Source organism: Cyprinodon variegatus, unplaced genomic scaffold (genome assembly GCF_000732505.1).
Source record: "Cyprinodon variegatus isolate N-32 unplaced genomic scaffold, C_variegatus-1.0 Scaffold28, whole genome shotgun sequence".
NCBI lineage: Eukaryota > Metazoa > Chordata > Actinopteri > Cyprinodontiformes > Cyprinodontidae > Cyprinodon > Cyprinodon variegatus.
Window position 1 is genome coordinate 1,010,564 of NW_015150481.1, and position 70,305 is coordinate 1,080,868.

A 70,305-nucleotide genomic window follows, 5' to 3' on the forward strand; every position below is an offset into this window, starting at 1 on the left:
CTACAAAGAATGAGCACTGATTTAGTCTTTAGCTGGCAGAGCTAGATCCTAAAAGATAGCAAAAGATGGTTTTATGGCATTTAGTTGGCAGCAAAATGCCGATGTGCACTTTTTGTTTTTAAGCATAAACATTCTGTAACCATCTTTAATTATCCTTCAAATCCATCATCCTGCACTGTCATCTTGGTCAATTATATGAAATCACAGTTGTTTTTTTTTATCATAATGATTTTTTTAACCACTTTTTCAAGGAAAAGAATAAAAAGCAATGCAGCGGTAGCTGTTAAAAAAACATTAAACATGAACATTAAACTGTTACTCTGGATGCCCTACCTTGGCTGTAATGGGACAAAGGCTCTAGAAGTAGATCGATGAACATCCCCAGCTCCTCTGATTGGCTGCCAGCCAGGAATCGCAGAACGATGGAGGACCGGGCGGCGGCGCTCGTCTTTCCCTGGAACCGACTGCCGGCTTTGCTGCGCAGGCGGCCAAACAGGATCCTGGTCCACAAACGGCGAGGAAAAGAATCTTTAACAGACTTTATAAATATTCTTCTCACCAAACTAAACATGAAAACATCGACAAAAATTTGATGACAGTATTCTATATTCTGTTTGAAAAAACATAACACAAAAAATAGTTCTGTTTTTACAGCTGCAAACAATTGTTTCAGTCATATGTTAGAAAATTACACGAATTTCTAGATTCTACTAGAAGAACAAAAAATTGACAAGAAGTACTTTTTTAAAATGGGGCTGGAATGAAGCTTAAATATCATAAAGGCTGTGACTAGAGTTGGCTTGGAGCTCGTCCGCCTCATCGTGTCTTTCCTGGACGGGGCCGCCTGTGGAGCTAGTTTACAGTTATATTTTCTATGTCTGCTGTCCCCTTGAACCCCAGTCGGCCTCTGCAGATGGCCGCTCACACCAAGCCTGGTTCTGCTGGAGGTTTCTTCCCGTTAAAAGGGAGTTTTTTCTCTCCACTGTCGCTACACACTGTAAAAATGATGCTACACGTAATAAGTAAACATTTCTTAAATCAAGTGTATTTAGCCTTCATTTTTGTAGTAAAATAAGTTGATTTGCCAATGGAATCAGTATTTCTACTCTTAAGATAAGATGATTAGATAATATGCACTTGTAACAAGGCAATGCAATTGTTTTTTCTCATTTCATATATAAATTGTCTTGTTCCATCTGCAAAGTGTGTCTTACCTCCTCAGTTCAAGACAAAATGCACTTATTTTAAGAAAAAATGAGATTTCAATTTAATTTTTTTGCAGTGCATGCATGCTCAGTATGAGGGATTGCTGAAGAATCAATGACAAAATGCAGCAAAAATAATCGCCACAAGCTTCCTAAATAAATTAGTTGCTGGATGCAATCAACTGGTTTTCCTTTACAGAAACTTTTAACCTATCTGACAGTATTGCTTCTTTAAAGTGCCTTGAGGTGACGTGTTGTGAATTGGCGCTATATAGATAAAATGAATTGAATAAACGCAAATATAAACAAAGATAAGCAGCAGGCAGCATTAAAAACCCCTCCATTACCCAGCGGTTTTTTATTTAGTATAGATCTGTTATCTGAAAGCTGTATGATTTCTTTAAAGAAGATTAAAAAAAAAATAGAATTAAAATGGATCTCAGTGATGAGTAATACCCAAATAGTTTGCAGAAAACCCCTCTTTAAGCTCCCCATCATGTCCAGTACCTCATGAGTAGTGGGATCAGTCGGCCTCTGTGCGAAGCATCAACTACTCCCGTTTCCTCAGAAATATTGAAACGGACAATCTCATCTTTGAAGTGTTTGTCATCCAGAAGTCGCTCCAGGTTCTCCCTGCGCACAAAGGCTCCAATTCATTACTCTTCATAATGCAGCAGCAATCTCTTCACCTTGTAGTTAAAGTTTAGGATATAAGCCTTAAGGGTTTAGGTTTTAAGAAAAGCGTAAACAGTTTCTTACTTATAGGGGACGATGTTGGCATCTTTGTAGGTGAGAACACACTCCAGAGCCACGCGCTGAATCTGCTGGTCCTGATGGCAGAGCAGCTGAGACAAAAAAATAAATAAAAAGGAGAGATTATTTCACTGCTTAGAAAAACAACAACTATACAGATTCAGCTGGAAAGAGAGGAAAGTTGTCTTTGGACAATTTTCATGCTTAATTGAAAAATAAAGTTTGGGTCTTTTAAGATTTCAGCTCAACAAAAAAGGAATATTGGAAATTAAACGTTAATTTTTTTGTCAGTAAATGGCAGCATCAGTGGTGAGAAGGAAATATTCACAACTAAAACATTCTGCAGAGGAAGACCGCCTCTAACAGTATTAAAATAAATATTTAGGCAAATACTAATTTTGGATACCTGGTTATAGAGGTCGTTGAGGCTGCTCTCCAGATATAGAGATCGAGGGTTGGTAAATTTAGCAAACACCTTCAGATGGGTGATGAGCTGTCTGCAAGAGAAAACATTCAACAGTCAGCGATTTGTTTCTGGAATAGAAAACCCCAGGAGATTCTGGGTTCTTACTTTGCAGCAGCTCTCCTTGGAAGCGTCTTCCTCTGTTCCTTGCCGGCATCTTCCTCTTCCTCCTCCTCTTCCTCCTCTCCCCCCTCTTCCATCTCTGATTCCTCGTTGACGGTTTCCCTTCTTTTCCTCAAGTCTTGAGTGGGAGCGACGAGCATATCGGCGGGATAAAACTCATTCCTGCCAGAGAAACAGGCGTCAATCCAAGCGTTTTTAGAAGCGCTCACTCAGCGCAGTGGAGCACCGACCTGATGAACCGGAGCAGTAGGGGGCTCAGCTCTCTGCTTCGAGGCTCCACCCTGTCGGCGAACTGCGCCATGGCTCGCCACAGAAGGCTGCGGAAGTTGGGGAAGTCGGTTCTCTCGTCGGCTTCGGAGGCCATCTTGAGCTGATCCAGGAACAGCACTCCGACGTCTCCGCTTTCGATGACATCACAGCCAGGCTCTGCAGGTGGGGGAGACTCTTTCTCGACGGCGGCACCTTCGTCAGTCACACCTAGCTCCTTCTCTGTAAATAGGAAAGGCGATTATGGACAGCTTTTAGAGCCTGGTTTAAAAAAAAATTAGGAAATGCTTCTTTTTCTTTAAACATTTTCTACATTCTGTTAGTCTAACATATAAAACAACACATATGTTGGTATATGTAGCTTTAATGGGGAAAAAATAACAGTGAAAAGCAAATGAAATCTCCACTCTTCACCTGCGAGGTCTGCCACCAACGCCAGATGTTCATAAAAAACCCTCCAGAAGTCCTTGTTCTCCATTCCTCTAGCATGGCTCCTGACAGAAGAACAAAAAGGAGAAAACAATTTCAGCAACTCTACAGAAAACTGCAGGCAAACAACACAAATTAAGGCCTAAAAGTGTTAGTACTGAGTCGTACTCACACAATGAGCTCGATGACTGGATCCCAGAGCGGCCTGAAATTGACAAACAGCATGGCGATGAGGTACCTCAGAGGGACCTGAGGAGATAGAAAGCTGGTTTTAATGTTCGGTTTATTGTGATTAAAGAAGAAGCACAAAATATTGTCTTGGAAGAAGCTCATTTCTACAAACATCACTGGTTATTTTTTAAGTAGAAAGGAAAGCAGTCTGTGCGTTTACCTGCTGGAAGGTTCCCGGCGGCCCAAGTGGGAGGCTCCGCTGCACCAGGTCGTGCCTCAGCTTCCGGAGGTGAAGCAGCTTCTCCCTGTAGTCCTGCACCGATGCGGGCACCAGCTCAGCCAGCAGGCAAGAGGAGAACACCGACTGGACCTCCACGCTCTCCTCCTCCTGGACCAAAGTTAATAAAAATAAAAAAAGTCAGTGGCAGTCTTAAGGCGCTTAATAAAGCAGCGAGGCTCAATCAGCAGCAATACCTCCATCTGCGTTGGGAGCTCTGCCTCAAACTGGGATAAGATCCTCAGAGTAAGCAGGCGGATCTGCAAGAAGGAAATGTTGCAAACTTTAACAGAGGATATCAAAATTTAGATTTAGAAGTTGTTCTTTTTTTTATTAATTAGAAACGAACATTGGAAATATTTGAGGAGAGGTTGGATTGCAGCGTGTCGTAGATCTGCAGCAACGCGCTGTGGGACAGATGCTCTGATGCGCCGCTGAGCGACAGGCGGGCGTAGTACAGGTCACCGAGCAGCAGAGCCGACGCATCCGTGGGGAACCTCCTGCAGCGACGATGTGGACAACATTAAAAGAGGAAGAAGACACGCAAAACGATTTAAATAAAGAGACTGCGCTTACTGCAGGACTGAATGGACTTTATCTACAGGAACCAGCGAGAGCAGCTGGGCAGAGGTGTCCAATGAGAGGAGGCAGCTCAGAGCCTGTCTGGCTACAAACAAGGCAGCTAGAAGGAGACAAAAACACAATCAGAGTTAAAAAAATGCTAGACTTTGCACTTGAGAAGTAAACCACAAATATACTCAAACCTTTTCCCATTTTCTCTGCCTCGATGTCACGGAGAATGCGGTTCAAAAAAGCCGCCACAGTGGGGAGAACCATAGCCGCTGACAGAGGTCTAAAAAGCAGAGAGTCATTAAAAAAATAAATAAATAAATCAGACCCTTTAGGGAGGGATGTCGCTCTGTTTAGGTGATTTTAGGGCTGTTTTACCTGATGTGTGGCAGCAGAACCAGTGCGGACCAAGGCAGCGACAGATCAGCTATTGTCTGCTCCTCTGGAAGTTTGATCAGAGAAATCACCAGCTCTGGTACCGTCTGCTGCTCCACTTCCTTACTGTTATCCAAAAACAAAAGTAAACAGACTCCTTTAACATGTTTCTCAGATTTGCAGCTACAAACAAAATATTTTAAAAACTTTATCAGTTATAAAACAGGAAAATTATTCATTTATCTATTATTTTTTTAAACTAAAACTTAAAAACTAAAGAGTGTGCCATGGGTATTTCATTCTGACAGATAAATAACAAATAGTGTACACAATTCCCTCAGGCATTAGCTAACTCACTGCAGAACTAGCATCATGTGATCAGGTGAAATGGCACCAAAATCAAAGCATTGGCAACAAACTAATAATTTCCAGAACCTTTAATATATTATTCCCATGCTAAAGCACAGTGGTGGCAGTATAGAGCTGTGGGAATGAGTTTGTTCAGCGACAATCAAGTTTAAAGTTAAATTAAGACAACATCTAACCTTGTGGTCTGGCCGGTGAACAGAAGCGGGTATGTTTCAAAGGCCATGGAACCATCGGTGGGGGGCGGGGCTTTGACCAGGATCAGATTGACCAGCACATCGAGTGCACTGTGGCGTGAAGGGGCATCTCCGTGTGCGAACAGCCCGGTGGTAAAGCGTAGCAGGCTGGGGAGGAAGAGCTGCAAGCCGAGCTGTTAGTTAGAGAGGATTGGAAACGAGGAGCATCCAGCAAACTGGGTTAAAACCCACCTGTTCAAACTGCTTCATGGTAAACATCTCCTTAGTGAACTCCAGAATCAGATCCTGCTCCAACCTGCTGTTAAACACCTAGATAGCGGAAGGAGTGACATTAGACACAATGAGGACATGAAAGCGGAGGTTTTAGGCAAAGATCTGAACCTTTTGGATGGTTTCCTGTATGAGCGCGTTGGGCAGGTGGATGTTCTCCCCTAGCAGCAGAGAGGAGGTGATCTGGAGAAGTAGACGTGAGCAGGAGACTGACCGGGAGGAGATGTCAATCAGCCGAACAGCCATCTAAAGTTTGAAGAGCCACAAAAAGAGGTCAATCTTCAAACGGGGACATTTTGAAACCTTATTAGCTAAACAATCTAAAGACTCCGTACCTTGGTAACGGTCTCCGGCTTGGTGACTTTAGCTCCGTCTCTGTGGGACACCAGGGTGTGGAGAACAAACAGCAGCCTCTCCAGCTGCTCCAGAGCCTCGGATCCCACTTCATCTGTTTTTCCCACAGAGTCTGAAAGTTCCTCCACACTGGCCTGTAACAGACAGGCATCCAGTCACACCCCGTATAGCTAAACAACCAATCAGAAGTAGAACAAATCTCACCTGAAGCGAATCCCATAAAACCAGGAAGTGCTCCCTGTCTACATAATTAGCCGCAGCCTGGACCATGTGATCGAGAGCATCTCTGACAGCATCCCAAGGTAGAGAGACTCCCTGGCTGGTCGTGGAGCCGAGCTTCCTCCAGGCAACAGGAAGAGCCTGCAGAGAATGGAATGATAACTTGAGATGCTGCGTACTGATCAGAGCCTCCAAAGATGTCTGCTCCCTTCACGTTTAAAAACTTTTCATACCCGCTGAATTTTTCAACATTTCTTCACATTAAAGCTTTGCTCAGAGCATCACGCTGCCACCGCCATGTTTAACTACCGTATATTATGAGAATGAGTGTTCAGCAGATTTTTTTGATTTCATACACACAAGATGTTAAATGTTATGTTTCTCTTCTATTCTATGAAATGAAAAAAACTAGTAACTCTTTTATGAATAAAAAAAAAAAAAAAGAAAAAAAAATGTTTTTAATGCAACCTGAGAAGATGGGGAAAAAATTGGGCACCATGATTAAAAAAAGCTGAAATTTTTAAATGATGTGTTTTTTTTTTTTTAAATGCCAAATTTAAATGACGGCAAAAATGATTAAATTTATAATAGTAAAAACAAAACGGATTCCCGACATCCCAACAAATTAGGAAGGGCTTTATGTTTAGTCCACAGCAAGGTTTTTCAACTGGAAAATAATATAAACAAGATTGAATGACGGAGAGAAAAATGAAACACAAAAATCTCCATAAAAGCTTTGCCTCTCTAACACTGAAAGCAGCCATGGCTTTGTGATGCATCTAAATGAACCGTAAGACATTTGGAGCAAGTACTTTTGAACAACTCAGATGTCTGGTAAAACCCTCAAACCAGTTATTAAAAAAGGCTTTCCAGCTGTCCTGCACGGTGGTGGAGGCGGATGATATGGGCTTATTGTGTAACCAAAGAAAATATACTTCTTTGCACCAATTTAGTCTACCGTTAACGCCTCTCTTAAAAAAAAAAAAAAAAAGTTTTGAATAGGGCATTAAATGTGAGGCCAGACAGACAAACAGATGAGAGTAAATGAATCTGATTGACAGGGAGACAAATCCACAAGAATGGCTTCAAAAACTGGCCTGACTTGACCGAGAAGGGTGTTAAGCAAGCTTTGGATCAATGAATCGCACACAAATTCACTTAGTTGAAGCAATGTTGTAAAGAGGAAGGGATGGTTTTATCCATGGTGACACCATCCCACACAAAACTTCAAAGACTGCCTCTACCGTGGAGTGTTTTAAGCCTCGTCTAAAGACCCACTTTTACTCTTTGGCTTTTAACAAGGTGTAGTTTGTGTGGTCCTTTGTGTCCTTTTTAGTTTATTTATTGTTGTATTGTGTTTATGTATTGTTGTGTTATTGTTTATTATTTGTTATGCACAGAACATTGGAGACTTTTTCTGCTGTTAAATGTGCTATATAAATAAAGTGGATTGGATTGAAAACAGCTGTAGCAAATAGCAAATCTTCAGAAAGACAAATTAAATACTTAGCCTTTCCCATTAGTTAAAAATATGTTTTTTTTTATTGCTTGTGTGTAGCTCACAGGTTTGATCCTTATATTGCCATTAAAATATATGTTGATAAGTTCAAGTCTGATATGCAAGAAAGGATGTTAAAACGCATCTAAAGGAACTTACTGTTGCAGCACAGGAGTGGAACATCTTCCGGACCCCTTTGCACATCTCAAACAGCAGCTGACCTGTGCCCTCCACCTTGTCTGGGTGCTGCTCCAGGTCTGAGAAAATGTGATTAAACAAAGCATCCAGATCTGGAACCTGCCAGATGGAACTAAACTTTAGTTTATTCACAACAACAACATAAAAACGATTTACTTAATGAGAAATACTGAATTCCAGAGAGGAGGGACATTTATTTGACTGACTCACCTTTCTCATTAAAAAAGAGAAACTCTCAGCTGCAAAGTTACGGATGTGCTCTTTCTTGTGTGCCAATAATGTGCTGTACAAACTGTAGATAGAAGGTATTGCTTTAAAGCAGCAGCTCAACTGCAGGCAGTTTCACAAAACACACTTTAAAAAGTAAGCTACTATCCAGACTTGCTTTGACTCATTTTCCCTAGACCTTTACAAACACTGGTGAATTATCAGACAGGAAAGTCTGGAGTTTGACCCAGAGCTTCCGCCTCACCTGTAGATGTTGGTCATATCCTTCACCATGAGCCTCCACAGATACTTATAAAGGTAAGAGAGGCAGGTGAAAGCCCACTCAAGCACCTCTGTGTCCTTCGTGTCCAGCAGGGACGTGACAAGGAGGAAAAAGTCAGGGAAGTGGGGATAAAAGTCTGTCTGCAGGTCTCTAGCCAGCTGCACCACCAGACTGGAGGGAAGGAATAAAAACAGAATTAAATTAAACTGTTAAAGCACAGATTAAAGGACATCTACAAAGACTTACTCCAGCAGGGGCTGATAGGCCAAACTGTTTTTGACTGCCAGATGGGTTTTGAGGCTTTCCACGATGGACTTCTGATGGAAAACCAGCATGTTGAAGGACTGGCTCTTGTTGGCCACCTCTTTCAAAAACGTAGCTAAGAAGACAGGGGAGAGACAAACTTTAATTCCTCTTGATCCCTTAAGCCAGGCGTACACTGTGCACTTGTTTTGGCCCTTTCGGGGCGACTTTCCAGTCGTGCGAGAAATTTCCGATCGGGCCGACGTTCAGCCTTATAGTGCATCATGTAGTGTACAGGGGGTAATGAGAGGCGATCAGCCTCCTAATCATGAATATTGAGTTGGGTAGACTGCTGTGGGCAAATCGCTCAGTGGGAATATGCAAACAAGGACTCTTCTTCTTCCTCTCAGATGAAAACACAGAAGCCTGGTGGGGATGCAATGAGTGAAAAGGAGTTCTTTCTGTAAAATTGACAGAGCGTAGTAGCCATGTTTACTTAGCAATGTCTTTGTCCAAATACGACGTCACCTTTTCTTTTTAGGGCTTTCAGCATAAAATTGCACTAATTGCCAAGGCAGCGTGTTTCACTCTAGTGAGCTTAATATTCCCCTTCTACTTGTTAAGGCTTCAGGATAAACGAGTCAGAGCAGCTCCATCTAACTGCGGAGCTGAATACAACATGGTTTTTAGACGTACAGTGTGAGCAGGTCGATCACATCAGAGCTGCAGCTGCGTGCAACGATTGAAAAAAAATCGTAGTGTTTGTACGGCTTTAATAGAGAAACCTCATAATGCATTGGAAAAAATGAAAGGATGCTGCTACCACTGTGTTTCACTGAGGGGGTGATTAGTTTAGGTTGATTATGCATATTTGTTTTCCTGATTTGCACATGAAAATCATATTCCTCTTCTCAGTCTGGGTTGGTCGACAACAAGAAATCAAATCTTATAAATAAAATAAAACCTCCTCTTCCCTTCTTCGGCACAGAGTGTGCCTTTAGGAACGTATTTATGATAATACTCACTGAAATGTTCTGTTAAGTTGAGGTCTCTCCATTTTGTCAGCCCCTCTGAAAAGTATGTGTCTACCTCCTGTGATGAGAACAAAAACAATCCTCAGTCAAACAGTGGAGCTCACAGCTAGATAGAGGGGAACTGATGAGTGCGAACCTCAGCATAAGATCCAGTCCTGTCGATTCGATGGATGACATCAATGTTGACATTGGCGAGTCTTTCAGCAAATGTGAGAAACTGCAAAACAAAGAAGGGTGTAAAACAGCCATAATGACCCAAAGTTAACATGCTATAATATACTAATATAATTATTTGATTCAAATAACATCATAAAAATAGCCACTTTTATTCAATTTAATACACCACATCTGTAGATTTAAATCAGATCAACAGTAATGATGTGTTAGCATCATGCTACATTCAGTTTGCAGTCTCTCACCCTGTGGGTATTCTCAGATTTGTGATTGGAAGACTTGGATTTGATCTTCATTTTGTTCTCTCGGAGGTTGCTAACAGACGAAATGTATACCGAAATGCGATAGAAGATGGAAACGTGTCATAAAGTCCTCAGTTTCTCTGTTTTTGCTGCAGGAAATTCTACAAGTGTTTACACACACGCCGACACAAGGGCGCAGCCATGCTGGACAATGCATTGTGGGTAAGAAAAAAGAAGCTAAACCTCGTGGCGGAAGCCGAGGAGGTAAAATCGCGAGAGTAAGCTCAGATCACTTCCGGCTTCGCTTATTCTTTCCAACGTTTCTCTTCTTTTATTTTATAGCTTAAGACACTTACTTAAAAGCTTAGTTTATCAAGAACTTAGAGTTTTTATTTGTAATCTATTATGAATAATCTATATCAAGTGTATTTTTATATCAAATTACGTGTTTTTTTTGTTTATTTTTAGGAAAACAAGTACATGCTCGCTCCGAGCTCTTCAAAAGTGGGTCCGCGACCCCTAGGGGTTCCATGGGGGTACTGCATGGGGTTCGCAAAAGTTTTGGTTGATTAGACTTGAATCAGTGCAATTTTCTTCCACTAATTGAAATGTCTTTAAATACACATTAACATGAATTCAACACACTGTAGTAAACAGATTAATGGAGGCAGAAGTTGTCTTTCAGCCATCAATGCACACATTCAGCGTCACACAGGAGCTTTTTCAAGCTGGGCACCGTTTCATTCACAACACCTGTCTCATCATGAGGAATCAGAATCAGAAATGCTTTAATAATCCCAGGGAGAAATTACTTTAGTTACATTACTCCAAATGTAATAGAGTGAATATGGGACAAGTTTGATATAACACCATTTTACACAATATAATTAGGGGTCCCCGCTCCATCTGTTTGGGGGTCCTTGGACTGGAAAACATTGAAGACCCCTGTGCTAGCTTGTAGTTGTGAAAAAAAGAAAAAGAAAATCTGGAGTATGATCTATGAGATTATCATTAGGCTATTTATATTCATATTAGCACCCTTAAAAAGCAATTTTGCCAACAGTAAGTGGTTTACACCAAAAATAATTAATCAATTTCCTCCCTTACAACACATTTCTGTTATAAACCCAGTAAAATCTGAGCTTCTGCTGCCAATTCTTAAATTGTTTTGCAAACCTGTTGTTGGCTGGTCCCATAAAATATATATGTCATCACTCCATCATCACTGCTAGACACATATAGCCAGTTTCCCCCCTTTAAAAGTCAGCTCTCTCACCATGATGTTTATTGTGTCCCAATAAAAATAATTTTATTTTGGATAAATTAGAATAACATTTGGATACTCATGGCCTGACATTTCCCTTCAGATATTTTAGGCTTCCTCAAATAAAGCAAGTCTCCAAAGCACTAAGAGGAAACAACCTGCAGATCATTATTCTACCACCTCTATGTTCAAGTATAATTTTTCTAATGTGACCGTCCAAAATGTTTACTCTTAACATAACAACTGAGAGGGAAAAAAGAGATTGTTTTTCTGGCAAATATGAATGATACCTTTCTATTTTTCATGGTCATGGTGATTTTTTGCATCATAACTCTTTTGCTGAGTCTCTTTGTTAGTGTTAAATCATGAACATTGACCTCAGCAAAGCTAAATAAGACCAGAGGTGCTTTATATGTTGTTCTGGGTTCATTTGTGAGCCCTCTGTTGAATCATCGACGTGGTGGAGTTATCTTGGAGGAAGAGGACTTATCTTCACCTCTGTTTCCTTCATTTGTGGATGATGACTCTTACTGCGGTTTGCTTGAGTCACAAAGTGTTAGAAACTGATTTGCCAAAGCATTTCCAAAACTGATAGATTGAAAATGGCAAACAATGACAAGGAAATGATATCTTACAGTTTTATAGCATATTTTATTTTGTCAGACAGGTTGCTAAAGTAAAATAGTGTCTGATAACAGCTAACATGAGGGACAAGTACTTTTTGCTTGGGCTTTGTAATTTTGGATAACTAAGTCTGTAAGGTTATTAAAAATTCATTTGGAGGCAGTGTTTTTTTTTAATTACAGTGTTTTATTTAGATGTTAAAATAGTTTACATGTTAAAAAGTAGAGAATGTTGAGAAAAAATCTCTGCAAGAAACTCCAAGAACATTGCACCACCCCAATTAAAATAACACTTTCCAACCAAAGATCTTGTATTTGTAAAAAACTTCTTTATTGTCGTCTATATTATGTTTATTTTCTTTTTTCACAGGTGTAAAAAAAACACTTGTTTTTCTCTTGAAATCAGAAAGCATTAAAAAGAATTTTCTTCTCAGTAGCATCTCTAGGTTTGGCAGCAGAATGGCAAAATTTAAAGGTACCGGTAGACTTATTTAGTAAATTATTAACAGAGAGAGTTGCAGAAAAGGAATCCAGGTCTTAAATTGAATTGGGACAAGTGTGGCTAAAGCATTTACTCTTTTTAATCTTTAATTTTTTTATCCATGTCCTGGGTCCAGCAAGAGGAAGTTATGCTGTCCACTAAGTCTGATTGATCATGCTCAGTGAAACATGTCCTCCTTCAAATTTTAGGAAAGGAAACATCCTGTCACTCCTTGAATCCCTCCACTTGTTGCATTCTTCTGTTTTTAATTTCACATCTAGCGTATTGCAGTAAAAGGCTGATACTTTCTTAGATTAAAACAAAAAAAGAATGCCTTTCAAAGGCATTCACACCTCTTAAACTTTGTGTTTTTTGTAACAAAAAAGCATGGAATGCATTTTGTATTTTGCATTGTCGTTTTTTTTTTAGTATGCTAATGAGAGATGCATACCCTCAGCATGATTCAGCCGCTATCGTGTTTCTTTTTTTTATTATTATTATTATTATTATTTTTTTTTTTTTTTTTTTTTTTAATTTATTTTTTTTCATGAAACATGATAGCCGCTATCATGTTTCATGGTGGGGAATGGTTTCTTGGAGATGATGTGCCGTGCTTTTGTGAACAGGGAAAAAAAAAAAAAAATGAAAAATATAAATGCTTTTATTAAGAACTGTTTTTTTTTACCAAGTAGAACACTTTTTTTTTTTTAACGGTTCAGTTACTCACGAGCTATATGAAGTAATATTTGCACTTACATTCTTGTATATTAATAGTTTCTTGTAAACCTGGGTTTTTCCTCTAATGGATTCTGAATATCACATAAAAATCACACAAAAGTTTTGCACATTCTACAACATTGTTGTCCTGCCGTGAGTGTATCAGTAGAAATCAAAGTTTACTCAAGCACCTTTTTCATCTAAATCCTGGAGGTGGGTTCCTTATCAGCCGCCGCTGGGTACACTGCGGTCTGTTACATTGGATAAGACATTACAAAGAAGGAATTTCTTACACAATGTTAGAAGAAAATTGCTGAAAAAGCACAATTGCTTTATATCCATAGCCAGGTTCTTGGTCAAACTAACTACAAAAATACTACAAGATCCAGGTCTAAAGGTTTAGATAATTATTTTACCTTTGTTTTTATAATGACATTTAATGTCACAGATATTTCTTGTCCTGAAGGTAACACATGAACTCTTTTTCACTCCCCCTCACACACATAAACACATACACCCACTAACATAAAAGGTTTCGGTCTGTGGTCCTGCCCTCAGCTCAGTGTTGAGTGAGCAGGTGATGTGCCAGGACTTCCATTTATTCACAGAAGGCTGCCTGTTTCTAACAATTAAACACATGGGAGAGTCTAGGTTGCTTTCCAGACAGAATATTTAAAAAAGAGAAAAGGCTTCTTCAACCAGAAATGTCAGGAAACTCCGTGGTCGGTTCCTTTGCTGTAGCAGATTATGTGGTTTTTGCTCTCATGCTGCTGGTTTCTGCTGCTGTTGGGGTCTACTACGCCTGGACCGACAGGAGCCAGAGAAGCTCGGGGGACTTCCTGACAGGGGGTCGCAGGCTGACCGCCCTGCCTGTCGCTATGTCCCTGACTGCCAGCTTCATGTCAGCCATCACTGTCTTGGCAAACCCAGCTGAGGTAAGAAAGACGGATGAATGGAATCATCTGCATCCTCTGTGCAACTTTAACAGTAGATCAAAAATCCTGTGCAGGTTTATCGCTACGGGGCCAGCATCGGATTTTATGCTGTCTCTTATGTATTCACAATGCTGATCACCTCTGAAGTCTTTCTCCCAGTTTTCTACAAGCTGGGCATCACAAGCACCTATGAGGTCAGTCTGGTTTCGCAAATTGATGCAGTTAGTCCATGTGTCAAGTGGGTTAATTTTCTAAGCCAAGTAAACTACTCAGGTCTTCAGCAGGCTTTTCCCCTATAAGAAGTCTGTAGGTTTTTTATTTTATTGTATTAGAACACAATCTCATTTTCATATCTACGCACCAACTTCTAGGTAAACTTAAACCAAAACTTCCAATGTATTCGTTCATACTCTCCCATCGTCTTGACAGCCCAAATAGGGCATCAACTCAAGAACATTTTACTCTTATATTTCAAAATCAAAGCTTAGATCAGCTGGATATTTTATTTCCAAATAGGTAAGGCAAGGCAAGGCTATTTGTATTCAGTACATGGACAATTCAAAGTGTTTTACATGAATTATATAATAATATAGACGAAAAATAAAAGCAGAATAAAAGCAAAAACATTTGTAAAACAAATAAAGCAATTAGACCACAGAAAAGCAGAATAAAAGCAATAAAAAACAAACAAAATACATGATTATAGAGCTTAGTTAATGAAATACCACAACATTCAGACAACATCCAGCCGACATGACCAAATCTGCCTTTACCAAACATGACTTGCAAGGCAAGACAAGGTAAGTTTACTATATTGCATAGTTCAGTAAAGACAACTCAAAGTGCTTCACATGAAAACCATGAAATAGAAGAAAGATAAAAGTAAGTAAAGATAAAAGCATGATATAAGCAGGTAGTAAAAAGAATAAAACAGTCAGACCACAGAGTTAAATGTAATCTAGGGATTATCTGTGCCAGGCCTGGAAAGGTAAATGTGAGGGCCATGTAGTCAAATAATTCTTTCCTTTTGGGTCTGTTTCTATCAAGTATCTGGAGCTGCGTTTCAGCAGAGCGACGCGTCTGCTAGGAACCATGCTCTTCATTGTTCAGACAGTGAGTATCGGGCCAGTAAGCACATAATTACAGCTCATTCTGTGGGTAAGAGCACAAATCTGACTCCTGCTGGGGAATTTGTCCTTTTTTGTTACAGATCCTCTATACTGGGATTGTCATCTATGCGCCGGCTCTTGCTTTAAACCAAGGTATGTGGTCAGATTTATGAGTCATTATCCCTCAAAGAACACTTAACCCTTCTCGGCTTTGTCCAGACAAACTCAATGCTTCCCTCTCCCTCCACTGCAGTGACTGGTATGGATCTGTGGGGTGCTGTCATTTCAACTGGAGTGGTCTGTACATTTTACTGTACGATGGTGCGTAACGAAATATCCAAATCGATATGAAACAAAAGGCTACAAAGTCGCAGCACAGCTAAGAACCAAATCTATTTGTGCTTTTTACTTTGAAGGGGGGTCTAAAAGCAGTTGTGTGGACTGATGTCATTCAGGTAGGATTATTTTATAAGTATGTGGTTGCAATTCAATTAAACTCAGAAAAGTTGCAAGAACAAAAATTATGCAGCTTTGGGGTTTTTTTTTCTCCCTCTAGCTCGGTGTGATGCTTGCAGGCTTCCTCGCCGTCATCATCCGCTGTGTAGTCATACAAGGTGGAGTCCTCCCCATCATCTCTGACTCACAGCATGGAGGAAGACTGAATCTCACAGAGTGAGTGTCAGAAAATATCAAATTATGTTACTTTTCTGTGAGCTGGGAGATTAATTGCTCAGCAGGTAAAGGTGATGGGCTGTGCATTGTAATAACTTATGTATTACAGTATGGATAAATACAACTGGATAAATACAACTCTTTTTGAGTATTTGACCTGATATAATGGCTAAATTTCTCCACTGTGAGATCAATAAATTCAATAAAACTTATGGTGTAATAAACTTAAAAAAGCCAAACTCTTTTGCTGGGTCTTATCTTTATCAAATATTTAATGGGGACCTCTAAAAATGTGTATCTAGGTCATATTAAAATGAGTCTAAGTACTAAAAATGCCTTAAATAAGCCTCTTCTTTGTGTTTGTACAGTACAATGTGAGGTTTGCTGATGTTATGGGAATAAAACCCAAAGTTTAAAGATATCAGCTAACCAGGTTTGTGGTTGATATTTTCTGGTTTTACACAAGGATCATCCACCAACCTGGCAATTACCCCATTGATGACACATTTTTTGTGGTCTTCTCTTTAGCTTAGCGGCTTATCGGGATCATCGGCAGTAGAAACCCAAGATTATGTCTCAGATAGCCTAAACACCCATCCACACGTTGAGTTATTCAGCCGTGACCCTTAAACCGCTCTAAAACCAGGAAGGTTGATGGTATTGAACTCACAGACCCTCAAACAATGAAATTAAAGGCTTACTGGTAGGTCCAAGTCCATGGTTTACAAGGAGGTCTTCTTTAAAATGGTTTACAGCATGTCTTTCCAGAGCAAATGTTTTGCTCGTTTGTAGTGCTTTGAAGATGTTTAGGAGGTAATCATTAAGGCAAATTTGTTAATTTTTTTTTTAATGAGTTGAATTAGACCCCTATACATTTAGGGAAATTGAATATATGTAATTATTAAACTTTGAAACTCTTAACAACATACTATTGTATCCTTTAATAGAGTATTCAAATAAACAAGAGTATCATCTGAAAAAATACACACCCAGTTTTACAACTGGTGGCCAAAGAGCAGAACGGATAATACTGAAGACCACAAATAAGCTTTAAAAAGGAACATCATTTACTTTCCAGAATAATGTTCTCATCAACCTTGGCAGATAGATTTTAGGAATATCCAAGCTAATCTGTTCCCCCTTTTATCAGCTTCGATCCAAACCCACTAAGGAGACACACATTTTGGACTCTTTCTATCGGAGGGACATTCATTTGGCTCAGTGTCTATGGAATCAACCAAGCCCAGGTTCAAAGATACATCTCCTGCAAGACCATGACTCATGCCAGACTGTAAGTCCTATTCTCCGAATACATGGGTTCACTGTAGCAGGTTGTTAGAGCTTTTCATGTGATCCCTTTTCTTCATTCTAGCTCCTTGTACATCAACTTGTTGGGTCTTTGGTCCATTTCGCTGAGCTCAGTGTTTGCAGGATTGTGTCTTTTCTCAGTCTATAAAAGTTGTGACCCCTGGACCACTGGACTTATTTCGGCTCCTGACCAGGTAAACATCCATAAATGCACCAATTTCTTTGTGTACATATGTGAGGTGTCAGACAACACTAAAGGTTTGGTATTAAACCAAGTTTTCCTTCTTTCCTAGCTGATGCCGTATTTGGTGATGGACATCTTAGGAGACTATCCTGGCCTTCCAGGACTGTTTGTTGCAGCGGCTTATAGTGGATCTCTGAGGTTAATAGCTGGTATTACTGCCTCCTTTTTAAGAGTTTGTCCTGAAAACTTTTTTTTGGGATTGTTTCTACCCTCAGCACAGTGTCTTCTAGCGTCAATGCCCTTGCAGCAGTAACAGTGGAGGACATTGTCAGACCGTGCGGCAACTTTTCGGAAAAGCAGTTATCTTGGATCTCAAAAGGAATGAGTGAGTAGAATTACTAACTAGCTTAAAACTTTTGCTCTTTTGTCAGAAATGTTTCTTGCACACATCCTAATGCTCTCCCGTTTCCACTTGCAGGTCTTTTTTATGGGGTTTTATGCATTGGGATGGCTGGGTTGGCCTCACTTATGGGAGGAATCTTGCAGGTGTGAATCTCCTTAAGCAGCTTACTTTGTTGTAACTATGTCAACAAATATGTCCGTAAATGTTGCCTGTTTTTTGTTAAGAATTCAGTCAGGCAAACATGCTGTTCTCTAAACAGGCAACCATCAGTATTTTTGGGATAATTGGAGGTCCTTTACTTGGCTTGTTCACACTAGGAATCCTATGTCCATTTGCCAACTCTAAAGTAAGTCTATCGAGGCTGTTTTGAGTTCTAGTAACTCGTTGGTCGAAAGCATTTTCTTAAACGGCGTCTTATATGAATTCTCACTTTCTTGTGGTTTCTCTACCCTGTTTTAACCCTCTCATTTTAAAAAGGCTATCCCACTCTTCTGTCTTTCAGGGAGCTTTATCAGGCCTTGTCTCAGGGCTGGCGTTGTCTCTGTGGATTGGCATTGGTGCTCAGATATATCCTCCAGCACCTGAAATGAGCCGACCTCTACCATTGTCCACCGATGGCTGCAACTTCACCGTTGCTCCTGGCTTAAATTGGACTTCCAGTACTCTGCCTTTCCAGAACGCCACAGCAGTGGTTTCAGTCCACAACAGTGTCAAGTAGGTGTTTCAAAGTGTTGATGTGTCCAACTTGCAATATTGGTCCAACTTTATCTCTTAAACTTGTGCAAAATGTTCTCCTATCCCCAGGCCTTTGCTAGCTGACCTCTACTCTCTGTCCTACCTTTACTTCAGTCCACTGGGAACTATAGTAGCTATTGGTGTAGGACTGGTGGTCAGCATCTTGACAGGCAAATATATTAATCCATTAAAATAAGACCAACATTTAGTGCTCAGTAAGCTTTTTTGATTCTCAATTTTTCTCCGTTCATGTTATTCAAGGAGGAAGAAAGCTCAAAGTGGAGCCAAGGCTAATATTAAAAAAGGAAGACACAACCTTTTATTATTTTATTAAGATGTTTAAAGGCAGAGTGAGTACTGCTGCACTGATGAAATCTACTCAAACTCTTATGAGAACCTTAACTTCTGTGTTCTGTCCTGTTTAGATCAAGAGTCGAAGTGGACATCTGGACCTGAAGAAGGACCGAGAGATGACATTTGGCAATTCTAATCCTGCTTTCAGCGATTTTGAGATGGACCTCACAAGAAACAGTGCTTCTTGATAAAATAATTTTTCTCTGGTCTTTTACAAAGGAATACCAATAAGTACAAGAAACAAAGATGTGGATTGTTTATTTGCAGGAATAAAAAAGATTAACTGTAATTTAATGTGAAGAGAAATTAAACAAATTAATCAATAAGACTGAGAAACTGTTTTTATATCGGTTGAAACCTTAGTTTGTGTGGTTCTGCTGTATAATTGGGAGGGCTTGGACCTACTGTTTGTGCAAAATATTCATCATTTAAGCTTCTTTTTTTGCAAACTTTGAAAAGTCTTGCATTGCTGATAGTTATATACAATGTGTTGTGTTCTTTTTGTGAAACTGCCCTTTTTTCTACATACTAAGTTGATGTACCTTTCAGGAATGCTTAGAAAACTACAAAAACATGCAGTCGGACAGCTTGTTTCATTCTAATACAGGTCAGAGAAGGTTCTGTATCAAGGGAAGAGATTAGAAGATTGCCAGAATGCAGCATTTTTTTTTTTCAAATTTCAATCTACAAATGAGGCTAGTTTACACACTACTGTATGTAAGGCACTATTATGTTTAAGTGTGATCTAATAATAGTTTTATTCCATTATTTAAATCTCGACATTTTCAAAGTCTTCAGGTGAGGCAAGGCAATTTTATTTGTATAGCCCAATTCAGTACATGGACAATTCCACGTGCTTTAGAAGAATTCGATAATAAAATAAAATAAAAATAAAAGGCGGAATAAAAGCAAGTAAAAGAAAAAAGCATATATAAAATAAAATAAAACAGTTGGATCACAACCAGGGGCGGATTTACTATTAGGCAAAACTAGGCAGTTGCGAAATTCCTAGGGACCCCATAAAATGTCCTTTTACATGTATGGTTAATACAGCTATTACTTATTTGTGCACATGAATAATGTTTTTGATAAAAGTCCTATCATTAAAATGCCATCAGAATGCTTATAATATTAAGTGTGTCTCAGGGGCCCCCCTTCAGTGTCCCCCACATTGGATCAGTCCATTTGCTGTGCATGTGCAGTAAGGTCCAAACATACTTAGCAATATTGTCACTATATTTGGGGACTTTACAGACCCCCTCTAGCGCTTTATTTTGAAAAAGAGCTTAGCGCCAACTCTAGCGACATTTTTCTGTTGCTGGAGACTTTGGCGACAACATACCGTATAAAAGCACCGAACTCTGCTCTGCAGAGCAAGTGGATTCATAATCCCGCCTCCGACTCTCCTCTATCTTGTCTGCTGTCATGATTCCTGCAGCTATAATTTCATTTAAATGAAAAATGGAGAATAGATAAGCAGATCATGGCTAGTCTACAGTGAAAAGAAGGACTGGGTTATTTACTTTTGCTGTCGCCTTTTTGGAAACACAGGAAGGAGCAATCAGCTAAGTTAGAATGGTCTTAGTGATTGGTAAATCTTTGATTCCTTTTGAGACAGCAATATGAAAAAGAAAAAGGGACAAAAGAAAACAGAGAGAGGAACAAAGCAAGAAAAGGGATAAGAAGAGAGGGACAAAAGGTATAACAAATAATGTATGTCTACTCTATTAAAATTTGTGTATCTGTATAATGGGTCTGTTTTATGTGTTGTCTTCTCAATTCAAAGGGCCCCATGCCTGTCTTTGCCTAGGGCCCCACATTTCCTAAATATGCCCCTGCTGCCACTCTGGGTCCCTGAGAAAAGATCCTTAACCCCACGCTGCTCTCCGGGCGCTGCACAATGGCAGCCCACTGCTCCCCAAAGGGGATGGGTTAAATGCAGAGTGAATGTCATTGCTCTGTACTTGTGACAGTGTAATGGCAATAAAAGCTGGAAAAAAGTCTGAGGTCTATAAATCATGTAATATAACATATTATACAAATCCATCACAACAAAAATAGAGCGTTAATAGAGTATAATAATACTGTAGTCAGATACAAAGAATATTACACGCACACAGAAATACACACTAACTGATGATGTGCCAAAAGTGCTAAATCGATGATGTACATGTATTATACATGTATTGTATTGCATTGTTATGATAATTACATTACAGTCATATTTATGGTGGGACTTTGTGTGGGTGGGGATTTCCAAGATGGTGACTTAATTTTTTTTTCCCGGTCTTTCAACAATCCAGTTAATAGAGATCAGTAGGTTTCACATGGCCAATAAAATGATTTTTGTAGATAATGAGGTGAATAATTTGCGCCATCTGGTGGATGAAAACCCCCCTGCAAAAACCATAAAGAATATAGGATGCAAATATAGTCAAGGCTTGGCTTTTGACATAAATGAAATAAGAAAATACAAGCTTCTTCTAAACAAATAGACTTTAAATGACTCATTAGTCATTTATATTGGTTGAGTTGGCATTAAGATGTTGCACATTCTTTGATTTAAGTGGAAAAACTTGATTTTTGATCATATCCAAAAGGCCAGCAGGGTGACTGAACATTTATGAGCTAATGGAGGGATGACTCACAGTCAAACATAAAATTTTTTATTTCAACTACATCATGTAGTCACTGAAAATGTCAGTAAATAAGTTTAGCTAGCATTATTAAATTTGCAGTGAAACTTTTCAACATTTTCAATTCATATTGTTCTTTTTATGTATTAAAATGTATAATTATGTAACCAAAATTATGTAATATTACGTAACCAAGAACCTAATATGTTTCTTTTTAATTTGTATGATAGTCCAACACAAGGTATCTGATATCCGAGAGGTGGGAGAAAAAAAGTTCTGAAAGCCCACAAAAAACGACTATCAAAACATAGTGGTGGCAGCATTATGCTTTGGGGATGCTTTTATTTGGCATTTAGAGGGAAGTAATCCTGTCAAAAAACCTATAACTGTAAACAATACTTTTCAAAATCAGCAGGATGACTCTAACCTGTTTAAATCTATAAAGGTGTTCATTTATATGAAAGTATACTGGTTTGCTAGAATCACTGAATTCAATTCCAGGTCCAAATCTGAATAAGAGCCTGCAAAAAAAAAAAAAAAAAAAAAAAATATTTCTGCCACAATTTTCACATTCTCTTTGCAGATAAATTACATCACTTATGTCACAATAAGGCCCTACTTTATGTATCTGTCTTTTAAAATCCCCAAAGATTTCATTAAAGTTTGTGTCTGAGATTAGAGATCTTCCAGAACCTCCCACTGTAGAAGATCCACGTCAACCTTTGTTTTCAGACATGGGAACCTCGGGCAGAAGTCTTCTCTTCCACTTCTAGAGGAGGCAGTCATTGACAATACATTCATCATCCAAGCAAGAGATAAATAATGAATCCTTTCTATGAGAGGACTTTAATGAGCTGCATCTTCTGGAAGCAAATTCTTATGGATCAAAATTATTTTGTTCAAAGCCATGCCTCACAAAAAAAAGCTTTGCAATCCAACTTTCAGCTGTGGTTAGTATCATTTCTTCTGAATTAATCTTTTTTCCCCCCCTAACTTCTAGAATTGTTAACCTTTTTCATGGTTCCTTGACATTTTTCATTTCCTAGTCTTGGTTGTATATATGCAAATAGAATACAGATTAAATATTTGCTAATGTTCCGGAAACAATCACATTATCAGTATCATATTATACATAGTTAGGATGTTTAATAATTTAATGGTGCAATGGACTGCTGTGGTCCTTTCTGCTCAGATAAAGGGCAGCAGTTATACCTCACTCTACTTCCATAGTTCTGAACGCTCTCTATTGGGCAGAGGTCAAATCTTTCAGCTGAGTAAAGAAGCCTTACTTCTCCTTATCGCTCTCCAGAGGTAGGTGATGGGCTTTCCAGTAATGTGGTTGGTGTTCACTGTCCAAAACAGAACTGTTTGTGTTAAAGCTTTGTTTTTTCTTCTGGTCATCCATGCACTTTTTAAATGAAGTGGTCTAGAATGCTGGCAAGATCAAGTCCCAGTTTGGTAAAACCTATTCTTTAAAAAAAAAAACTATATTATACATATATATATATATGCACATATATACAGTGAGGAAAATAAATAGTTCAACACCCTGCTATTTTGCAAGTTCTCACACTTAGAAATCATGGTGGATCTGAAATTGATCGGAATCGTCATCGTAGGTGCCTTTATACTAAAAGTTAAGATTCATAAGAATGGATATTTGTATGTTGAAAAAAATATATAAAGCCAATAGGATGTTGGGTGAATATATCAGAGCCATTGTGATCTTTAATGTGTCAGTTTTACCAGACACATATGAAATATTTACATTTAAAACAACTATTTGATTTCTCCCCCTTTGCTGGTAAATTAGTCAAATTACCAGTTTATAAATCTTAAACCACTCCCCCTTCTGAAGCAAATATATTTGTCAGTTTAACAATATCAAAACTCTGTCATTTTAATTTGAACATTAAAATTGACCCCCCCCCCCAAAGGAAGTACTCCATGTCCACCTCTTCTAGGACCCCAGCAACCACTCTCTTTGCACTCTTTGCTACTTTCTAATGATGAATGGGGAACTTAATCATAGGGGTATGTAATCTTTTGAGTTTTTTTTTTTTATGTTGCTGCAACATGCACACTAGTATACCAGCCTTTTGCATGCCATTTATAACCAGCAACATTTCTAGTTCATTGTACTAACTTCTGCTTTTGCAGACCATTCATCTGCTCGTAATGTCTCAAAAAGTTTGACATTTAAAAAAAATATTCGTTTTTAAACAGGGAAGCATATTAAAATCAGAAGTTACGAAAAGCTGGTTCTGTGTTGAAAAGAAGAAGCTTTATTGGTCAACAGTGCCTTGTGAACTCCTTCATGGATTTTTTTCACATGAGAACTCATGTTATCTTTCTAACTGGGATCGTATGTGATAGACCAGGACATAATAGTGCTTTATAGTTCAGCAGGGTCTGAACATCTTGTAATGCACAGTGCCACCAAATAGCTGGAAAAAAAAAACATTGTACATTGTGCTTCTCTTTTAGAGCGAGGAAGTTGGTCAGGATTAATGCGAAGATTGAAGCTAAATGGTGAATAGTAATGGAAGGAAATCTATTGGAGGTTGGAGCAAAGCAGGAGATCCAATTCCCTTAACTTATTGTAAGCTGAATTAATGGAGCATTTATGCTTTCACAAATATGATACAATTGTTTAGCAGTAATCCTAAAACAGGGTGCTAAAATATATTTTGGGAGATTGAATTTAAAAGGAAACCAAACTTTACAGAATTTGGCTGTGCAAAAAAAAAAAAAAAGTTTAAAGGAAATGATGCCATATTCTTCCTCTTTACATTAATGCACTAGTTTATGTTGGCCTGTTTTAAAAAATCCAAATGAAGATACATTTCCCTGCAGCTTGTGAGACTTTCAAAAGGCATTTATCTTTTTTGAAAGGCAATACAGCTGAATGGCCAGAATATACACTGCTCAAATTATAGGGAACCATCCAAATAACACATCCTAGATTTGAAGGTATTATTCTCTTTGAATACTTTGTTCTGTATGAAGTTGAATTTGCTGATAAAAATCACACAAAAATCATCAATAGAAATCAAATGTACTAACCAACGGAGGCCTGGAATTGGAGTCACACAATATTTAAGTGGAAAAACACACCAGAGGCTGATTCAAATTTGTAATTTTCTTAAAACGGGTCAAAACGAGGTTCAGTAATGTGTGTGGCCTCCACATGCTTGTATAATCTATTAACTGTACAACACCTAGTCATTCTCCTGATGGGGCGGGGGATGGTCCCCTGAGAGATCTCCTCCCAAACCTGGACTAAAACAATCTGTGGTGAACCAAGATATGATGTCCCAGATCTGATTATTCGGATTCAGGTCTGGGGAACGGGCGAAGAATGGCTTCATGCCTTCATCTTGCAGGAACTGCTGACACACTCCAGCCAAATAAGGTCTGGTATTGTCTCGCATCAGGAGGGCCAACCGTACCAGCATATTGTCTCACAAGGGGCCTGAAGATTTCGTTTCCGTACCTAATGGCGGTCATGCTACCTCTGCCGAGCACATGAAGGGCTGTGCAAACCCTCCAAAGAAATGCCATCCCACACCATTACTGACCCACTGCCAAAGTGGTCATGCTAAAGGATGTTGCAGGCAGCAGATCACTCTCCACAGTGTCTCCTTACTCTTTTCACGTCTTCACATGTGCTCTGTGTGAACCTGCTTTCATGAGTGAAGAACACAGGGAGTCAGTGGCAAATTTGGCATGGAGGTGGTGGCCTAGTGGTTAGAGCACTGTGCTTATGCTCTGAGAAGTTTGCAAGTACCTGGTTTGATCCCCACAGCCTCCACTCTGGGTCCCTGAGCAAGACCCTTAACCCCCGATTGCTCCCCAAGTGCAGCCCACTGATCCCCAAGGGGATAAGTCAAGAGGCACAAGTGAATTTCTCTTTCGTGAGATCAATTAAATTCAATTATTAGCCAATCATGGTGGTCTCTGGCAAATGCAAAGCATCCAGCATGGTGTTGGGCTGTGAGCACAACCCCCATTAGTGGACAATGGGACCTCATACCGTCCTAATGGAGCCTGTTTCTAACCGTTTTCGCAGATACATGCACACATATATATGTGGCCTGCTGGAGGTCATTTTGCAGGGCTCCTGCAGTGCTCATCCTGTTCCTCTTTGCACAAAGGCAGAGGTAGCTGTCCTCCTGCTGGGTTATTTCCCTCCTACGGCCTGCGGCCTTTGGACACTACACTGACAGACACAGACGACCTTCTTGCCACAGCTTTAATGGTGTGCCATCCTAGATGAGCTGCACTGCCTGAGCCCCTTATTTTGGGTTGCAGAGTCCATCTCATGCTATCAGGAGTGTGAAAACACCAACATTCAAAAGTGACCAAAACATCTGCCCTCGAAATAATCTGTATTCCCATCCAACAGAACCACTTCTTTGAGAATGTCTTGCCAATAACCAATAATTCCTCCTCTTATCTATTCCATTTGCATAACATCATGTGAAAATATCAACCAGAGTTGCTTCCTAAAGTTTGATTTAACTGAAGTTATATTGGGTCGTTTATGTGTTCCCTTTATTTTTTCGAGCAGATTAGAATAAAATAAACCCACAATAACGAAAATGGTAGATCTTTAGGTTAACCATTTGCATTTTCATCTTGTAGACAAGGTGTACCGAGCATCATTACCTCCTTCCTTTTTCCATAAGACCCCAGGTTTAATTGTCAATCATGGTATTGAGCAAATGCATTAAAAATATATTGAATTGATATTGGGATGCATGAAAACCCACTTTGTTGCAGAATAGGCTACTTTATTTGTGCAAAGATCCATGCATCCTCTTTGAAACATACAAAAGAATAATAAATTGAAAACCGTGGAAACCACAGACAGAATTGGAGTTAAAAGCAAGAAACTTTGTGTTCAAACTGTTAAAAGCAAAAAAAAAAAAAAAAGGTTGGTATTCAAAGGAAAAAAGAATTTTCTTAAATTTGTAGTAATCACAATACCAGTTAAAATTTAAACTAGTGTTGTTTAGCTTAAAAGCAAAAAAGATCCATCTCTTCCCACTTGTAGCTAACAATCATAAATACATCTCAGAAACATTCAGAATAAACTTATTACCAGTTTTTGTAGACTTAAGCTCATATGAAAGATATAGCCAAGTCAACCAGGTAAGTTGAATAAAACCTATTAAATGCATTTGTAGTCTTAGTTTAAAACAAATGAAATGTGTTCAATAACTCTAGTTGGGCAGTCAGAGTGGAACACATCAGATTCCTGTGCCATCATTCCTTATATTAACATTATTAGTGCTTTGTCAGCTCTGTATGACAGAGGTCAGCTGCTTCCACCTGTACCGATATGTTTTCAGGTTTTTACGTTGATGCGGTCAGCCCAACCTGTCCTGTAACATGGAGACATGCAGAAACAGACTAATTTAGCAAACGTGATCCGATACATAAAATCATCTATAGGGTTAGCCATCCCTGCAAAGCCTGGCCTTTGCTGTTATTCCAAGTCTTCATTCAGGGGTATTCAGGCACCAGTAAACATCACATCAGCCTCTGCTCTGAAGTGGCTTACTGTCTTTTTGACCACAGCACTACAAAGAGTAGCTTTGTAGAAGGCAGATGGGCTTCAGAACTATCCGCCTCACAGTAGACCATCTAGACGGGTGGTTGTCCGTTATGCCGAAGCCCTGTGTAAGGCCACAGCAGCTGCTGGATGGTCATCCATGAGTCTCCTGTCCCCACAGGTGCTGCATCGACTGCTGGCTGCATCACCAGACTGGCCAGGAGTGCAAGGAGACCTGTTTATAAAAGAAAAGCTTTCAATTAACAATTAGTGATACAGGGTTACAACAAAACCCACCCAGGAGAAGGAAAAAATGCAGAGGGATCAAGCCTGAAAAAAAACATTTGTTTACCTGATTCTAATGTGAAATGTTTACCGGCTGGTATAAAGATGCCAGTTTTCAAAAGTTAAAAAACATTTTAAAGCTTAGGTAAGAAATCCTATTGCATCAACAGATGAGCTAAAGCGATAAACAGAAAACACTTACAGTTGTGTCAGTTTCAAAGAAAGCTGTGACTCCTTCAGATGGATTTATGCAGCTGTTCGACTAGAAAACATTGCCAACTTTGCAGGACTTTTAACAGTCATAGTAAAACTGGAGTTTTACAGATAAGGAGAACACAACCTTGCCCTAACCAGGTTCTTGAATGGTTTTACTAGGCCAGAAGAATGTACAGGAACAGCAAGTCTGTAATTAGATTTTCGTGTGCAGCTTCCTTTTATCCTAAGTGTGAAATTTTATTTTGTGTAAAAATTGGACCTCAATCATTTCAAAAAGATAAGTTTTAAGTGACAGTAGAAGCATACATTATTGAAAACCAGTCACCATGGAGACACGTGTCTGCATAGCAGCAGAACCTTCCCCTGGGTGTCCCAACACACTCCTGCCTGCATGAAGCCCTTACCTCTACAGCTTAATATTGAAAACTTATCTGTATAAAGAAATTAGTGGCCACCCTGATTCTGTTTATATCTGTTGTTTATTTTAATCTTTGGTATTGCTTAACGGTGCCAACTAGAGGTGGTTTTAGTGTAAAATGTTCATTATTTATAGTTATATTGAAGGTTAAAGTCATTTCTAAATGTACTCATGCACAGGTCTTAAACTTAACTATTTTCTATCCAAATAGACAAGACGCTTTTTGTAGCATGACTTATCTGAAATTGAATTAGAAGGTAAGTATGCATTTGGTTGCTTGTTGTCCAACAATTGAAAACAAAAAAAGGAGTATTGTTGCATTATTTTGTATAGAGCAACTTTTTATTTTATTCCCCTTCACTTTTTACATTATACATGTATGAGCAGATGCGTTTACCTGCTAGCACAACCACAATAGCCAACCACAGCCAGGGCCCTCTGCCTCCTCCTTTGGCTACCGCTGCAGAAGGTCTCCTGGAACTGGGCAGGCTTTGAGACAGAGGGGGAGATAATCCTGGTTCTGTTGTTGTGGGGCTGGACGAAGGACTTGGACTGAAGGACAGAGAAGGAAAAGTTACTGTATGATCAACTGGAAATATGCTGTGTAAAGCAAAAAAGCCAATTTACCAAAAACAAATGGTTATGGAGTCAAAAAAAAACACCACCAAAACATCCGTTTTATTAGTGGTAAATTGTGCATTTGGCAATAAGCTTTAAAATTAGCCTTAAATAGAATTTTAAGTTAGATTAATGTTTGAAGCCACCAGTCAAGCACAGTTTTAAAGATTCGTAAGCCTTTACATGATTATCATGATGCAAAAGCTGTACAAAGCTCTAAAACTTTTCAGTTGGGAAGTAGGATAAACCATTAACTCATTAGATGCTCTTCACTTACAGCATGACAAACAGTTCATCCTGACTCCTGTTAGTTATTTGTAAGGAGAAAGGGGAAAGAAGACAAACCAAAAAAGCACATTATTCGCTCAATTTCAAGTGAGCCAGCTGCCCCACAATAGTTTGTGATCAACAAAAGAAGTTTGCACAAAATTGTGTTAAACACATGCATGAGTTATTAGGAACAAAAACAGAAGCTTAGTCAAGATGAACAAGGAGAAGATGCTTTGCACAAACCAGTATGAGCTGAGCTTCATGCAGAAGTCAGAAAGATTTCTTTACACATTTTTCAAATTGATCAAAAGTAAGTTATGGAAAAGCACGACCCAAAAAATAGGAGCCTTCTGTTACCCTGGTTTGAAGCCAATGAGAGCAGAAAGCAAAGAAATTGGTCCAGCATTACCCCGCATAATAAAACAGTTTCATCACTTAGGAGGTTCCTTTAGTTCAACCTGAACTTTAAAAATTATTTTAATAAATAAAGGAAAATTAATAGAAATGTGTTAGGTGTGCTCTGATAACACCCCAGGTCAGGACTACAGGAACCTCATTCAAGCCAAGCGATAAACTCTTTCACCGTGCATTAATGCCCTTTAGTTTGGCTTGCAGACAGTGCTGCTGCAGTGAGTCACTGATGGGCTTTTGGTTTCACTAACGTCTTAAGGGGCAGAATCAGGGAGGTGAGTTTGCTGCCCAGCTCCTTGATACTGGACCTCCTTTCTTCAATTTCCTCCTTCTTGGGCTCGTCATCTGAATGGCAGTCTGTGCTGCTGCAGGAAGGCCTGTGGGCAGCCGTGGTCATGCAGTCACAAACAGTGTTCAGTTCACAAGAAACGTGAGGCCAAAAAAAAACAAAAAACATTGACAATATTTGGTGATATCACACACATAATACAGATGCACAAATGTCATGCATACACAACAAGATAGCAAATATAGCAATATTATTCTTTTCTGAAGAAAATATGGCTACAGTTTACAATTTTTTTAAAGTAATACATTTCAAGGCAAGCAAATTACAGCCAGCGAATTAAATATTCATGTACTTTAATTTTTTTGTTGTTTTACTTTTGTCACATTATAACCACAGACCTCAATAAATTGATTTGCTTTTATATGATAGACCTTAAATTGGTGATAAAAACAAAAACTGCTTTCAATTTAAATTGCTGGCACACATTAGTATTCAAACCTCTGGTAAATCCATCAACTCTGGTAAGTCTGTACGAGTCTTTGTTCCATAGTTAAAAGCTTAATTCTTGTTAAAGATTTCTTTGGAGTTGGAACTAACCAGTCTCTAACACAGTCTCTTACAAAGTATACCATATTTTTTTCCTGATATTTGTGCTATTTGGTAAATTTTCTCAAGCTTTCCTGTCCTAGCTGAAGGAAAACATGACTAAATGAAGGATGCTGTCACAACTGCAGTCGATACTGCAGCTATACAGCTTTCATTTGATAAGATGGATAGTCGTTACATTTTCAACCACATGAAAACAGTGCAGTATTTTTTGTAGGTCTAACAGATAACATTTAAATTTAATAAATCTAAGTTTGTGGTTGTAAAGTGACAAAAAGTGAAACAGCTCAGTGGGACATAAAATGTCTGTAAGGCAAAGTGGATGTTTGAAAACCAGAGCATTAAGCTGTAAAACAATCTACACACCGTTTATTTACAGGCAATATATTCAGAAAATGTGGTGTTCAAATTGATTGTATCATCAACCAATTAAGACCTGTATCTGTGCATATAAATATAGATATTGCACCTCAAGTCTTAATGGGTTTTACAGCGGCAACACAAAGCAATAAATCAGCTTATTTGCACACTTCTCTCAAACACTTCCTCATGCAAAGGACTTCATGCATAAAAGATGGCTGCCATGTGGTTCGCTGTCGTTGTACCTTTTTCCGGTTTTGCAAAACAGGTTCATTCTTTAACTCCAGCATTTTCAAACCCCAAAGTCGCCATCTTTATGCATTAAGGTCTGCTGTATAAAGACCAGGGTGAGGCAGCCAAGGGGGGGACATCCATCTCCTTACCCCTTAGTCATGTCAGGGGGATCTTCAGTGTCAACCCAGGCCGCAGAGCTAACAAACCGTTTGAGCGGGGGGCGTGTCATGCTCTTCGATGCCACATTCCTGAAAACCATTGTCATCACATAGTGGCATAACAAAAACAACCCTCCTTGTCATAGCACGCCTTGGAGACTTGGGGAAAATAACAAAACCTCCATAAAGCATACAGAAGATACAGAAGAAAAAATTAACTGAAAAGTTGGGCAGTTTAGAGGTCCACTTGGCGGCAATGTCACAACATTTCCCTTAAAATTGACTCAATCTCTTCAGTTTCATGCGAATATGTAGCTTGAGTTTTTTTTTTTTTTTCATACTACTTACCATGGGGATCGCCTGGTCAGTCTCTCTGCTTCACCTTCAAAGCCATCCTGATTGGCTTTTGACTGACAAAGAAAAAAATAAATCAATCTTGTATTAATCAAATGTTCTTAAGATCATCATTATATTTTTCCCTCAAAAAGCAGAGTCAATACATTTTTCCACCATGGTTTTTTTGTTGTGATTCATGCACGTTTGCAGATTGAGCACAAAATACCCCATATTTAATGGTGTAATTACTTTTGGATGCAATGAGTAGATCTAAAAAGGCTAACATACCTGAATATATTTCAGATAAAATTTGTCCAAGTCAAAACATGTTAGCTAATAGTTTGTTTTTATCTACCACCAGTATTCCACCAGTAAAATTTGACACAATAACTGATTTTCAACTGAAAAGAGGGATAAGAAATGTCACAATTAATATATATATATAAAAAAAAATATATATATATGTTTTTGGAAGGTATTGCAGACATACAGTATTTTTATGAAACAGTAACAGAATTTGAATGAGCTTTAGTTAAAATTTTTCTCCATGTTCTTTTTCTGTAACTCGATGATAATAAAGATTCAATAAAGTTGAGAAATGAGAGCATAATATGTGCTGTGCTGGTTCCTACCATGCCAGAATACAGGCTTGCACCAACACCAGGAATAGGTGTTACACTGGATCTTCTCTGCAGTGAGATCATACATTTAGAAACAGGACAAAAAGAGAGAAAAGTTAGGAAACATCAAAACAAATTTACAACAAATATGACTAATGGGTGCGTAAGTAACCAACCGTGTATTTTGATGGTTGCTTCTTGCCACGAAAATCATCTGTCATTTGAAGAACATTGAATATTAAAAACAGTTTTACACAACTTGAGAAATGTGAGTGAAAAGGCTTTAAACCTTTTTCTGTTTGTGATCCAAACGATCTCTCACTTTGCATGAGTGCCTCTCTAAGCTCAAGGAGCTCACTGTGCTCCTTCGTGTACGTCCTCCTCAGGTTCTCCACATGCTGGATCATTACCTCCACAGCTTTACCAATGCGGTTCTCCTGTTGTTCAAACACACAACTCAGATGAAATATTAAAGTCCAAATCCTCACAAAACAATGGTCTGCTTCTTGTCAACATCAGTGCCAATTTAAAAAACAAAAGAAAAAGGATGCTCATGCTACAGGGGAACAGAAAATCAGAGTCCAGCTGACCTGGTGTATAGCTCCAAGCATCTCAGAGCGACTGGACACCCTGGTCATGGACTGGTTGAGAATTTCTAGGTTTTTCTGAAGCCTCTGGATGATCTCCATTGACTGGCTGTCATCTTCACACAAAGGAGTTAGAGCCTGATAAGGAAAGGGAGGTCAAATATAAATAGTAAATAACTGATTGCCTCTAAATAATTCTTTATTCACACCAACTAAATTCACTGTTTAACAAATCTCTGTCAAGCTATCTGGTCTAAAATGGAGAGCATCTGAACATCATCGGATTTGATATAGGTCTGGATTCAGCTGGGCCATTCTAGCGCATGAATATACTTAAAATCTTCCAAAACATCAGCCCTTCATGACTGATTTTGGAAACAACTGGTTAGAAAGAAAAACACCATCAACCAATGACTATCTTAGAAACAAAAAGAGACTTGCATAGAACCATTCAGAGAAAGGTCTGCAAAGTGTCTACAGTACAAACAATTGCACTGAAAGAATAAAGAATAAAGGTCTGAATTTGGACCTGCAGCAAGCCTTGGCAGCTGGACACTTCCCTGCGAACATTTTCTTCTGCAAGATCCCGTGACCTCTCCTCCAGGCGGAGCCTCTTCTCCAGAGTGAACATATCACACTTGAATCCCAGAGCAAGGCGCTGGAACTCTGCCTGAAAAAGGTGCAGTCGATTTTTATACATCATACTATGAACATTTTCATAAAAGATGTCCAAATACAACTTTGAGGATGAAAAGAAAAAAAAAAAAAAAAAGGACCAGACAAGACACAGTAACAAGGAAGAAGAAAAAAAAAAAAAAAAAAGGACCACCACAAATCTTTTCGGTGCATCAGCTATGATTTGCACTTATAAATCTTATTAATAACCCAATCTAAGCCAATTTCTTACATATTCTGTGGTTCTGCTTACCTCAATCTCCTTTTCTGTAGGTGACGAGCTGAAGAAAAAAAGATTAGAGTTATGAAAAATAACTACTGATGAAACGATTACATTAAAATGGACCAAGGACTCAGTGCTGCATTTGTTCCACATTTATGTTACTTTATTCCATACTTTATTGGCCCTTGTATGTTGTTCATATTTTGGTTACACAGGCCTACCTTGAACAAAAGCACAAATATGATATTCATTGCATTAATTTTTCCTTAACTCTACTTGTCAGACTCGCTTTCAGAAATATTTCAGAGACATCCCCCTACCCGTTTTTAAAGAACCTATCTGTACGACCATCTTTATAATAATTCTCATTATTTTAATGATACTATCCCTACAGTGAGGTACGGTGTGGGTATTATCATGCTACAGGGCATATTTTTCAGCAGCAGAATCTGAGAACAGTCAGGCTAGGGGGAAAGGTACATGCAGCAGTGTATAGAGACATCCTGTATGGGTAACCTGTTCAAAGCGCCTCTGAAGTCAGACTGGGACCATGACCCAAATCACAGAAGATCACAAAGGAGTGGAACAGAGCCACTCTGTGATAGACCAAGACTTAAATTTGGCTAAACATCTGGAGAGATCTAAAAATTGGTGCACAGGAAAGTCTCCTATCCAAGATGATGAAATATTTTTGGACTAAACTGCAGAAAGACAAAACACTTAAAACTGTAATTCAACAAAGTGAAGCAAATGCTGTGAACTTTCCATAATTTTCCAGTAGCCATAATGGGATACTGTGTCTGGAATTATGAGGAGATAGATTATTTCAATACCATTTGAAATAAGGCTGCAACATAACTTACTGTGGAAAAAGTGCAGCCCCTTATATACTTTCTATATGCCCTTGTATCTCACCTGCTCCTGTCGTCTTTGAAGACATCGTTGTCAGAGATAACAGATGAATCCGCTAGAAGATGACCAACAAAATGTTTAGGACCAAGTGAAACTTTAACAGAATTTACTTCAGAATGTGAAACTGTATTCATTTCTACACTTACATTCCCTCCTAGCACCCAGACTGATCTCAGTTGGTTCAACTTGAACATGGTTCTTCTCCACGGCGTCCATGGCGTGTGCCAGATTCTGCAAAGTTTGTATAAAATAGTTTGTCTCTTCCTCCTTTTTCTCCATTTCCTGGTGCACTTTCTGCTCCAGTCCCTCCATTTCAACGTTCTCTTCTCTATCCATTTAACTGTAAATTGTGTGTTTGGTTCTTTGTCTTCCTAACGTGTTGAAGACAAATCTAAAACTCAACTGGCAGACTATTTTTTTCATTATTCAGAATGAATCTAACCTTACCGGAGATAAAACCTAGCTATGAACTCTGTTTTTCCCTCCCTCTCTTTGATAGGCTCACACCCATACACGGTGCAGAGCTGGAAAGACAACACATTTTTCCTGTCTGCATGTTTAGGCTGCAGGAAATCAACATAAAGTCTTGTTGTGGGCGAAGGAATTTTATCTTTGCAGTGCAATCTGCTCTTAACTTGTCATCTCCTCAGTTCAGGATATCTTCCAATATGGTTCTCAAACAGATACATTTACTACCTTGTCTGCACTTTGTGCTAATATAAAGCATTTCTTATAAATTTTAAACACTAAACAGAGAGCTGACAACCTAATGTTGTACCATCAAGCACTTAGAGCTAAAACAAGACAGCAGATGCAGAAACTACAAAAAGCAGAAAAGAGGACAATATTCTTTTGCTTAGCTCTGAAGCTGAAACATGCATTTGAGGAAGACCTTAAAACTCAGTTTAACCAGGTTCTAATGAAAAAAAATTGATAACTCACTGGAAAATGTAACATTAATGTGAGAAGATGCAAATATGTATTGCTAATACAAGCTAATAGCATTTGAAGTATTCTAACAGTAAAATGTCCTTTTAAATTAATTGAACCTGCATAGAGATAAAATACTGTTAAGTACAAATGGTTTCATCTATTTGTCACAATGTTTTAAACATGCTGCAGCCATTTTGCGACACAGTGATAAATTAAGAAAATTTGATATATTGACTTAAGCAGAATTTTCAGGGTTTGCTTTTGTTTTTGTCATGCTTAAAGGTTTCAAGGTTAGTTTTCAAATAATTACTTCCATTATAAGGGGGAAAAAAGCCATCGAAGCAATATTTGGGTTAATTTATGTGCAACATCCAAGTCTTTGACCTAGCTTACCTACAAAATCAAAAATGCAGCTGGCTTAGAATCCAGCCTGACATGAAATGTGGCAAAATATCCAAGTAAAAAGGACAGAATAATGTCCAGATCTGTGTTCATGGTAGAATATCCTTGTCTATCAGTCTACAAAGGTCACCTTTATTTGAGGCGTTCTGACTGCTTAGAATCACTGAAATCAGTAAATAAAAAGTGGGAAAAAAAATAGTTGTTGAAATAGAGTGACCTACATAAGCACTCAAACTACCATCAGATGGTCACAGAAAACAAACCAAAACAACAAAAAATCTGCATATTCTTTAAAATAGATACATTTTCATCACTAAACAATAAGAACCTGAACTAAAGTGGCTTTCTCTGCACTTTGAAAATTACTGACCAACACTACAACCAAGCTGAATTTCTTTTGGAAGGTGTTTATCATTAACATTCTGATTTAAAAACAAACAGCATTTCAGGAAAAGATGATAATAGAATCAGCTAAACATGGTGGTGGTAGGGTTATGGTTTTTAGCTGCTGTACTGTATACCTATACAATCTAAATCTATATAACAAATCATGCGCAGCCTATTTTATAACATCCATTACCTGGAAACTGATGGCATCAGGGGCTGTGCTGCCATTTCCACCTCTTGGCTGGCTGTTCTGAGCAACCTGTAGTTCTGACAGAAGAGAGCTGCTCTCAGAGGTATTTGGGCCTTTGCTAGTGACCTGGTCCATCCCTTTAAAGGACACGAGTGAAGCAGGATCATAGATGATGTAAGAAGGTGTAAGCAAAATGCCAACATTAACCTGCTCTTAACAGATGTTTCTGTCCCTTTTACTGTACCTGCCACACTGGTAGAAAGCGTTGGCCCATCAGCCGTACTATCCTGTACAGTCTCTTCCTCCTCCACCAGCACAGGTAACACACTTGTGCTGCTAAAGAACACAATTCACACAGTAACCGTACATCTGAATCCCAATGAAATAGTGACAGAAAACCACGTACCTGTCGTCGGTTGCTGATTTATCTGCCGACGGGTCACAACTTGAGCTCTGAAAGGATCAATAAAAAATGGAAACAAGAACGAGGATGGTGTTTCAAAAGCTTTTTCTTTTCTTGTCAAACATAATCTGTCAATAAAAGAATGAGCAGAGCATACATATCCCATGGCAGGGAACACCATCTAAGCTTTACAGAGTGTGGAAACAGATTGGGCTGACTTCTTATATAATGTGAAACTCATGCACACAGAGAGCTCTGCAGCTTTCTAAGTGTGTGTATTTCTGGCTGGAAATGGTACCAAGTTGACGCAGGCATAATACTAAGCGGTGGAGGCGGACTGCCTGAAAACAGCGTGAACACGTACTCACAATGGAGCAAGGTTAGAGCACAGATCGGTGTAATACCATCTTGTGTAATGAGACTACATATCTGTAATGACGCTGCATAAAAAATAGGAAGGCCTGGTGTAAAAAAAATCCCCTTAAACAACCAAGAGATTTTGCACAATTAATTCAATGCATCAGTTGCAAAGTTACCCATTTAACCTAAATAAATGCTGACATAGTTTATTAATTTGTATTTATTTAAATGAAGTTAATTTTGATTTCACAATACTCTAGTTTTATTTTCAACTAAAGTTTAACATTTAAGCTCTTGGCCACATATATCATTTAAACAACAAATACATTTTTTACACAAAAGTTTCCAGCCTGTACGGCTATTTAGAAACCAAAACTCCAGTCTTTTCAGTGTAGAGGTTGGTACTGTAGTTGGCTCAGTACTCTACTAATCCCCCATTTAACCTCACATATTAAAACTAAAAAACATATTTCAAATCCAAAAACGGAATTGGATATTGTAACTTATATTACCAAAGCCTCTTCAGAAAGTTAAGGTCACTAGTGTTGACTGCTGGCAGGAAGGATCTCAGGTAGAAGTCTGTATTAGAGCGTAAAAAAAACACTATTTGGGTGAAATTAGGTAAAATCTGACAGTTGTTTCTGAATAATCAGAGAGTGACTGGCTGTTTGTTGGATGGACCACTCACTCAAATCACCTATAGCAGTCTATCATAACACTTATTTTAAGAAATCTTACATTTTGTTTAGGTTTTTGCTGTGAAATAATTGTGTTTTCCTTATTCTGAGGTGGTAAATAAGATGATTTAAAAATGCAGTTAGTATTTTAGCACTTAAAATAAGAAAATTTGATGTTATTCAATTAAAATGAGACAATGCAGTTAAATGCATGTAAATAGTCTTATTCCATTAACGAAGGATCACTTACCTGCCCGATTAAAGATGCAACTATGTTAAGAAAAATGTACTTATTTAAGTTTCCTTGTTTTGCAGCATTCAACCCGTCACCCCCCAGAAAGACCCCCCCAGACAAAAACAAAAACAAAAAACACACCCAGTCAACTGGCAACCCCCAAGATTCCAAGAAACATAGACTTATTTCAGTCTATATTTCTTTTTTAATATAAAGTATAAACAATATTCACATTTTTCAATCAATATATGATCTTTAAAGGACATCTAAACATTTGAAATGTTTTAATTAATTATTCAACAAAACATTTAATTATTAAGTTGTGCTTTATAGAATTGAATAGTTTGATATCGGAATCATCCAATGGATAAATAAATGTTGCATTTACTTATTATTGGGATATTTTCATTCAAGTTACTTCATGAAATATGTTGGTCCACCAGTTATGGATCATCAATCAGTGTTTCTATTGGCTTCAAAACAAAATCTTTAAACACAATTACTTTTCAAGTATGTTAAATCCCAATGCTGCCTTTTTATTTTGCATAAATTTTCCAAAAAATATTTTAAGGTGCTGCACATACAAACTCATAGAAAAATGAAACAGAATGTGTGCCAAACCATTTCACCTAGTTAAAGAACAAAAATTCCCAATTTTTGTGTCTTTAATAAAGCACAGCTATAGTTTTAATAAAGCAGAAGAAGTTAGGAAAGGATAAACTAATGAAAGACTTAATTAAACACACATTTTCAAGAAGAAAATTATCTGTTAGTCAAGGAAAAAAGCATATTTATGTTTAGTTTATCCTTTTAAAGTTACTTATATTGACCAAAAATCATTTGATTGTCCTTCCTAAAAACATTGCATAGTATGAAACTAAATTTAAAGTTGAGATTTGTAAACAAAAAAACTTAAAACTCTTTAATAAGCCAGGGATTAATATTTCCCATTTTTAGAAAGAGCGTCATGTAGAACTGGTGGCCATATTGACTAATATGTTGGCCAAGCTCAGGACAACTTTAAGCCCTAAATCGAGCTCAGTTTACCAGTTTGCCCTAACAACATCCTTTTACAGTATTAAAAAGAGACTGTGTTAAAAAGAGGAAGGGGAAGCAGCAGAGAGGGTGCTGAAAAGAGGAGAGGAAACTGAATTCCCTTGTGTGTTAAAATACTTCCTCTCTGTTACTGACCTTATGCCGATTCATGTCTCCCAAGCTGGCATCTACGGCGTCTTCTTTCTCCTCTTCTTGCCTGTGAGCCTCACTGGACAACACGATGCAGGATAAAGACAAAAGGTCAGAGGTCAAGTTTCAGGCACCATGCATTTTTGATTTTCAATACATAAATGAGACCACAGCAAAATAGAGATCTGATCATAGAGCTGCAGCAGAATGACAGAGAGAGCTTTAGTCTGTTTGGAGGTGGACTTTGTCTATGCAAAGCATGGCCACAGAGATACTAATTCAACTAGTAACTCCTCCTACACAGAAAAACACCCATTTGACTAGCAAATAAGGCCAAAGTCATAGGGAAATTATGAAACTCTGTAAAATGCCAACTTCACTTGCTTTTGAAATTCACAAACAAGTTGACAGAAGAAAATCAATAAGATGCTGTAGAAAGATGCATGGCGATATCTTCTTCAGTGCTTTAGTGCTTCAGAGCAAATTAAATACTTAAAAAAAACAAAAACAAATAAAAAAACAGCTGCTTCTTTTTTTATTTGCTTAACAGCACCAACTAAAGCATTATTTTTTAATCTGCTAGTCTAATACTAGAAGCAACACATTCAACCAAAGGTACAGTTCCTGACTGAACAAGATGCTTTAGTGCTGCTTTAAACTTTGATAATCCTGTTACCTCTATGACACAGTAACATGCAGAGCAGATTAATACATGTACAGAAAAACAAGAAGCTCATTTTGCAATCGACTATGAAACGTGTTTTATTACTGGTTAATGGTTTCAAAATACCACAGTTTTAAAAGCCATAATGTTAATAAAACCTATCATACCTTCCTGCAGTTTAAACTCCCTTTTTCAGTAACAAGATGGAAAAAATAACCATGCAAATGTTTTTAATGAAAGAGCAGTCATGGAAGAAAAGCTAACGAAGCCACACCCTAAAAGTAAGGCTGATTTGAAACTCCAGCTGCCAGCCTGGGATTGGGATATTGGTCAGGAAGAAAGCTGCAGAAAGGCTCTCTGAGCAGATAGCCTGACTAATAAACAAGTCAACGGCTTAGAAAAAGGTTAAACTGTTTCATATATGGGTCACAGAGAGCACCTTCCACACTAAGGCTTTGTAATTGGTGCCTTTAGCTTCACTTTATTTTTGAAAATAAAACATCTCATAGGTTTTAAAGACTAAATCAATGTTATTAAAACTGTATTCAGTACAACCACATGTGGATGCAACAACTCAATACTTTGGTCAGCATCTTTAGAACAACTTGATTTATCAGCAGAGAGTGGCAAGGAGGCACTGGGACTAAGATGTTATGGAAAACTGTTGCTTTAAAAGCTTCTTCATGGCAGAGGAAGGTAACAATAATTATGAAATCTCATTAAAGCCCATGAGAAGAAGAAGAAGAAGGCACCTTCAAATGACATGTTTTAAATGGATGTATTAAAGGTATAGAGGAGGATGTTCTTTTTCTGGGTGGATCATCTTAATAAGTGGTTCTCCTAATTGCCAATCATTCTGGTGATATGTTTATGTAAGGCCGTCCTACGTGCTCGTCCCTATTTTCACTTACCTGTGGTGAGTCTGACAAATCTTCTTTTGGAAAGTAAGCTTGTATGAGCAATGCAAACAGAAACTTTTAAACAGAGCGTGCATGAGGAGAAATGGGCTCGTGCATGCTCTTGCACGCGTTTAATAGGCGTTCCCTCTCTGAAGCGGGTACAGAGTGTGCATGTGCATTTTTTTTTTTTTTTTAAAGTGGAGAGGACGGGTCTTCCTTGTGAAATCCTCTACTATAACTTTTAACACAAAGAATGTGGCGGTTCCATCCCATGTCCTCGACACATCTCTAAAAAACTCAGTGACAACCCAAGCCTTGTGAATCTCCCCCAAACCCCAAAATGGGATTAGCTTCACATTCACCTCAACACTACGGATACCAATATCCCTGTGAATCTCCTTCTGCCTTTCACCATTCATAAAGCTACTTTGAGTGTTTTTTTACTTTGCTTCTTAAGGCACAATGTACGCCGTGTTTTAAATGTTTCTTTGCTAAAACAAAGATCTTTGCTTTAGGAAAGCCTGTTAATTAGCCAACAATTGAAACCAGGTGTACTAAATGTGGGAAACATTGAAAACATGGCTTTAGGGATGAAAACCTGATCTCTGTATATTTAATAAGAACATTTTAAGAAGAAACAACAAAAGCACTTTGAGCCCCTCTAGTGGTAAAGCCACAAATAGCAAGGAAGACTAAATTTCCTCTCCATGACATCTATTCACCTCTCAGTCTTGGGAACACTCTTATCTGGTCCAGGTGAAATACTACTTGCAGAATCGATATCTGCTTCTCCAATGCTCGTGTCAATAGGCTTGATGTGATCATCCTGCTCAGTCGGTGATCTCAGTGTTTGAGGTGGACGGCTGCAGCTGAACTCTGGAACCTCACTCATCTCTTCACCTGCTGGGACAAAATTAACAAAACCGTTTCAAAATAAAACTAATGTTAAAGTTTTTTTCTCCAGAGTTATTGACAATTGCTATAATCTATTATATACTACATCATAATGGTGAAGTATCACCTTTGATCAATGTGGTTTAAGTTCGAAAGATGACATCCTCCATCAAAAAGATTATTTAACCAGATTCAAAAGAGCTTTCTCTTCTCTGAACAAATAGCATAATGACAGAGAGGAAATGACTCGTGCCTTTTGGTTGAGCTTTAAATGTTAGCAACACATATGCAGAACAGCTGCAGTCTAGCTGACATTTGAAGCAGAGGACTGAAACAGCAACAAAGAGGAGGAGAAAGTCTTACTGTTGTTTTCTGAGTGGGACACATCAGGGTGAGCGACCGCCTCTGGGTGTCTTATGCTGACAGCTTGGGAGTGGGCGTTCATTGGTGCTGCTGCCACCTTCTGAAAAACATGCATGTCGAAACAAAAATGATAAACAGTTTTAAAAAGGAATAGGAGAAGAAGATGAAACTAGCAGAACACGTTAAACACGCAGCCAACAGCTGGCAGAGAACCAGTCAGCAGGAAGAAATCTTTGTCAGATGAGAAAGTATTGCGTAAGTCAGAATCCCACTGATTGACAGGCAGCACAAAGAGTCTGCACATGAGTGATGGATTGCTTGCAGGGGCCTTAACTAGTTTTACATCACCTTCAATGCACACAGTTGACAGCATGAATTATGCAAGAACAATATATTTGACTTTTATAAACCGCTTAGGTGTGAAATCGCTTGAGCAAGTGAGAAGAAAGCAAAACATCCAAGTTCAGATACGGTCTAGCTTCAAATCATTCCCTTTTAACTCTGTATGATCTAAAGGTTTCATCATTGCCATGCTATATTAGGAATCAGACAGCTTTAGTACAAATATGGAGCCTGATGCCTGAGTGCAGAGGCAGTGAATCATGATATGTGAAGAACCATTTGGTTGGCAAATGACAGGAGAAGAAAAACGTTGCATGAATAGAACCGAGGATCATGACATGGAAAAAAAATCATTTGTGTCTGAAAATGAACATGTTTTGATGTTTCAGGTATCAATTTTAAGGTATAATTGATATATCCACAAAATATGGATCACTAATTAGATGGGGGTGGACTGATTTATTTGATTTTGGTTTTCTAAAGGAAATAAGATGCTTGGTTACAGAAACACAAGCATAAGGGCTTCTTATTAGTCACTTTTTTGATGATCTAGCCAGGAAATTCTGCCTATTTGTGAAAAAAAAACACCTTAATTTGGTCAATCATCACAAGCCAAATTATTTTAGGTGTCTTTAAACATTTCAGTTGGTTCCAAAATATGAGCAAATTGCACCTTTAACACATTAACAGGAAGTGTCACTGCATCTAACTGCAAAACCGTGCAAGTGTGACTGAAAACCTGTAAGTGGTGTGAAAACAGCTTTCGCCAGACGGGACACATTACTCATTACTGTCGAGTTTCAAACACATTTTCATAAACAAGGAATCACATTAAAAAAATAAAGTTATATCAATTCTTTTAACGGAAAACCACAAAAGTTGCTTTTAAAGATATTATAGGAAGGCTTTGCATCATAAACAAAACACTTCAGTGTTTAAAAGCTGCACACAAACTCATTACCTGCTTTACCCTCATCTACTATTAGTTACTTCTCACACCGTGTTTGCACATTTCCTTTAACTGCTAAGGATAGTTCACCTGCAAAGGTTGCGGATGGATCTCAGGGTCTGATTCTGGGCAGGCTTCAGTTTCTGTAACCATAAAAGCAACAAGAAATTGACAATTAGAAGTAAAAGGAAGCTGGAAAAAAAATCAGCTGTATTACAGAGGTCAAACTGGGCTGTTTGGTTAAATGTCAAAAGTTGCATTATGGAAGGATTGGCTCTTATCTGTTTCTCTGCCTGCCAGCCACTCATGCAGGCAAAGGCATGGGGATTACCAAGCTTACTTCACGGACTCAGACCGCTCGCACACCTGGCCTTAGAAGGAACTTTAGCCAAGCCAAGAATTTTGGCATGTGTTGATACACTCACATACACTTTGTCTCTCTCGCACAAAGTTAAGAAGATCAGAGCTACAACTACCATAGAAGGAAGGGGTCTATTTCAGGGGCCACAGAATGTGTGCATCCATATACTGTTAAGTGTGTGTGCTGCATTAGTGCTCTGAAGGTATGAGGAACCCATGACCCTATGGACCACTGAAGTATAACCTGCCATCACATGCACTACTGTGAAAGAAAAATAAGAATATGCAGGCGGGTTTATATCTTGATGCACTTAAGTCCCAAAAATGATTACAGCATGATGAGGCTCATAACAATATGAAAAAAAAAAAAAAAAAAAAAAATCAAAGGACTGGAATATTGCTGAAGAACAAATCAAAGAATGGGACCCATTATTGGTTAATTTAAAATTAATAGCAAATTGACTGAAAAGCAAAATCATGCATTTTATATCCTAATAAAGCTATAGGTTAAACTAAATTTTAGCAGCTTCCACATATTAAAGAAGTTTTCTTTATTGCATCATAAAAAAAAACAAAAAACAAAAACAAAAAAAACCATAAGAGATCTGTTTATTAAATTATTAGTTATGGATAGCAATGTGGAATACAGTACATATTAAATCTAAATTTAGCCTGATTTTTCAAAACAAAACATTTTGAACTACTCAACATACTGTAGCTCTAATCTTAGAATGCATGTATTTTGAGTCAGACTTATTTGTTTGACTTTTGATTGTCCAGTGGTCTCTCTTGATAAGTATATATTTATTTGGCTCAAACAACACAGCTTATTCTACTAGCTTTAGGTTAGGATAATCGATGATGCGAGTAAAAACAGATTGCATACCATAGAGCAGAGGCCTGTTAAGGAAACAAGCTACAGTCAGATTGTGAGGGCACTCACAATGAGGAGTGCTTAAAGAGAAAGGTTAGATACATTAGTAGACAATCAGAGAAAGCTGAATTTAATAAGATGGATTATTTACCGGTAAACGCGCTCCAGCAGATACACCTGTCAGATACCAGTGCCAAGGATCATAGACATGTATAATTTAAAACTCTAAACTTTGTCACATTCAACTTTAGTTCAACGTATGAATTAATATTCAAGGATTATAAAAGTATTCCTTGAATTTACGGCACATATTTCTACGTTAGAGTTAAAATATGGAACCAGCAAACCTGGAAAACCCTGGACTATAAAGGACAGAGAGCAACAATAGAAGAATTATTGGTTTCCACTGCTGTTTAAAGCCCTCTTTATCAAGCACCAGCACTTTTGTTTTAGTTCATGACTGATTTTAATAGATAAAGATTTTCTACAGGTATAGATTGTCTCTCCAAGACTGAGGCCACTGTCAATCTCTGCCGTCAGTGGGGTTTAGAAGAGCTTTGATATTCCATAAAAAAAAATTAAACAAATACTTGTTTATCCACTAATTTAAATTTAAGAGATGTATTGGGCCATTCAAACATGTTATTGATACCTCTGCCTACCTGAACTTCCTGCATCTGTGCTCTGCTCAGGTTGAGGGTCTCTGAGGACAGTGGAAAGAGGAGTTGATGTATCTCTCACTTCACCCTCTCCAGCTTGCTCCACCACCGTCCACCTCTCCTCCCCATCCTCCTGATCAACTCTCTCTGTTAATTTGTCTCCTTTTTCTTCCAGACTGCAGACTCCTTTCCCATCCTGCACCCAGCAGTTCCTCTCTGCTAGTTCATTTTTCAAGAAGTCCTGTAGTGCAAACTCCTCATCCCAGTCCAACTCAGGCTAAAAAAAGGATTGTACAGAAAAGAGAAAATATAAAAAAAACAGGACAGATCCCATTGATGAAAATACAGATTTTTGGAGTTAAAACTCGATGCAAACATTGCCCTTTGTTCTATTCCAGTGATCAGACCAATGCACCTCTAAATGTATAGAGAGGTTGTAAATTTGAATGCGTTACAGGGGATGAACATTATATAATATAGGGATTATATATTATAGGGATGAATCTAAAACTTTCAAGTTAAAAAAATAAAACTTAATCAAAAGCCATTACTTTTAGGAAATAGTCCCCCCCAGAAAAAGAAAGATCAGCACTGGGTTAATAGAATTATTTGAAACTAGATCTGCAATAACCTTTTCCCTGCATGTCAATCTATTAGAACAGCAGTGCTGCTGTTACAGTTGTGCATCCATAAATACAGCATTCAGAGTTGTGAAAAGTGCGTAGGTGTAAGGCCTTATTAATTTTTTGCATGCATGTGGGAGCACATGTCCACTTTACCCGCCAACTCACACTCGGCTCTTCTCTGCCAGATGCTCCAGCTGTCTGAGTACACAACAACCTGCATCATTGCTCTCTCTAAAAACAAAACAATAACTGTCCTCCTGTTAATGATTAGGTTTTGAAAATATCAAAAACTGAATTATAAACCAAACCCTCATCTGAAATGAATGTCCCTCTACATCTAGGTAACAAATTGTTGCAGGGTTCAAACCTTCATTAGCACACATATTGCATTTATAGCTGATATAGATATAAATTGAACAATAATCTCCCTTTCCCCTCCACTCAGACCTCCTCCTCCTCTGGTGCAGGTGTTTGGCATGAGGCCTCTCTGCTGTCTTGAGATATCTTTAGCTGCTCCAGTTCCTCAGATAGCTGTCGTTTCTGGTTCTCCTGTTCCTGCACCCTGTGACAAAAAAAAAAAAAAAAAAAAAAAATCCTCTCATTTTTTTAAAATCACAATACAGGTGTGTTGAATTCACAAAGCAGGTATAACCATCATATGTACATAAACATACGGTACCCAATCCGCAGGCCCATGCAGTGTCCCATTCCGTTGCCCAGGGTGACCAGCGCCAGTTCTTCCACTGGCAGAGTTTTTTTTTTATATTGCAGTTTACAGACTTTATTATCCTTAAACCATAACTGTCTGAGAAGCTAATTCAGTCGAACAATAAATCCTACCTGGACAGGCTATCCACTCTCCCTCTCTGCTCTGATATCACTCTGGCCTTGCCCTTTTATACATCTGAAGGGGATGGCCGTCTCCATAAATACACCGTCAAAGAGACATGCTTGCAGGACAAGGCAAAACTCTCTCTCTTTTTCTTACACACAAAGTCAGAGTAAAAGCCAGGAATGGCTCGAACCTATTGAAGCAAGCCTTATGGGGCTGCCTCAGGATAATTAAGCTGATCAACCAGCCAAGACAAAGAAGCAAAAAAAAAAAAAAAAACTTTTCTCAATCATTTTTGCTGAATCTTTTTTTCCCCAAAAACAGATGAAAAACTCTACCATGATTTAATGGTATTTTTTATCCAGTAGGTCAGTTCTTAAATAGGGTTCCTGCAAACATGGTGTATGAACAGAGGTTCACATAGACAAGAGATGCACTGACAGAAGACCAGTCAGGAAGATTGACTAAAGGACGACTAAATCAAGGGTCGAACAGACAGGAGGAGGGCAGCTGGAAGAATAGATGGAAAGACTAAATGTATGGACAGAAATGAAGGAAGAGATGGATGGATAAACAGAAAGGAGGACCATAAAACAACAGGATGCTAATGGACAGCCAGATGTTTTGTCAGAAATAAGAACACATGAAGAGTTGGACAAGAACACGAATGCAAGGATTTTTTCCTCCTTCAATTCAAACAAACATTACTTTCAGGTAAGCTCCTGGAGACAATTATAGGCTTGGTCAGATTTCAAAGATTAATTCACGCAGAGTTGATAAAATTTTAATTGTTTACTTTAATTTATGTTACTAATAGTTAATGACCCAAAATACTCCATCAGTTTTTAGTGCCATTTACAAAAAAGTTGAAAATCCAAGCTCCGCCTACAAGAAATAGATTCAACCAATTAGATCTTTTGCTTGTTGTAAAGCCTCCTTTTTTCCCACCAAAAGCTGACCTCCTATTCAATCTCCCACATTCTCTTCCAAAACATCATCAAATTCGCCTTACATTCAGAAGCAAAGAGTCAGTGCAGACTAGAATGCACTTACCTGACCGAAAGATGGAGAATATCAGTGCGGGATCGTCTCATGTTACCGGCCATTTTGATCAGCTCCTTTTCTAATGAGTCTGTGTACTGGGCCAGCTGGTCCAAGCCGACGGCCCAGTCTGCCCTCCTGGCATCTAGCTCAGCCTGCACCGTCTACGGGCATCAAACGCAGAGGGTCAGTCCTCTGACATGGGTGGAATGCTACAGTCTGATTATGTCCATTTCGCCATCATACTGAAATACCATAACATGCAGGAAACTTGTACAGCTTTCAGCTCAGGTACACTGATGCTTTCTGTCTGATTGGGCATGGTTTTAACTGTTTGACGGCACAAGGCTAATAAATGCCGTGTGGCAACAACACAGAAGGAGATAAAAAAAAAAAAAAAACAGCAAGGAGGAGGGGAGTGGGTAGTTATCATGGTACAACACTGACTGAACAGCGCTGCTTGGATGGGGCTTGTTACACAGTTATATAAGTGCGATCTCTAGAGAGGAGAAATGCTGTGTGGGAAGGAGAGAGCAGATACAGCGATAACGAACAGCATGATGCGAGGGAGAGGAAGGCTAGAAACACAGAACTTTATGATTCATATTTGGTATTAAAATAGCCTGCTGCAGACTTTAAGGCAAAACAGGAAGATTTCTGCAAAAGTATTTCCATCTAAACTTTCACCGTTTAGCTGCATATAAAGTTTTCTTATTTAGTGTTCTGGTAGCAAGACTGAGAAAGTAGATAACTGGTGAATAAATATGGTGTTTAAAACTTTAATGTGTCTATTTCTGTGCACATTTCTGTAAGCTCTTTTTGTAGGATAAAAACACAGGATTATGAAGTTGTTTCTTTTAAAGGCTTAATATGGTGTTTTGTTTCCCCTTTACTTAGATTCAATCGTCAAATGATGTAGCCAAAGATTCAAACGGGTTATTGTCTACTATTCAGAAATGTTAAAACTGGACTATATTTACTATCCCTTAATGGAAAAAGTCAGCTGTTTTTTTCAATATGAAGTAAATTTGATGAAGCGTTTTGGTGCTGGAAAGAAAACACAGTGATTGCTTAGTCTAGGAACATATGCTTTGTGGTTTTGGCAACCTCATTAGCATCTGTTCAACATTTCCTAGATCTCATTAAGACTCGACCCCAGCAGCTGCCATTCCTGCATTTATTGCTTTCAGTGTCTGAAAGTAAACAGCCAAGTTCAGAACATCAAAGCAACATCAGAAATATCTTTAATGGTTTTTTAATTGAAGATTGAATTAATCTGATTACGCAAACAATACAGCGCCACACTACGGTATAAAGGTGGAACTGGAATGTTTAGATTTTAAGGCAACTGAAGAAGATCTGACCTGAAGGCCAGCATGGGTCCCATCATCTAGCTGCTTTCCGTTCTCCAACATGTTTTGAACTGCCGACAAGACGGAGCTGGTTTCGTCTTTGAAATCTCTCTTCTAGAAAACGATACAGAGGCAATATTAAAAACAAATATTTTCAAGATAGAAAAATAGGTGTAATGACGTTACAATCCTAAAGATAATATTTCCAAGCACTGATTCTAGATGGCAGTCAGGTGGTTCCTCATCTGCTTCTTGTAAATGTATTTATTCAATATTTAACAGACTGTAGAGGAGTGCTTTCAGATGTAATCATACTTGTTTACCAGCTTGTTGAGGAGACTTTTAAACTCGAGAGCCACGTGTTCAGTGTTCGGTCCCTGCAGCAGCAGCAGCACCTCTCTGTCCAGAGTCTCATCCAGCTGTGAGGTCATTGTGGTTGACAGATAGTCAGCTGCATGAGGAGCCTGGAAGAAATGGCAATATTCTTAGATCAATTTGCTGCATAAAAGTTTGGCTCTGCTATATTTTCACCAAACAAAGTATTGACATATGCAAACAAAGATTGATTCAAATCTCAAGTTAAATCATTTTAAATTGTAATTCATCAGAACGACAAATTGGATGGAATAAATTAAATGCAATTAAGAGTAAATGTGGTCTGAAATAACATCTGCTGTAAACTAACTATGGACAGAAGCTAAGAATTCGATTAATGACCTATAGACTATATTCTTCCATCTATAGAAACTAGACCCATAAGGCATCATATTAGGACTAGGTTTGATAAAAGACTGATTATCTATTCATCATACTGCCAACACACTACAGGGCAAGCAGTCATAATACTAAGCCTTATTGATGGATCTATGCTATAATCCAACTTCTTAAAGAAAGAGTAATAAATAAGTTGGTGGTGTTTTCAGGGATCAACAACACAAATGTTCAGGAAAGTTTAGTTTTAGAGAAATAAGCGTCGATCTTTTTCACATTTTCATAAATGTAAATTATGAGTGTTTTATATCATGTTACATATGTGGATCACTATTGTGGGGCATCTTTATAAACTGCAGAGAAAACAGCAGATAATACAAAAAAATGATAATAATAAATCTGTGGAGAGACTACAGCTCAGCAGAAATGGAGATGAAAAAGCAAGAAAGGAAGATTTACTGGAAGATCTCCACAATTTTAGAAGGAAAAAATATGTAAGGTGTCGACAATATGTTTTTTAGGCAAACATTGAGAAATATGCATTTCCAAATCATAAAGTCTCCATATAAAACATCACAATGAATTAAGTCAGAAATATGAAACTGAAGCCTGATTTCTGCTTGATATAACAAAAAATAAAGAGCAACAGGTTGAATTACAAAAAGTTTTTAAATTCTTTCTTAATGGTTACTTAAAAGGAACATGATTATTAGGGCTGTCCCAATCGGTTAATAATAATCGGAAATTGGTCCAAAATTAGCCAAAAAACTACCATTGGATGATATCGGCATCTAAAATCTCCAAAAATGGCGCTCTGATGGTAACCCTTTGCTTCTGTTTAAAGTTTCTGTAACCTATTGGTTAATAATACACAGGTAAGTTGTTCTCACACCTATCATTGTTGACTGCCATTCTCTGTTTATTAATATCACTTGATCAAGCCTTTCCTAACATTCTATTCTACAAAATAATGAATAAAAGCATGCACGATTCATGCCAATATCGAGTCAATATCAGCATTGGTCAATTCTCAAAGCTGCAATATTGGCATCATTTCGGAAATCAAAAGTTGTTTCGGGCCAACAATAATGATTACATCCCAGCTGTAAGTATGACGTAAATGAAACTGATGTTTATCTCCTGTAAAGGATGTTGTTAAGGGTTAAATAAAGCATGAAATAATCAGAACTAGGAAAGAGGGAGTGAGAGTGTGTGTGGAGGGGTGCTGACCTCCAGTGGTGACTGTGCCAGAGCCAGTTCCGTTTGCAGTGATCCTAGGCTGCTCTGGTTTAATCTGTAAGCCACTGACAAAGCCATACTGGCCCTGTGAGACAAAAAACATAATTGACATAGGGCAGTGAAACAAAACATTTCTATTTTCTTTTTAAGATCTGCAGTTTTATTAGTGGTTCCTAGAATTTCTAAAAGTAGAATGGAAGGCAGATCTTTTAGTTATCAGGCTCCTCTCCTGTGGAACCAACTACCAGTTTTAGTCTGTGAGGCAGACACCCTGTCTACTTTTAAGGGTAGGTTTAAAACTTTCCTTTTTGATAAAGCTTATAGTTAGAGTGGCTCATGTTATCCTGAGCCATCTCCATAGTTATGCTGCTATAGGCTTAGACTGCTGGAGGACAATTGGTACCCCTTTTTCATCATTCCATCTCTATTCTACCACTCTGTACAATTTGTTAGTTCAATCTCTAACATTATGCTCTCTGCTTTTTTTTTTATAGTAGCTTTATCTGGCCTGTTCCTGTTTTCAGTGTAGTTGTTTCTCTTACTGTGACTGGCTGGATGTTCTCTTTTTCATCCTCTGTCATGGGAGCTGACTCGGGGCTCATCTGCCTGGCTGTGCATCTTTTACAGTTGCCTCTCTGTTTCTTTTTGTATCTCTGCTTCTGTTTCCTTGAACCCCAGTCGGCCTCAGCAGATGGCCGCTCACAATGAGCCTAGTTATGCTGGAGCTTTCTTCCTGTTAAAAGGCAGTTTTTCCTCACCACTGTCACTACAGCATGCTTAATGTGAGCGATTGCCTTCAAGACAATGAGTCAATGCAAACAACTGGTTTTTCTTATATAGAAAACTTTGAATCAATTTGACTGTATTATGTGGTTGAATTGTAAAGTGCCTTGAGATGACATGTGTTGTGATTTGGCGCTATATAAATAAACTGAATTGAAAGAAAAGTGCCAGAAAAGAATTTTTTTTTCTGAAAATAATTACCCAGCAAGGTCTGGAAGAATCATCTGCATCTGGCTCTCCAGCCTGTTTTTATCTTTTCTCAGACACTGGTCCAAAAAAAAAAAAAAAAAAAAAAAAAAGATATATAATTACCATGACTCATTGAATAAGTTATTTGCAAGCATCTGTGGCTACAAGAAATGTTTAAAATCACAAGCAGCAGCTGTTTTCTTTCACCAACTAGTGTATTTATACCAACAAATTGCTACAGATGAATCCTTTACTGGATGCAAGTCATATTTTAAAAGCAACAGTAGTACAATGTTTAACATCAGCAATTAAAATCTAACTTTATTCAACAAATGCTCTAAAAGCATGATTCTGGGTGAATTTCATCACTTCAGACTGACATAGTAAATTAGTGATGGATTTCAACTTGAAAATCATCTCCTTATTTTGACTTGATAGAAAAAGTTTAAAAAGGGAGAAAAAAAAGTTTCTACATATTTATATATAAACCATAAAGTGATAGAAGTGACCCCACTGACCTCTGTGATGGCAGAGTATTCCTCTACCGTTGCCTTCAGCTCATCCAGCTGTTTGCTCTTCTGTAGGAAGCAAAAGGTACACAGGCTGAAATGCACATACTGCTATTGGTTATTTTATTAGGATTATATTAGGTAAACAAAAAAAAATGCTGTAGAGGAAGGGAAAATTATAGGTACTTATTTTTGTAATTCTTTTAAAAACAAAAGCTTAAAAATTGAGGATTAAAGATTCTTTTTATTTTCAAATGTAGAATCATATGGGACCTTTAATGTACAAGTACACCACATTGATGCTTGGGTAGAAATTCAACACAATTTGAAAGATATCAATACTTATTATTTTGCAACAGATTTTTACTGTAAAAAATAAAGCATGACGGCATAAACCATAGTCCTCTCACCTCCACTATAACCGACTCCTTTTCTCCGATGACAGAATCAAAGGAATGAATTTGCACCTTGAATAATGGAAAATAAAAAAAAAACAAAGACAATTTTAATATGTAAAAATGAAAGTTGAAAGTTTATGCTAATTGTGACAAACATAAAATAGGGTTGAATGATCTGAATAGATGGTGGTGAATAAGGCATGCAGCAAACAAAGACAGATATTGGACAGAGAGCAAATACCTGAAGGTCAGTGTTAATGTCACACAGCTCCCTTATTTTCTTCTGAAGCTCATCATTCTCCATGGTGATCTTAAAGTTCTACAAATCCATTGGGGGGGGCGTTTTAACACATATTTATATCCATTCATATTTGTATTTGCAATAATCATGCCTTTTAAGGTGATGTTATACATTAAATAAATAGACAAAGGTGTAATGAGTACCTCATCCTGAAGAGATGCAATCTTGGTAATCAGGCTCTGATTTTCTCTCTCCTGGGAAAAAAAATAAAAATAAAAAATATTGGATTACTACACCATGCTCAGGCATTTCAAAGTTATGTCAATCTAAATATTTGGGAGTTTCAAGTTTGATTAATTTAAATCTTGCCATAATATTTATAAAATGCAATTTAGAAGAGATAGTGATGTACCAACAAACTATCCTATCAAATATCACTTCAAGTCACATGACCCATGACTAACCATATGTTTGCTGTGCGCGGAGGCACGGGCTCTGCCTTCTTCTGTACAGCTCAGCGTTGCCTTCATCTCCTCCACCTCTTCTTTTAGCATCTTTTCTTTCTGTGCAAGCTGTTGGTTACTGTCGATACAGGGTGGAGTCAGTGAACTCTGCCTCAAGATGCCACTAGAGCAGCATTTGAGGATAACGTTAAAAAGAACCTTACACCCTGGCTTGATTGCGTAGATCCTCATTTTCTTCTGCCAGTTTCTGGTTGCCCTCCTCCATGCTCTCCACCACCTGCTTCAGCTTTCGAACCTCTTCCTGAAGCTTTTGGTTGCTCATCTGGAGATCAGCAACACAATAGACCAACTCTGATGTTTCACTGAGATGGAAAAAAAACATGTTAATACATAATATAACTTTTTATCCTTCATTAAATTGGACATGTAGAAAAATACTAAAAGGTCAAAGGATGGTACTTTAATGGTACTTAGACTTACAATTCCATTCTAGACGCCTCTCCACCAAAAGCCTCTAAGCTGCCTGATGTCATATTTAACAACATGGATCTTCTGGCTGTAAAGAAAACACATTTTAACCCAATGGGTCCTCTAAGTCTTTACCAGATGATGTTTGTCCATATCAGGTGAACAGCTATTGAATATTTACCAGAGGCACCATCTTTGAATTTAATTAGGTCTTCCTGGCTGTTGTTCTCTGCTGTACCTTCTCTGCAATACACACAGACATCATATTGCAAAAATGTAAGCAGTTTCAAGCATGCCAAAATGAACTGCAATTAGGAGTTTAAGTATATGTGAAATACTTTGGCTAAATAATCTAATCTGCAAAACCACATAAACAATAAGGTCAATAATCGAAGTCATCCACGGCCACGAGAAACACAGTTTAACACAATTTCACATATTTTACATATCGAAGTGTATATATATATATATATATATATATATATAAAAGGAAAGGAAAGAAACAACCAGATGCTGTCAATCAAACTGTTATCATTAGCAATTGTGATCATTTTTGATTTTTTTCTTAATGGATTTCGATCGAGGAAACATTTATGAATAAGGGAGGGGTTTGATGCCACTATTTCATGGTAATGAATTAATAATTATTAATTAACAATTTCAAAATAAGAACAAGCAATGCATTAAGGAATTTCCAGGAAAAAAGAGAAATAAATAAATACAGCAGCATTAAATTCCATTTATAAAGCTGCATCTGAACGACATCAAGGTTTCCAAAGGTTATGCAGATGGAAGCAAAGTATCCAAGTTTAGGGATTCTGCACGGCCCTTTTTTTTTTGCAGGAAGATAATCTGGGAACATTGTAGTATTGAGTCAGTTACAAACTATCCCTGTCGGAGAGAATAATAAACACTAGAGAAATATGGCTGGAAAAGAAACAATCAAGGTGTTGAAAATAGAACCTTTCCAACAATCACATGGATACAGACAACTTAAAACCCAATATTTGCCAGTACCTGCTATTGCGGCAGTCATCGATCCACTCCCTCATCACAGCGTGGTAGGTATCCAGATCTATGGACACGTCTTTCTGTTCAGGGTCCAGCATGTTGCAAAGCTCCTCCAGACCACTGTCTTCTGAGCTTCGACTGGTTGTGTGACGCAGGTAGTCCACGATATGAGACACATACACTTTACCTAAAAGCATCAGCATATTTAGGGAAGAGCAATCTTAGACTAGTGTTTCTCCACCTTAGTCCCCATGCACACTGCCCTGCATGTTTTAGATTTTTCTCTGCTTCAACACACTCAGGTCTAATGATTGCAGTTCAGCAAAGGCTGTTAATCTGATATCACGTGTGAGAAAGCTGGGAAACACATCTGTAACATTTCAGTCTCTTACAGCTAATTATCATCTCTGATCTTTTCATTTTCACAGCATTGACATTGTTCCTGCCCATATACATTCCATTCCTTTAAAGACAGAAAAAAAACCCAGCTGCCGGAAGACTTGAAATGGACAAAAGTAATAATAAATAAAAAATAGAAATCATTGCATTGATTTTAAATATCTATAAAAAAACATATTTACATATATTGATAAACAAAATAGGTAAACAAAAATGATGGAGCTCTTGAACCAAACTGCTGTTGAGCAACACATTTAGGCAATCACTGAAATCAATTGTTTTTTTTAATGTTCAGGAAATGATCAGTCAGACTTCTGCACCTGTCAACAGGTTTGCTGGTTCCCTGTTCATGAGCAAGGCACTTTAATTTGTCAGGGACAGTTTTTTTTTATAGATTTATTAACAAGAATCAAAAATATATGCTTTATTTTACTAAATTATTTAGTCATTTGTATTTACTTTTACATCTATCACAGTTTTATGTTATTTGAATTAGTGTCGTGAATTGATCACTTTCGTTAATGGGATGGTATGTAAACTTACAAGCACAACTGTATGCTTTGGTACCCAGTATTGTTACAGATGAAAGAAAAAAACAGCTATCATAGAGGTAACAAACATTATTTTGATGCTGGTGTATAAGGGATTCCTCAGGCTAGGCCTTTTCTTTCCTAAAAGAAATATCGACATCACATGAACAACTTTCATGACAGTTACAGGTTAAGGATTATACACCTCTAAATATTTAGGAGGTAAAAATTCCGCCTGGGTTTACTCCCTGGCTAAAATTACAGACAGATCACCTGCATTAATTTGGATTTTAAATCTATACAATTATAAAACTTCATGTTAAAGACAACTTTTAGAATTAATAGTTAAGAGGGAATAAATCAAACCTTACTTATGCATCAACTTGATGGCAAAAACTTTTAAAAAGTTATAATTGATTATTTCTCCTGTTGATGAGACGATGAAATTAATGAAATTCGACTTTTTTTTTTAAAGGCAGCCATTGGTTAGTAAATGAGGTCATGAAAAATCACATCTTTTTAAAACATATTAAAAGACAAAACATGGTAATGGATTTATTATTATTTCAAGTTGGAGACATGAACTTCAATGTATAATACTGATAAACTATGAATAGAACTATTTTAATTTTTGCTGATCAGAGCTATTTCTCAGTGTTAAGGAAGAAACAGCACAATGTACCCAGCTTTAAGGTTCAGGGATAGTTTTCTGTGTACCTTGAAGGTAGGTACTGTTGCATTGGTCTCTCCTTTCTCCTCTTACATAAGTCTTTTTTTCTCACTGAATAATTTCTTTTTCTTTCTACCATTCACTAGAAAATTGTTAAACATAAAAATCCCACTAAATCAATGATTTCTGAAACACTAATCAGCTAGTGTGACACTTATATCAGACACTGAAGAAAGGCTGTATGCAAACATAGTAGGCCTAGTGCAGCACTGAGAGGAATTACCTACAGATAACTTTAATCTAATAGTATTCTGGTTGTGCCGGGCGAAACATGACTTAGCAAAGATGTACTGTATGAGTGTATATTTGGGAGCATGAGTGGGCGTACCTCTGCGCTGGGTGTCACAAGCATGAAATATGGTATCGAGCAGATTCTCTTCACAGATGAGGCTGATTTCTGCCATATTTCTTTTGTTCTCCGAGTTAACCGACGAACCTGAGGAAGCTTGGATACAACACATAGCAGAGAGAGTGTGCTGAATTATGCAGAAAGCACATGATTTTCCTTCAGGCACAGTAAAAACCAGCAGCATCGGAGCCAAACATAAACTGTTGAAATGGAATGAAACTGTTGATAAAGAAACTATTTGTTTAATTAAATGAATAGGTTCTAATAGTTGCTTCTGAATTTGACAAAAAAAAGGAAAAAAAAAAGAAACATTTATTTCTAAATACAAACTGCAAGCAGATCCTTTAAAGACAGTTTGAGCGGCCCAGAAATCTTAGCTAAATTAAATGCTGGAGCTTGCTTCATTTTTTTTAAAGTAAAAAAAAAAAATCAGATTAAAAATACTTCAAGCAGATTTACACATCGTAGGTCTCCATCTCAAATTTATAAAAGAAAAAATAATAATAAAAAAAAAATAGTCCCGCAAGTTTAATAATTTACAGCAACAGGTGAAAAGCTACAGTTTTCAAACCCGGCCCCTAATCGTCGCCTTGTTTTTATATTTATTTACATGCACAGCAGTTATCACTCAATGAAAATAATCTAACTTCAATTTGGTGACACAGAAGAAAGAAAATGGGAGGCAGAAATTGTTCCTTTCCTTCGTTAATGTATATTTTAGATTTCTTGTAGTCAAAAAAAAAGGTTATTTTTGTTGTTAAAGTCATTTTTGCATAAGTCAATAGTTCGTCTGAACCTTAAGACTACAACAGTCTTAGTCAAATGTCCACAATTTGTGGACATTTGACTAAAATACCTTTTTAGGAGAGGTTTGTATACCCAAGTATCACTAGATGCTGACCTCTTCCGTTGTCCGTCATCTCTGATCTCCTACATACTTTGTTCTTATAGGTCAGCTGATGAGTCAGTACCTAGAATGAGGCAAACGCTCAGAGGGGACTGGGTCTTCTCCATAGCCGGTCCACTTTGACCATTTTTATGTCGAATTTAAAGTCTCATCTTTTCTCTTAGGTGTTTAATATACTTGCTGCTGTTTGATTTTATGCTTTTTCTTATTTTCTATAGTGTTTTTACTTTTTTTCCCTTCAAATTATTCCAATTAATTTGTAGTGCATGTAATATTTTTGAGCTTTTGTGCAGCACTTTGGCTCTGTTGGTTTTTTAAGTGCTATATGAATAAAGTGCGATTGGATTGGTTACGTCGAGTGGGGCATAAAAAGCATTTACAAATCATTATCTTGATAGCTGAGTCACTATAACTTTATTCCAGTATAAACATGCAGTTAAATTCATCTAATCATCTGAAAATATTTCCTGAAAGGAATAAAAATTGTTGCTCTGTTGCCTCTAAGATAGGGTTGTCATGATACTAAACTTTTCAACTCGATACCGATACTAAGGAAAATATTCGATACTCGATACCATTTTTGATACAACAAGGATAAAAACAAAGACTCCAAAACTCTACAGAAATATTTTCATTAATAAATAAAATACAATAAATAAATACAATAAACAATAAGAACAATATTTTGAGGTTGTATGCTGTGCACAATATTAAGCAAGCTTGATAAAAAACTTATAAAATTAAAATTAAGTGTTCTCCGCAGCTGCACCTCTTACAAAAAAAAGTCTGAAACTGAAAAGTGCACAGAATTATTCAATCACACAGTTTTCAGAAAGTGCATTGTCCTCTATTCTGCACTTTAGATGAATGACTGCTTAGGTGCCACTGGTGGTGGCACTGTATCGATACTTTTAAAAACGAGTATCGTATCCGGATACAATGTTTCAGTATCGATACTTTTTTGAGCATTGATACTTTTGACAACCCTACTCTAAGAAGAACCTTTCTAGTTTGACATTTGGTTGTTCAGCTTTGTTCCGAACATTCCAGTTTTATGAAAAGTTCAAGTAAAGTTGAATTCTTTGTGTGACAGTATATTTTTTCTTTAACGCAAACACATTTTTGAAAGGTTCAACAGACACTGTGGAAAATAAAAATATTGAACCATGAAAATAAATTAAAAACCTAAAATAAAAATGAGCACAATTCTAAAACAACCCTACCTCCTTCTCCCATGGAAAGTCTTTTCACGACCAGGGCAGGGTAGGCCAGCTCACAATCAGCAGAGTTGGTTCTATCTGCAGAGCAGAAGTTGACGTTGTAGGAGAGCGTGCTGTTACCCGGGGTGAAGGTACGGGATTGAGGAGGACTCGCTCTCTGACTGCTGCACTCTGACTGTGTGGAGTTTGGTCCGCGTGTGAATGTAAAATAAGGGGAGTCCCTAGAATGACCCGTAGGTGTTGAACAATACCTCTGCCATGCCTTAAATTGTTTAACATCACTCCCATCAGCACCTCGTCTTTCTCCTAGAGTGCTTGTGATTGTGTAGGTGACATTAGCTGGGGTTGAACGATTGCAGTCAGGAGTAGTGAGCGGGTGGTAGGAACCAAGGCCACTGCTGTGGGAAGCTGCAGAGCTCGGCATCCCCATCGCTTTCAGCTTTTCCTCCTCGTCTCTGACGAAGGCTCCTTTTTTAAGGATGGCTTCCAGGTTGTGCCTGAGTCCGGACTGAGGGCTGTCGTAACTGCTGGAAGAGAGTTTGGGAATCTGGAAAGGCGAATTGGGCTCTCGGTCACCACGCCACTGAATGGTTTGCAGCTTGCGGCAAATGCTGTCCACAGGGTTGTGTCGACGTGAGGGCTGTGGTGTGCAACAGTCCATTCTGCTCATGTTCCAGTGGTAGCGTTGACTTCCTTACTGGAGGAGAGAGTGAGGTCTGACAGGATGGAAAAAGAAAATATCTATTTTTTAAATGCATAACCATCAGGGTAAGCAGCTGCTTACTAGATAATATGCACACAATGCTTTGCAAAAATATTTATATGCCTTAAACTTCTACATTCAGTTAATATAACCACATTTTACCTCAGAAGTTAGAGCGGTAGGCATGGGATTGTTTGTGAATGATCAAAAAAACAGCACAGGAAAAAAATGCAGTGGATGAAAAAATGTCAGAAGACTGAAAAAAAATCCTTTTTTGAGTTGAACAATAATTGTGTAAAAATCAGAAATTAGGTAAGTTTAAACATTGGGTCGATGGTTCAGAAAAACAGGGTAGTAGCGATATTGCATTTTATCAAATGAGTTGCCAGTACTTATAACTATGAGTTATTTATTTCAAAAGGTGGAAAAATCTTTCATGTTTTTTGCTGTGAAATGCAGGAAAAACAACTTTTGGAGTTGGCCTTTGAGTCAGAGACTCAATTTTCTTTTAATGTTAGCTTCTAACAATATAAATTCAATTCAGCACTCGCTCTGTACAATTACAATATAGACTTCAAAGTTGACCTATACTTAAGTTACCAGTGGTGAGAAACTGGAATCATCATAAAGTGGCCTAGTGGTTAGCTAGCTCAGCATTTGCAACTTGAAGCAACGGTAAAGGTTTTAATGTTCAAAACTCATACTGAATTTTCCCCTAAAACAAGATGGTTAGGTAAAAATGTAAATGATAAATACCCTCCAGTAAGATACAATGTATATACATATATATATATGTTTTTTAATCAGGAGTTAAAATATTTGTTATTATATTGTTAGCCTTTCTCATTCATCTCTACTTTAAAACAAAAGAACAGCATTTCAAGTTAAAATAACAGAATTTAAAGTTTGGTAAACATAAAAGCAAAAATTAAATAATCAGGTTAAAGTTTCTAAAATGAAAAACATGCTAAAGTTTGTTGCCTTGACATTTAAAAGAAGCCAACGTTTCTTCTCTGAAGCACAGAGCGAAAAGATGTTTGCAGAACATCACTGCAAAAAGTTCTGAAAATAAGTAAACATTTCTTAAAATAAGTGTATTTACACTTATTTTGGGCTGGAAAATAAGATAATCTGCCAATAGAATGATGATTTTTACCCTTAAAGTAAGACAATTAGATAATATTAATTCAAAATAAGACAATGCAATTATTTTTTCCTTAATTTAGATGTAAATTGTCTTTTTCCAATGGCAAAGTGTCTCACTTACCTGCTTATTGGAGAAAAAAATACAAGACTAACCATTTTGAAGATTGATCAATTATAGAAGGAAAGTTATCCTTCCAGAAATAATCAATATTGTAAACAGAAGACATTTCATTCATTTGATAAAAGTTGCAATAAAGCTACAGCACAGAATTACCAGTTATATCCCCTCAGAAACCACATGGCTAGTGAGAAATTGCACAATGCACGTCCTGACACTTTAATTGAATTCAGTTTAATTAATATAGCGCCAATTAATAACACAAAACAATTCAACCAGATCATACAGTCAAATTGATTCTGTTTTCTATCTAAGGCAAGCCCTCACACTAAGAATGCTTGTGGTGGCAGTGGAGAGGAAAAACTCCCTTTTAACAGGAGGAAACTTCCAGAAGAACCAGACTCAGCGTGGTTCTGATTTTAATGTATAAAGTTATTTTAATACATATTCATTAATTTTTAATATTTATAGTTGGCTAGATTTCTCTCCTCAGTGGTGGAATTTATATCAATGATCAGCCCAGAATAAACTTTCCCAGCTTTAATGTACTTTAAAAACCCAACTGCTTTAATGTTTGTCAAAGGCAACTAATTTCTTTCTTATTTCTTTCAACTAATTTTTTTCAGCCTGGTATAATTCTGGTTTTCTCTGTTTTGTAACCTACATGTGGAAAAAAACAAACTTGTACAACAAATTATCTTCACATTGAATATCTGATCCTAGACGTTTTGTTTGTTTGTTTGTTTTATTTTCTTTGTTGCTTTTTTAAGCAGCAATGCTTCCTGGATAGGACCAAGTTAGGTTTGAAAAATACATACCCGAGATGAGAAGAAAAAAAAAAGCAGGAGATACAAACAGAGAAAATAAAAAGGTTAAATTGAATTCATTTTTGTTTTCTCAAACCTGGCAAGTTCTCTGACACCCCATCCCGAACAGGTGCGCATTTAATCCGCTAATTAACTGACCGGATTCTTTCTCTTAAAATATTTGGATTTTTTTTTCTTTTTGTTGTTTTATTGTAGTCGTTTTTCTTTTTTTTTTTTTTTAAATCAAATATCATACCTTTAAGACGAGCGTCTTACTAAATAAATTTTTCCACCGTTCGTCCTTCGAGCAAATTTGACGTCTCAACTTATTTTTCTAATTTTCTCAATAATTTTATCCAGACATAGAAAATAGAAACATAGAACACGCCTTTTCTTAAAATATCCCCTTATGCGTCTTTATTTTATTACCTTCGTTGTCTCGTGCACGCAAATATCCACAAAGAAACGATGAAATGTTTGATAAACTGTCCTCACAGACACGTCGTGAGCGCGCACATGTACATCGGCGCTCAGGGTAGCTGGAACTAAAACCTGGTTCTGAAAATGAGTCAACAGCTCCTCCCTGTGGTTTGACTTAGACATTACACCCAAGGAAATTTGCATATTTAAACGGTAATTATGGTGTTTTCTGCCAAACAAACTAAGAAAAAAAAAGGAAATGTCCCATTTAAAAAAATATGAACATCTAACTTAATTAACATTGGATTAAAATGTTTACAAAATTAAATAACACACCATAAAAAGCAAATAAATTCATAAAGTCAGTAAGGTGGAAGACAATGACTGGTCAAAAGGTGCCCCTTATTTAATTTTCACAGAATTGGCAACCTTATAGATATTTAAACAAGAAAAATAAATAAATAAACTTTTCAAAATTAATTTCAAAAGCAACACTTACTATCTGAAAAATAGAATAGCAAATATCAAAAATCCTTGTATTGACCCACAATGGGGAAATTGTGGTGTTACAGCAGGAAAATATCATAGCAAATGTGGTCACACAAATGTGGCCCTTAAAAAAAGTGTATAAAAATAACAGGATAAGTGACAGAGTTACTAAAATAAACAAATAAAATGCTACACGGTACAGTGTTTTTACAATATAAATACTCTGCAACTGGAAAATAAATAATCAGTCTACAGTTGTGGAAATTTTTAGGGTGTGCAAAAATGACAGCAGTATTTCTTTTAAATGACCAAGGCAGAAACTATGCAAAAATCAGCATGAATGTAATAACTGTAACATCTGCAATTAAATTCTTAATTAGTTAATTACTATGTGATGTAACTGTTTTACAGTATGTTTCCAACATTTTGTCCTTAATCCTTGACGTAGATTAAGCTTAAACTTGTAACCTCTCTACAACCTTACAGACAACGTCAGGTATTTAGGTGATGATGCAACTAAATTATATTGAAATAGGTCAAAGTGAGTAGGCAGAATTTTTTTTCTTTCTAAACGTAACCATCACAACAATGTCAAGTGTTTCCCCCAAGAGGGACCAGTAAGCGGTTTACCTCTCAGATGCTGTTTCATTCACCACAACCCCTGAGGCTGTGACGGATCTTCTGCTCTGAAGGTAAACTAAAAATATCTGGACTTCAACTAAAGAGACGTTTCTCATTGGATCAAAATAAATATAATTAATATTTGAGTTCACTTTAATAACAAAAGACGAGCATTTAAGTTTGAACTAAATTCCAGATGTTCCAATTGTGTTTTTTTATGCTAAATATGCATGATTTCCACTCATTTTCTTTTTTTTTAAAATAATTTTTCTGCCTATCGTATGGAATATTAAAGATGTAAATATATGTATGTAAAAAATATGTAAATATGCATATGCATAACCTAGAAACAGCATATCAATTTTTTGTTGATGCACCTAATACAACTCTTTACAATCAGATATCTGCAAAAGTTTTCTTTTAGGGGAGAAACGGTTCACTGCCATCATGGCCCACAGCAGAATTAACAGCTTTAAGGTAAGAAACCTATCCTGTAAACCTCTTTGATAGAAAGTGATTTTAGTGAACTCTGCCCAACGGTTATTATGAGTATAAATTCAACTCACTTACCCTCATTGGAAGCTCCAAGTGTTGCATCTTCATGGTTCTTTGGCTCATTCACACACAAAAATCCCCCTGTTGATCAACATGGAAGATAGTTCCTGTCTGCTGCTTGCCCTCATGTTGCCCAGAGCAGCCCTGTATAGGATTAAGGAGCCGCTGTCAACTGTCCTCCTATTGTGATAACAAACAGGTGAGAAGCTAATCCTAAGAAATGAAGGCCCTCTATGCAGGTTCTTTTTTTTCAAGCATGTGATTCAGCTTCCAGCTTCATGCAGATTTTAGTCATTGCCCGTCCTTTGATATGTGGAGCAGGTTTCTATTGTTCTCCCTGCCCTCCTGTTGCTCCTCTGCAACCTGCTCAGCAGAATCCACTTTCCCAGCTCACGCTAAGTCGCTGGAGCTTTGCATGTTTTCTGACCCTGAACGTCTGGGCAATGAACAGCAGGCTCAGGTAGAGATTAGACATGTGCAGACACTCACAGAGACATGCTCTCCCAAGGAGAAGCATTGACTTTGGTTCTGCGTGTTTTCATTTCAGCCTTTAACTCTGTTGAATTTATATCTGTGTGACATTTTTTGAATTGAAATCCTAATAGAATATTTCCCTTATTGGAAATTGGAAATTTAGTACGTTTATGTTAAGAAATAACATAGATCTTGATGATCAAGACGCTAAAGCTAAAGGAGCGTCACCCTCTATTAATATCATTTGACTTACTAAATACACTTTAATGTTTCTCTAATATAATTCAGTACTATTACAAAAAATACCTGTTATTATACATTTCCTTGAGCTATTTTCTGCATGTTTGATAAATGTGACCGGTTTGCAAAATTTAAACATAACCTCCAAACCGATTTAATGCCACTACACTCTCTTTTACGCTTTAGAGATACACACCAAAGCTAATAATTCGAGACACATAATCCAGGCCAAACTCTGGATGGACTGCAGTTATAGATGTTTAGCATGACTGCATGGAATTCTGTTTGCTTAATTGTGAATAGAAGAATGGAATATTTATGTAGGTACATCTGAGCATGATTCCTCTGAGGCATTTTCTTTAGAAAGGAGAGGCCGTGTGGGAAGGCAGCACCAGTACACTCACTGATTCATTACATGCGCAGTAGTCTACTGTAATCTGGGATTAGGGTGCAAGCAACCTCCTGCACCAGGAGGGAGAAGATGAAGGGCCAGCCTAATCCCAGCAGATAACTGACGGCTGGCCAGCTGGAGGTGTCTCTTTCAAAGTGGGATCACAGGACTCGGCCTTGGAAAACAGCAGGAAACCGCAACAATCCCCCCTTATCTTTTATCTTTCACAACATATGATCTTTTGTTGATTTTAGACCAATATTTTATTCAGTGTTTTGCTCCTCGATTCCCCCCCTCCAAAAACAAACACAGAACAAACTTCAGTTAATCTGCTGATGGCAGTATTTGCCATCAAAAACTATATCCATTCTAAATCTATAATATTTGCTAAACTAAATGAAAAATCTAGAACAATTCTATATTGAAGCTTTGGATTTTTAATTCAATTCAGTTTATTTATATAGCACCAGTCATATCGATTCATTTTATAATTTAACCAGATCATCCAGTCAAATTTTATTAAATTTTTCTATCTAAGGAAAGCCAGTTGATTGCATCGACTCTTTGACTCGAAGGCAATCCCTTACACTAAGCATGCTTGAAGCGACAGTAGAGAGGAAAAACTCCCTTTTAACAGGAAGAAACCTCTAGCAGCCATCTGCCGAGGCCGACCAGCATTCAAGTAGACAGAAACTTTTTATCTGTTCTTCTTTCCTGTCTTATCAGGCAGCAGACCTCATCATCCAGCTCTCTTCCACTCCAAAAATGAAACCAGATGTTGTCGACTTTGGGACGGTCTTCACTGACCACATGTTGACTGTAGAGTGGAACGCCATTGAGGGCTGGCAGACTCCCCTCATTAGACCCTTTGGGAACCTTTCACTGCACCCAGCCTGCTCATCACTACATTATGGCATTCAGGTAAACAGACTTGCAAAAGTATTCACACTCCTTAAATGGTTTAACATTTTTATGAAGTCGGCCATGTTAGAAACTGGGGAAGAGTTCCTCTTTCGAAATAACAACAAAGCTACATATAAACTGGAGAACTTTAGATCAGGGGTCTGCAACCTACAGCTCCAGAGCTACAAGTGGCTCTTCGTATCTTTTAACTGGCTCTCAAAAGTGACATAAAATGATATAAGGAGGCAGATAATGTATTATATAAACAAATACCAGTCTTAGGAGCTTTTTTTTTCTTTAAGAATAGTTGATTACATTTTCACAACAGAACGTTAAACATTGACATTAATAGGAAACGTTTTTCTTGTCATCTTCATCTTTATTAAATGTTTTCTGTTTTTCCTTATTCAAGAAATACAAATGAGCCATTTATTGTTTAAAATGGCAAGATATTAACTATATCAGATATTTAAAATAATTATAAGCTATGTTTTTTTTTTTAAATTCTATAAAATAGTTGTGCCTCGAAATGACTTGTGATCAGCTGGACTGGATAAAATTGCTCTCTAAGATTTTAAAAGCTGCAGACCCCTGTTTAGATCAACAAATATTGCTTTTGGAATGGCCTAGTCAAAGTCAAGACCTAAATATAGTGAAGTATCTTTTAAAACATTTAAAAATTTACATTGTCTTCCCTTGATGACCATCCTTATCCATTCTTTGTAAAGAACAGCCAAAGAGGTCAGCTTCTTAACATCTACATGTATATGTAATGTGAAAGAGGGGTCTGAATTCTTTTGAACAGTACTGCAAGCATTTTGACAACGAAGAAAACATTTTTCTTTTTTCATAATCTATTAAGACTGGATAGTTTTTTAAAACAATGTTCAACATTCTCTTTCTTCCTGGGAGCTGTTTGAAGGCTTGATGGTGTACCGAGGCGATGACAACCGCCTTCGTCTCTTCAGACCCCTGATGAATATGAGCCGTATGGCAAAGTCAGCGAACAGAGCTTGTCTTCCCGTAAGATGCACAAAAGAAAGAAAAAGGCTCAATAAAAATATTTATTTAAACTTCAAATAATGGGAAATTCAGATATATGAATGGTGCTGTTGTTCTGTTTACTTTTGTACAAAAAGGCCTTTGATGAGTCCGAGTTGCTGGAGTGCATCAGGAGGCTTGTAGAAATCGACCAGGACTGGGTTCCATGTTCCGAGTCCTCCAGTCTGTATATAAGGCCAACACTTATCGGCACTGAGGTCAGCAGGCTCCTTCAAACTGTAAATTTTCTCTGTGATCTAAATAGCTTATTTCTGCATGTTTCTGTCGACATGGCAGCCTTCCCTGGGAGTTAAGAAGCCGACCCGTGCCTTGCTTTATGTCATTTTGTGTCAAGCTGGCTCATACTTTAACACTGAGGGGAAGGCCCTGTCTCTGTGGGCTGACCCAAAGTACACACGGGCCTGGAAAGGAGGAACTGGAGACTGCAAAATGGGAGGGTTGGTTCAAATATAATTTATTCTCTTTGTCATGAAAAGTCTAAGTTTAACTATAATAATTGATTTGGATTTTCTGCAGGAATTATGGAGGGACTCTGTTTGCACAATATGAGGCAGGAAGTCATGGCTGTGAGCAGGTGCTATGGCTGTACGGGGAGGACCACCAGATAACTGAAGCAGGAACCATGAACATCTTTCTGCACTGGATCAATGAGGATGGAGGTTAGTGGAGATTTACTCCATATTCTTTAGCATTTTAGTTTCTCTAAAATAATCCAACATTTGCAATCAGAGGAGGAACTTGCAACTCCACCTCTAGATGGCATCATCCTTCCAGGCGTCACTCGGCAGAGCATCCTTGAACTGACAAAAAAATGGGTACGATTTAAATGACCTTTTTTTCATTAGAGCATTTTAATGAGAAAAAGCATCCATTTTAAAACTGAATTTGACAATATGTTTACCACCAACAATCCTTTCTAATATTAATGCTCATTGCGAAACCCCTAAAGTCAGCATTCCCATCTCCTGAATTGCTTTTTCTCTACTTTGAAGGATGAGTTCAAGGTGTTAGAGAGATACCTGACAATGAAGCAGCTGTGCTCGGCTCTGAAGCAGCAGCGTCTCAAAGAAATGTTTGGCTCAGGCACTGCCTGCAGGATCTGCCCCGTAGGAAACATTATGTACCAAGGAAAGGTAAGGGAGACCCTGAGAGAGACTTTTTGCACAAAATAAATGGCCAACTGGAGAAAAAAGGTAAGCCCTTAAGCCCCTCAAAGTTAGCACATGATATGTGTTTTTAAGTAGTAGGGGAACCCTGCTGGATCAGCTGAACCGAAAATGAAATCTGTGATTTCAGCTTCTTGCACTTCTGACTATTAGTTTTAGGGAATATTTAGTAATTACAGAACAACAGTTTTTAGCTGCTCAATATTATTCCCCAGTGTATTTAGAATAGATTTTTTTAAAGAGTTTGTGTCAGCTTTTGTTTCAGCTTTTCAACATGCTTTTTTTTTTTTTTTAGAGAAAACCTGTACGGAAGAGGATTAGAGCCACTGAAAAAATGAAAAAAAGTTAACTGATTTTAAAATTTTCTTTCAGGAAATATCAGAATTCTGACTTTAATGTTAGAATTCTGACTTTATTCTCAGAATTCTGACCACGATGGAAGAGATGTGTACGGAGGAAGAATAGGATTAGGACCACTACAAAAATAAAAAAAGTTAAATGATTTTTAAAATTTTATTTCAGTATAATATGGGGAAAAGTCAGTATTCTGACTTTAATCTCAGAAATCAGACTTTAATCTCAGAATTCTGACCATGAAGGAAGAAATGTGTACAGAAGAGGATTAGGATTATGGCCTTTGAAGAAAAAAAAAAGTTAACTGATTTTTAGATATTCTCTTAGTATGATATGGGAAAAAGCCAGAATTCTGACTTTAATCTCAGAATTCTGACCATGAAGGAAGAGATGTGTACGGAAGAGGATTATGATTAGGGCAAAAAAAGTCATAATTCTGAGATTAAAGACAAATTTTAGACGTTTTTCCCATATTAGACTGAAATAAAATTTAACAATCAGTTAACTTTCTTTTATTGTTTGAGTGGCCCTTATTCTGTAGTTCTGAGATTGAAACTCAACTACAAAGAAAAAAAAAGATACCTTATTTCAATTCTTATAATTTTGGACAGGGATTGCATGTCCTTAAATCTTATCATTAAAATTTCGATTTACTATCAACTATGAGAAATAATCACTTCATATGTAGCTGGAAGTTCTGTTTACATTGAAAAACAAAAACAAAAAACTCTTAAAGTTTGTTCATATTCTTCCATTAACATGTGATTTAACATCATTTAAACTTGTGTGTCTTAGATTTTGCAGCTCCCCTGTCTGGAGAAGTCTTCACTGTCTTCCAGGATTGCAGCAGAACTTGCAGATATACAGGTCAGTGGGTAAAACACAAGCACAGAGAACTCTGATGTCTACATTCAAATGGCACACTACACAATTTAGCTTAAAGTATTCAGTAATGAAGCACCACAGGCTTATAACTTCCACTTCAAAACCCCTCAAATTAAATAAAACATACCAAAATGTAATATTACATATTGCAAATAAAAGGCAACTCTTAACAAATACCCTCCCTACCAAAACTCCAATTAACTTCTGTTTCAATAATTGCATTAGGACACTGTTATCCAGGTAGGTGTTATATAACTTAATGAGAAAAAAAAATCACAGTTATAATGTTTTGAACCCTCTTTGGTTCTTATTCATCAAACTATCTCTAAGTGGGAATTTCCTTGAAGTTTATAACAAGTGAGTTTCTTATTAGAAAGTGATTAATGTCTGGGTTTCACAATAATTGTCTTGGCCAGTAAAAAATCCTCCACTCACAGCATACGTAGCTTTGTAGACTTAAACTGGTTTTTAATAGCTTTAGGCCCAGTAAGTGCTAATGGGTGTGCTAAATGTTGCTGATCTCCTGTTATTGTATTGTGTAGTGAGACTATTAGTTGGCATATAAGCTTTAATTTGATCATTATTTTATCACTTATGCTGGGAAATCCCCCCTAGCTCCAAAATCCTACACCCAATGGACACTACATGTAATTTCAACATTGTGTCTGGTTATATTCGACGCACGGCCAGCAGTGTCTCTTGTGAATATTCCTGTTTAGTAATTCTGCCAAACCTGGTTAGTCATTGGACTACACATGAACCTTCAGGGTAAGTCTTCATGCAAATCTAGACAGAGATTTCATTTCAGGTACGCTGAAATTTCCTTTACCATACCGTTGTTTGCAGAAATAATAAACCTTATGAACATCTCATAAGTTACATTCCAACCAGGCTTTATTAGGATGTAGAGATAGCCAAACACAAAACAGTGCGTAGCTTACTTCTGTTGTCAGTGGAAGCTAAAATAAGGAGTATACATTCACCCTCAATTTGCCTCAATTAGAATTTTTGTTTATCCAGCCTTGCACATCCTTAGATTGAGATTGACGGAGAGTGTCTTTGAGAATCTCATACTTTCCC

General features: G+C 37.6%; 4 protein-coding genes across 5 annotated transcripts in view; 2 read left to right on the forward strand and 2 right to left on the reverse strand.

Moving 5' to 3' along the window:
* utp20 (UTP20 small subunit processome component) overlaps window positions 1–10,119 on the reverse strand; it is a 22,033-nt gene extending 11,914 nt beyond the window's left edge. Inside the window, exons 1-26 of the mRNA XM_015398035.1 lie at window positions 9,922–10,119; window positions 9,639–9,719; window positions 9,494–9,560; window positions 8,472–8,604; window positions 8,208–8,396; window positions 7,946–8,027; window positions 7,697–7,834; window positions 6,025–6,180; window positions 5,802–5,954; window positions 5,578–5,712; window positions 5,428–5,505; window positions 5,179–5,357; window positions 4,637–4,759; window positions 4,453–4,541; window positions 4,265–4,370; window positions 4,038–4,188; window positions 3,886–3,948; window positions 3,632–3,799; window positions 3,413–3,489; window positions 3,226–3,305; window positions 2,775–3,033; window positions 2,530–2,706; window positions 2,365–2,455; window positions 1,965–2,050; window positions 1,713–1,838; window positions 334–500 (exon numbers count right to left, since the gene is read on the reverse strand). Coding sequence (XP_015253521.1) covers window positions 334–500; window positions 1,713–1,838; window positions 1,965–2,050; window positions 2,365–2,455; window positions 2,530–2,706; window positions 2,775–3,033; window positions 3,226–3,305; window positions 3,413–3,489; window positions 3,632–3,799; window positions 3,886–3,948; window positions 4,038–4,188; window positions 4,265–4,370; window positions 4,453–4,541; window positions 4,637–4,759; window positions 5,179–5,357; window positions 5,428–5,505; window positions 5,578–5,712; window positions 5,802–5,954; window positions 6,025–6,180; window positions 7,697–7,834; window positions 7,946–8,027; window positions 8,208–8,396; window positions 8,472–8,604; window positions 9,494–9,560; window positions 9,639–9,719; window positions 9,922–9,972 — 3,205 coding nt within the window. The 5' untranslated portion in view covers window positions 9,973–10,119. The remainder of the gene's footprint in view (window positions 1–333; window positions 501–1,712; window positions 1,839–1,964; window positions 2,051–2,364; window positions 2,456–2,529; window positions 2,707–2,774; window positions 3,034–3,225; window positions 3,306–3,412; window positions 3,490–3,631; window positions 3,800–3,885; window positions 3,949–4,037; window positions 4,189–4,264; window positions 4,371–4,452; window positions 4,542–4,636; window positions 4,760–5,178; window positions 5,358–5,427; window positions 5,506–5,577; window positions 5,713–5,801; window positions 5,955–6,024; window positions 6,181–7,696; window positions 7,835–7,945; window positions 8,028–8,207; window positions 8,397–8,471; window positions 8,605–9,493; window positions 9,561–9,638; window positions 9,720–9,921) is intronic.
* A 3,457-nt stretch (window positions 10,120–13,576) lies between these two features.
* Window positions 13,577–19,000, forward strand: slc5a8 (solute carrier family 5 (sodium/monocarboxylate cotransporter), member 8). Of its 2 annotated transcripts, XM_015397411.1 has the most exons (17): window positions 13,577–13,938; window positions 14,013–14,132; window positions 14,986–15,051; window positions 15,149–15,200; window positions 15,301–15,368; window positions 15,464–15,502; window positions 15,604–15,719; window positions 16,870–17,010; window positions 17,092–17,221; window positions 17,321–17,409; window positions 17,487–17,596; window positions 17,690–17,757; window positions 17,874–17,960; window positions 18,117–18,328; window positions 18,419–18,519; window positions 18,611–18,699; window positions 18,775–19,000. In XM_015397411.1, the coding sequence occupies exons 1-17, from the start codon at window positions 13,708–13,710 to the stop codon at window positions 18,889–18,891; spliced, it is 1,836 nt and encodes a 611-aa protein (XP_015252897.1). In that variant the 5' UTR covers window positions 13,577–13,707; the 3' UTR covers window positions 18,892–19,000. The 2 variants fall into 2 exon arrangements, with proteins under 2 accessions (XP_015252897.1, XP_015252905.1); XM_015397419.1 differs by lacking the exons at window positions 18,419–18,519; window positions 18,611–18,699 and having other exon boundaries at window positions 18,775–18,935.
* A 6,894-nt stretch (window positions 19,001–25,894) lies between these two features.
* Window positions 25,895–59,598, reverse strand: LOC107099178 (lymphoid-restricted membrane protein-like). Its single transcript, XM_015397202.1, has 38 exons — window positions 58,896–59,598; window positions 56,745–56,861; window positions 54,764–54,944; window positions 53,928–53,989; window positions 53,759–53,834; window positions 53,482–53,640; window positions 53,279–53,396; window positions 53,018–53,068; window positions 52,815–52,892; window positions 52,586–52,642; window positions 52,185–52,244; window positions 51,679–51,743; window positions 50,686–50,779; window positions 49,068–49,208; window positions 48,757–48,858; window positions 47,405–47,556; window positions 45,967–46,081; window positions 44,897–45,170; window positions 43,091–43,143; window positions 41,710–41,809; window positions 41,175–41,355; window positions 38,896–38,968; window positions 36,436–36,482; window positions 36,274–36,362; window positions 36,033–36,166; window positions 34,264–34,348; window positions 34,121–34,172; window positions 33,236–33,263; window positions 32,837–32,977; window positions 32,311–32,445; window positions 32,010–32,157; window positions 31,897–31,934; window positions 31,733–31,789; window positions 31,113–31,174; window positions 30,756–30,854; window positions 29,369–29,494; window positions 28,216–28,370; window positions 25,895–27,134 (listed from the first exon to the last, which is right to left on the reverse strand). Exons 1-38 carry the CDS (start codon window positions 59,560–59,562, stop codon window positions 26,992–26,994), a joined length of 4,515 nt encoding a protein of 1,504 aa, XP_015252688.1. The 5' UTR covers window positions 59,563–59,598; the 3' UTR covers window positions 25,895–26,991.
* Window positions 59,599–63,171: 3,573 nt separating this feature from the next.
* Window positions 63,172–70,305, forward strand: part of LOC107099278 (branched-chain-amino-acid aminotransferase, cytosolic-like) — a 7,417-nt gene continuing 283 nt past the window's right edge. Inside the window, exons 1-10 of the mRNA XM_015397337.1 lie at window positions 63,172–63,266; window positions 63,620–63,672; window positions 65,582–65,776; window positions 66,671–66,781; window positions 66,898–67,017; window positions 67,097–67,257; window positions 67,337–67,479; window positions 67,550–67,635; window positions 67,813–67,953; window positions 69,136–69,207. Of these exons, the coding sequence (XP_015252823.1) occupies window positions 63,643–63,672; window positions 65,582–65,776; window positions 66,671–66,781; window positions 66,898–67,017; window positions 67,097–67,257; window positions 67,337–67,479; window positions 67,550–67,635; window positions 67,813–67,953; window positions 69,136–69,207 (1,059 nt within the window). The 5' untranslated portion in view covers window positions 63,172–63,266; window positions 63,620–63,642. The remainder of the gene's footprint in view (window positions 63,267–63,619; window positions 63,673–65,581; window positions 65,777–66,670; window positions 66,782–66,897; window positions 67,018–67,096; window positions 67,258–67,336; window positions 67,480–67,549; window positions 67,636–67,812; window positions 67,954–69,135; window positions 69,208–70,305) is intronic.

Excerpts from the sequence above, each read along its gene's own strand:
- slc5a8 (XM_015397411.1), top strand. The coding sequence starts at position 13,708 with ATGTCAGGAAACTCCGTGGTCGGTTCCTTTGCTGTAGCAGATTATGTG. Across the intron at positions 15,720-16,869 it reads GGAAGACTGAATCTCACAGA|CTTCGATCCAAACCCACTAA; the intron begins GTGAGTGTCAGA and ends CCCTTTTATCAG. Across the intron at positions 18,700-18,774 it reads TTAAGATGTTTAAAGGCAGA|ATCAAGAGTCGAAGTGGACA; the intron begins GTGAGTACTGCT and ends TGTCCTGTTTAG.
- LOC107099178 (XM_015397202.1), bottom strand. The coding sequence starts at position 59,562 with ATGAGCAGAATGGACTGTTGCACACCACAGCCCTCACGTCGACACAAC. Across the intron at positions 32,446-32,836 it reads GCTGCCAAGGCTTGCTGCAG|GCTCTAACTCCTTTGTGTGA; the intron begins GTCCAAATTCAG and ends TTTCCTTATCAG. Across the intron at positions 29,495-30,755 it reads CCCCCTGACATGACTAAGGG|GCCTTCCTGCAGCAGCACAG; the intron begins GTAAGGAGATGG and ends GGCTGCCCACAG.